Genomic DNA, 72,089 nt, shown 5'->3' on the forward strand with positions numbered 1-72,089 from the left:
TTCTCTGTGATGTCATTCCAACGGAATCCAGAAAGAACAAAACCCTGTCTCTTTCTCTGTGATGTCATTCCAACGGAATCCAGAAAGAACAAAACCCTGTCTCTTTCTCTGTGATGTCATTCCAACGGAATCCAGAAAGAACAAAACCCTGTCTCTTTCTCTGTGATGTCATTCCAACGGAATCCAGAAAGAACAAAACCCTGTCTCTTTCTCTGTGATGTCATTCCAACGGAATCCAGAAAGAACAAAACCCTGTCTCTTTCTCTGTGATGTCATTCCAACGGAATCCAGAAAGAACAAAACCCTGTCTCTTTCTCTGTGATGTCATTCCAACGGAATCCAGAAAGAACAAAACCCTGTCTCTTTCTCTGTGATGTCATTCCAACGGAATCCAGAAAGAACAAAACCCTGTCTCTTTCTCTGTGATGTCATTCCAACGGAATCCAGAAAGAACAAAACCCTGTCTCTTTCTCTGTGATGTCATTCCAACGGAATCCAGAAAGAACAAAACCCTGTCTCTTTCTCTGTGATGTCATTCTAACGGAATCCAGAAAGAACAAAACCCTGTCCTCAAACATTTACATCAAAAGGTGCAAAGTTATGGGCAAAGACACAAAACATCCATATCAAATTAAATATTTTTCTTGATCAAATAACATGGTGGAAAGAAACACTTTTTGTGCAGTATTAATTTAACATCCTTAAAAACCACTTAATGTGAATGTACTTTACTATATTGTACATAGGCTGGTCATCTAGGTTCGTACCTGTAGACTTTCTATCACCATGACAATAAACAATGCACAATACAGTAATTGAGTACATTGACACATCAAGTGGTTTGTGATGATGTGGCTCAGTTGGTAGATCATGGTGTTTGCAATGATAGGGTTGTGGGTTTGATTCCCATAGGGGACCAGTATGATTTGCTCTGGATAAAAACTCAACTAAAATGGAAAAGGAATGAATAGACTATTTCAGTTTTCAAATAGAAATAAATTGCATTTGCCAAGTATTTCAAGAAACTGGAAAACATATATCAAGCAAGTATTTTTATTTTCCACAAGTATTATCAGATTAACTGTTTTGTACAGATAATTATCAAACTCAAGTTACAAATGCTGGTAAACACTCAAATACATGTATATAATTTTTTTCAGAAAAGTAGTGCACAGGGCCTTTACTATTCATGTATTTGTACTTGCGCATTAAAGCGTTTCCACCGGCATTTTTCGCCTAATTAATTTTACCGACACAAGATGCCACGTTGTCTAGTGTATTTTGTTTTGTCGACATTTGGAAAGTTTACCGACAAAATGTGCTGTTTCCATCAGGCCTGTCATGACATGTTTTATCCAACATGTACTTTACTTGCATACAAGTTTGGATGGAAACCTGGTTAGAGACTCACTTTTCAGTTTTCACAATTTTAATCTAACTAAAACGAATCTAACTAAAAGTAATCAAAAGTAAAATTAGATTGGTACAGACAGTACAGTAATATCAAATGGGAAATGGATGGTAGAACGTGTTCCCTTGTCTTTCACAAACGATTCCTAACCTAATACAGTATCTATTCCAAAATATAACGACAGGTTTCCCAGACACAGATTAAACGTCCTATACTAAAAGCATGCTCAATGAGCATAACATTTTTATTTAGTCCACGACTAGGCTAAATCTGTGTCCGGGAAACTGTCCCTAAATGGTTGTGTTTAAAAAGATGTTGATATTGGACTTGTCTACGTGAACTAAATTATTCAACGGAGCTACGCTGTATTCCTGACTCCATCCAATTGCGCAAAAAACGTAATTCATTCTCCCCTATCATATTGTGCTGTCTTGTTTCGTCAGTGATGCATAGTGATCTTGCCTTTTTTCCCTACAAGGCATGTTTTCACTATATCCCTCGTATCTGGCACAGGGATTAATTTCATAGCCCAAATTTATCACTTCGCATTTCATTAAGCCTACTTAATTTTACTGATATCCTAAACGGATGGATGTCCATTTCCACCGCCTACTTGCGTTTATTTTAGCGAATTGGATCGCCACCGCAATCTGAGTTGTGCCCTCTGCTCAAGGCAATTCCCGTCATGACCTGTCTATTCTTTCAAATTCGCTAAATGGCATTTTCCTTCGGTACTAGTGTTCTCGAAGAAGTTAGACATCATTCGTTTTCGAATCCTTTTCATCAAATGAAGACTACTGTGGGGATTTGATTTGGTTCTTCACGCACTCTTCTGTGCCTTGCGTAAACCTCAAGACGCTTGCTTCAAAGGTAAGTGTTGATTAGCCTACAATATTTAGCTTTCACCCGGTGAAGGAATGTCAACACATTTTAGTAGAATACATTTTCTTGACGTTACACAAAGGATTCTTAATTCGACAGCGTTTCTATTGCTGGTTTCACATTGTTCCCACCCCACAATGTTTTATGTTGACAGTAGAATGTTAGTCTATTTCATAAAATGTGTACCCTTCCATTTATAGTGACTGTCGTTGACAGATTTAATCTCCCGCACAGCCTACATGGGCTACTATAGTATCATGTATGTCCGACACCTCGATTGAAATGAAGGTACAGTATAACAATAATCAATAAACACACACAGGCCATCGAAATTCAAAATGGAGTTATAACAGCACCTGATTTGATTCATACAGTCCTATTATAGCCTACAAAGCACGTATTCATAGTAGTATGCATAAGCATGACCTGAACTAAAATACACCCTAGCCAATATCCATTTACAGTCACGAAATTATGTTGGTTTTTCCTATCAAAGGCGTGACCCATCTTTCACCAATGGTGTTACAATACTGCATAGGACAACGTGCGTAAATAGTGACCGTCTGTGAGGAACATAATTTCTTTCGGGCTTTTTGGTTATACTATTGTTATTATGATTTAGATAGAGACAACCCATACAATGTTTGCCCCCCCCCCCCCCCCCCCCCCCAACCTCTTATTTTAGCTACAGCCTATATTTACTGGTTTGAATGAAACAGGTGTGCATCCCTGGGAATTTTGGTGTGGACTGTTGCCAAGTGTCAGCATATCTGAATGGAGCCTATTGTTCCAGTCTGGCTGAACCACACCATTGCATTATAATAGAATAACACAGCCTCAAATATATTGATACGCTCCCATACACTGATTCATAACACCCTTACCAACATAAGAATAACATTTGCAAGTTGGCATATTTCTAATGTCAGAGATGCAGCCAGTACTGCATGGCAATCTATTAATGTGCTGTTGAGTCTTTCTTTGTCGATCGGCTCTTGTTGATGTGCGTTCCCTAAGGATTTATCCAAGGACTGAGATGGTTTCAATATAACCTATAGAATGTGTCTATTAAAAGGGAACAGAAGCCCAGTTCCTATTTCAGTCAGTTTTTATGGCTCATTGTCTGTCAATGGTTGATACTGTGTATCTACTTCCTGTTCTTACTGTGCGGAACATGGCTTGTTCAGGGACAGTACCGTACTAAGTGATGGACAGAGGAGGAAGTGGATCCAGCGCTGAGTTTATCACCTGGGTTTTCCCCTGGCTGCACTCCTCCTGTACCCCGCTCCCCCTCTCCCTCCATTGTCTTTGCACAGCAATGGAGGAGGGAAGATTAGATGGGATAGGCCGATAAAACCTTGTTTTCTGGAGAGCCGAGGACTCTGGGACTGCGGAGACAGACACTACCATCTCCTGTGGAGCTTTTTTATCATCCTTTAACGGGGACCACGAGACAACATCAAGGTGATGCATCTTAAATGGCATTCTATTCCCTGTATAGTGCACTACCTTTGACCAGAGTCCTGTGCCTTAGACTATACGGAATACAGTACCATTTGAGAGAAACCCTGGCACATGCAAGCATTATTGCAATTGTATATCACTGCCATATTACTGCAATTTTCTATGAACTAAGCCTCAATTTGGTGGCCAGGCTATATTTAGCAGAATTGCGGATTGTTCTGAGGATTGTGGATCTATTCGCAGTAGAGTTGTTGGGGGGGGGGGGGGGTCTAAATTTAGTGTTTGTTTTCGCTCCAAGGAACCGGGTAGACCTATGTCAGAATGAGGTGCACACACTCCTTTCTTTGTTTCAGATGAGTCTTTTGATTTTACCATCAGTCTCAAGTGAAAGTCCCAACTAATTTCCTCAATGGAGCAGCAGGACATGTAGAAACCAAAGTAACCATAATTCCACTTTTGTTTTTTACAGAATGTGCCTGGGCGTGTGCAGCACATACAATGCCTAGTGAAAGTCTACACACCCCTTACACTGTCAGATTTCGCTGCCTTCCATGCAGTCTAAAAAGGGATTCATTTAGATATTTTTTCCCTACAGATCTACACATTTTCAAAGTGAAAGAAAATGATTGAAAAATTTCTAAATTAATAGAAGTGAATACTTGGTGGAGGCATCTGAAAACCCTGGGCTATTCTACAGTGGGACAGTTACACATTTTGAAGGCAAAAGACATACCAGAATACCAGACCTTTTTAAAAGACATTTGAAAATCAGAGACAAGGTTTGAATATTGCTGTCTATCAATGATTCCCAACCAAATTTACTGAGCTCGATTCCACGGTAAAAAAAATGATGTTGAGTCTCAGATTTTTCACTTTAAAATGTATGTCAGGCAAAAACTATTGATTGCAAAGTTAAACAGACCATACAACTCTATGCACAAAGAATATAACACATTTCCACTGACATTTTTACAAAAACAGAATGATGACACAAACAGGGGTTAAAATGTCTTCACCCTCAGGTGCCTGTTGGAGGATTCTGCTTTTCCCACATTCTTACAGTCTTATGGTGAATAGCAAAGTTCTGATACTCACAGGATTACAATCCCCCCTCCTTTCTCACCCCTCTTTCCCCCTGTTTCTCTCTTCTTTCTTTCTCCTTCCTCTCCCCCTCTCCCGTCTCTCCTACCCCCTTCCCGCCCTCTCAATCTCTCTGAATGTGGGAACTAGGAACAAATCACACAGTCACAGATCCTGATGTTCAAGCACTCTGGCTCCATATTAGGGGAAGGCGCTACTAGTTGCATTAGTTCCGTTGTTTACGCACTGTGACAGGCTGCTAAGGGTGTGCTGTTCACAGTTTCCTCCTGGCAAAGAGCAGTCTTAGTCCCTTAAGAGGTTTCAACAGTCTCTCAGTACTGCTAAATGGCTTCCATCCCTCTTCTCCTCAAAACCCTCATTGCTAATGATTGGTGCCATCAGAGCACAATATTGTAGAACTTTCAGATATAAATATGTTTTATTTTATTTAACCTTTATTTAACTAGGCAAGTCAGTTTAGAACGAATTCTTATTTATAATGACGGCCTAACCCGAACGACGCTGGGCCAATTGTGTGGCGCCCTATGGGACTCCCAATGACGGCCAGTTGTGATACAGCCTCAAATCGAACCAGGGTCTGTAGTGACGGCTCTAGCACTGAGATGCAGTGTCTTAGACCGCTGTGCCACTCGAGAGCCCAAATACATTATGAAGAACAAACACGCTTCCCTTACATGTAAACAAAGGAATCACGTACGCTCTGTTTGCGACTTTTCTACTTGCATATGCCTACGTGGCCCAGGTGATGGCACTGAACAGGAGCATGGTTTTGTCCTGCTTCTCTACCCAATGCCCTTGCACAATCCCTCTCATTAATCTAAAGGGAATGTACTGGTGTAGGAACAATGGTGGGAACCCTCCAACTAATTCTTGCACCAACCCAAAGTTTTCAAATCCATGACAAAGGAGTGTGCAAGTACACACCCAGGGAGAAGGGTAGAGAATCGCAACACAACCCCAATGGGGTCATGGAAGAGGTTGTTTGAGGCTGAGAGTACATTCTGTACCGCAGACTGCTCCAGCACTTCAGGTTGAAGTCGAAAGGGAAGAAACTCCATCTTGATCCTTCACCGTGGTCTCTCGTCTTCTAGTTACTTTTCAATCGATTTGTATGATACTGTGCTTGTCTTTTGTCACAGGTCACTGAGCAATAATGCACTCAGGCTAAATTGTTTGAAGGCAAGTTTAGGGGCAAGAAAAATGTCCAGGAGTTATCCATAGAGAGAAACCTTTTGAGGGACCAAACTTGTAACCATGGAAACCCATCCGTTTCTGATCAGTAGCATAGGCCAAAGGTTCATTGGAGTGTTCTTTGAATTAGGGTTGTAGGGTTTTCTATTATACAGTAAGTTGCATGCTGTGCTAATGTAGAAACCACGCTGGTATTCTGTACCACCCTCCCACCAGCACTCTGCTCTCCAAAGTAAATGTCAGCAGTAGGTCTACTGCAGAGGAGGCTGGCGGGAGTGGCTATAGGAGGACGGGCTCATTGGAATGGCTGGAATGGCATCAATGGAACGGTATCAAACACAACAAACATATGGAAACCACATGTTGGACTTCCATTTATTACATTCCAGCCATTACAATGAGCCCATGCTCCTGTAGATCCTCCCACCAGCCTCCACTGGCCCACTGGTATACTTCTAAAACATCAGGACAGAAGCTTTATGAAACACAAAAAAAACTGAAATTGAGCATTCCCCAGTTTCAAAACGGTTTCTCCCATTTTGTTCTGAACGTAATGAGCCAGGTCAGGGAAGGTGATGTCACTGCTTGAGCTAGCTAAATTTCCACCGTTCTAGGACATTGGTACAGGTTTTGGCCCTGAATGTTTTGTCCAAATCCAGACCTGTACACGAGCTAGCTAAGCTAGTTTACACCAATTAATGCTAGGCCATTGGTACAGGCTTTTGGACTGGATGCTGTTTGGTCCAGGGCCCGGCCAATGCGCCGAGCTATCTTAACTAGTTAGCTACCACTATGCTAAGCTAATACATTGGTACAGACTTTTGACCCCAGCTGATGGTATTTTGTCCAGGGCCAGGCATGTGTACAGTATTTGTCCTTTTAGTCCCTCTGGTCCCATAATAACAGTGACTTACAGTAGCAAGACCAGCCAGTACTAATATAATATAGCCCAGGCTCTGGCCAGCCTCATCGAACGCCCACTAACATTGAGCAGTCATCTACCCCCCCAGGTCTCTCTCTGTGTGACTAAGCAGCATGAAACTGAGGAAGACGTTAACCCCTTCACTAGGCTGGCTTTCATTCTGGCTCCAGATGAATCAAAGACACTCACGTCCACACTCACTCACACACATACAGTAGGCACGCACGCTAGGGCCGGGACGATACCAGTATCTCCATACGCGTTAGTATTTTTATTTCTTTAACCTTTATTTAACTAGGCAAGTCAGAACAAATTCTTATTTACAGTGACGGCCTACCAGAAGGCAAAAGGCCTCCTGCGGGGACGGGAGCTGGGATTAAAAATAAAAAATAGGACAAAAACACACATCACGACAAGAGAGACAACACACCACTACATAGAGACCTAAGATGACAACATAGCATGGCAGCAACACATGACAACACAGCATGGTAGCAACACAACATGAGAACAACATGGTAGCAACACAACATGGTAGCAACACAACATGGCAGCAGCACAACATGGTAGCAGCAAAAAACATGGTACAAACATGATTGGGCACAGACAACAGCACAAAGGGCAAGAAGGTAGAGCCAACAATACATCACGCGAAGACGCCACAACTGTCAGTAAGAGTGTCCATGATTGAGTCTTTGAATGAAGAGATTGAGATTAAACTGTCCAGTTTGAGTGTTTGTTGCAGCTTGTTCCAGTCGCCACCTGCTGCAAACTGAAAAGACGAGCGACCCAGGGATGTGTGTGCTTTGAGGACCTTTAACAGAATGTGACTGTCAGAACAGGTGTTGTATGTGGAGGATGAGGGCTGCAGTAGATATCTCAGATAGGGGGGAGTGAGGCCTAAGATGGTTTTATAAATAAGCATCAACCAGTGGGTCTTGCGAGGGTTATATAGAGATGACCAGTTTACAGAGGAGTATAGAGTGCAGTGATGTGTCCTATAAGGAGCATTGGTGGCAAATCTGATGGCCGAATGGTAAAGAACATCTAGCCGCTCGAGAGCACCCTTACCTACTGATCTATAAATTACGTCTGCGTAATCTAGAATGGGTAGGATGATCATCTGAATCAGGGTTAGTTTGGCAGCTGGGGTGAAAGAGGAGCGATTACAATAGAGGAAACCAAGTCTAGATTCAACCTTAGCCTGCATCTTTGATATGTGCTGAGAGAAGGACAGTGTACCGTCTAGCCATACTCCCAAGTACTTGTATGAGGTGACTACCCCAAGCTCTAAACCCTCAGAGGTAGTAATCACACCTGTGGGTAGAGGGGCATTCTTCTTACCAAACCACATGACCTTTGTTTTGGAGATGTTCAGAAGAAGGTAAAGGGCAGAGAAAGCTTTGTTCTAGAGCGTTTAACACAAAATCCGCGGAGGGGCCAGCTGAGTTTAAGACAGAATCATGGCAAGGAAACAAAATACAAAGCGGATTTAACTTCTTTAAGAAATCAGCTCTAATGTTGAAAACAAGCATCATTATGTTGTCATCCGGAGTTACATGTATTTATTTTCCAAGCTATAGCACCCAATATTTACATACAGCAGGTTTTTAAAGGACCATAGAGTTTTGCTTGCTTCGTGGTTTCATTTTTGCCATAGAAAAAATATTGCGATACTGGTATTGTCCCGGTCCTAATGTGCACGCGTACACACACACACACACACACACACACACACACACACACACACACACACACACACACACACACACACACACACACACACACATTCCCTTCCCTATATACAGATGCACACAGCAGATTTACATACACACAAACTGTGTACATTGAGTGTACAAAACATTAGGAACACCTTCCTAATACTGAGTTGCACCCCCTTTTGCCCTCAGAACAGCCTCCATTCGTCGGGGAATGGACTCTACAAGGTGTTGAAAGCGTTCCACAGGGATGCTGGCCCATGTTGACTCCAATGTTTCCCACAGTTGTGTCAAGTTGGCTGGATGTCCTTTGGGTGGTGGACCATTCTTGATACACAAGGGAAACTGTTGAGCATGAAAAACCCAGCAGTGTTGCAGTTCTTGACACACTCAAACCGGTGTACCTGGCACCTACTACCAATACCCCATTCAAAAGCACTTAAATCTTTTGTCTTACCCATTCACCCTAAGAATGGCACATAAACACAATCCATGTCTCAAGGCTTAAAAATCCTTCTTTAACCTGTCTCCTCCCCTTCATCTACACTGATTGAAGTGGATTTAACAGATGACATCAATAAGGGATCATAGCTTTCACCTGGATTGACCTGGTCAGTTTATGTCCTAATGTTTTGAACACTCAGTGGTGTATTAAAAACCCCAAAGCACAACACCTGACTGTGTCGAGGTCTTTTCACACTCATGGACAATGCAGCAACTCTCCCACATACTGTACACACCAGACACAACCTCACCCCCAGAAGCTGCAGCAACTCTCCCACATACTGTACACACCAGACACAACCTCACCCCAGATGCTGCAGCAACTCTCCCACATACTGTACACACCAGACTCAACCTCACCCCCAGATGCTGCAGCAACTCTCCCACATACTGTACACACCAGACTCAACCTCACCCCCAGAAGCTGCAGCAACTCTCCCACATACTGTACACACCAGACTCAACCTCACCCCCAGAAGCTGCAGCAACTCTCCCACATACTGTACACACCAGACACAACCTCACCCCCAGATGCTGCAGCAACTCTCCCACATACTGTACACACCAGACACAACCTCACCCCCAGATGCTGTAGCAACACTCCCACATACTGTACACACCAGACACAACCTCACCCCCAGAAGCTGCAGCAACTCTCCCACATACTGTACACACCAGACACAACCTCACCCCCAGATGCTGCAGCAACTCTCCCACATACTGTACACACCAGACACAACCTCACCCCCAGATGCTGCAGCAACACTCCCACATACTGTACACACCAGACACAACCTCACCCCCAGAAGCTGCAGCAACTCTCCCACATACTGTACACACCAGACACAACCTCACCCCCAGATGCTGCAGCAACTCTCCCACATACTGTACACACCAGACACAACCTCACCCCCAGATGCTGCAGCAACACTCCCACATACTGTACACACCAGACACAACCTCACCCCCAGAAGCTGCAGCAACTCTCCCACATACTGTACACACCAGACACAACCTCACCCCCAGAAGCTGCAGCAACTCTCCCACATACTGTACACACCAGACACAACCTCACCCCCAGAAGCTGCAGCAACTCTCCCACATACTGTACACACCAGACACAACCTCACCCCCAGAAGCTGCAGCAACTCTCCCACATACTGTACACACCAGACACAACCTCACCCCCAGAAGCTGCAGCAACTCTCCCACATACTGTACACACCAGACACAACCTCACCCCCAGAAGCTGCAGCAACACTCCCACATACTGTACACACCAGACACAACCTCACCCCCAGAAGCTGCAGCAACACTCCCACATACTGTACACACCAGACTCAACCTCACACCCAGAAGCTGCAGCAACTCTCCCACATACTGTACACACCAGACTCAACCCTAGATGCTGCAGCACCTCCTACCTTCTCTAGTCCTTTTTCAGCTATTCCTAGTTCCCTGCTCCTTCCCCACCCACTGTTAGTCACACTCAGCCCTGTCTGTCTGTCTGTCAACACACACACACGTTATGTTCTTCTATCCTCGTGGGGACCTGCAATGTATTTCCATTCAAAATTACCCAAACGCTAACTCCTAATCCTAACCCCCTAACCCTAATTATAAAACTGACCCTAATTATAACCCTTAAACCTAACCCCTAAGCTTAAAATAGCCTTTGTCCTCATGGATAATTTTTCTTGTTTTACTACCCTTGTGAGGTAATTTGGGGATTTTAGGTCCCCGCAAGGATAGAAGAAGCAAACCCCCCCCCCCCCCCCCCCTCACACACACACAGTCACTGTGAGTGTGTTGGAAACGAGACGTGAGAGACACGGGGTGTGTGTGTGTCAGAGCTTCTGTTCTCAGGGACAGAAGAACAGCTGCTCACACACACACACACTAACTGCCGCACACAACGGAACTAGCCGTGTGTGTGTGTGTGCGCGCGTGTATCATCTAGCCTGTAATAGGTTTCCATTGTGACTCATTCTGTTGTACAGAGGGAAGAATTTAACTGGTGTTTGTGTCCATGATTGTAACAGAGTCTGTAAGAATAGGATTCAATTTGAAATGCAGGGGTGATAAACCAAATACTGTAGAATTACCGACGATGATAAAATTCTTGTTGTCAATGTCGGCCAGGGCCTAAGTTTCCGCTCAGAGCTGTCATACACTTTGTCTTATATTGTGTACATTGTAGATCTGTATTTATTTAATACCAGGTTGAATCAACATATTATATGACCTTGAATCTACAAACACCCGTCGCTGTCTGTTGACTTTTTCAAGGTGTATTTGCCTTGTAAGCGGCTCCAGCAACTGAAACTGGAAGATCTCTAAGGAAACTCAATGAATGGACCCTGAATGGAGACTCAATAGCAGGGTCGTGTTCATAAGGTCACGTTTTCAAAATGTTTTGCAATGGAAAATGTGTGTGCCATATTGGACCAGGTAGTCCCTTTCAGCCAGTTTTCTTCCATTTGGTTCCTAATGAACACCACCCTGCTGAATGATTCTACTGTTGCAGGGAAAGGGATAATATAGAACCAGACCTGGGTTCAAATACTATTTCAAATATCAATTACTTTTACATTATTTATTTTTTTGAAAAGACAAGTAGTTTAATATTTTAATGTATTTGGAAATACACTTGGAAAGTATTTTAAAATCCACTGACCCAAATACACGCCCATGCATTTAACCCATGTATTTCAAAATAGTATTTTAAATACAATTTGGTAGACTATTTGTTTTTTTACAAATAACCATTTAAATACTAAAATAAAAGTACTTATTTAAATACCAGATACTCAAATACACATCAGGAAGAGATGGTTCTCTCCATCCAATCACCAGCTTGAGCTTGAGTGAATTCAATTCAGAGTTTGTATTGAATTGAGTGATTGCATTGAATCAAACAGGACTGAACTGCATTGAGCCAGATTGAAATGAATCCATTTGAGATTTTAATCATTGGTTCTTTTTCTCAGGCCTGCTGATGGGGGCGGGCAAGAGCAAGCCCAAGGAGCCAGGTCAGCGCTCACTGAGTCTCGATGGCACCATTGGCACGGGCTCGGACAGTGGGCACCACCACCACCTCAACTCGACCCAGCAGACCCAGACCCCCAACAGGAGTCCCGCCGTAGGGGGCGCCAGGCATGGCCACCACCCCGGGCATGCTCCCACCAACACCCCCGAGCTGGCGCTGTTCGGTGGAGTAGACCACACGAGCAGTATCACCTCCCCTCACAGAGGACCACTGGCAGGTAGGTGGAGCAGGGAGTTCTTAGGCTGCATTCAGCAACGTTGTGGAACGTTTAGATGGGCTGCTTTCAGCAGGGGGAAATGTTTTGGAACGTTCAGCTGGGCTGCGATTAGCATGGCAAAGCATTGTGGAATGTTCAGATGGAAATATGTTATGTAAAACAAACATGTTAATGTTCCACATTTCTTTGAAATACTTCTCAATAAAAATTTTGGATACATATTTCAAGTGTATGCCAAAAATACATCCCCCAAAGTACAGTACCTTTCTATTGATTTTGTTTGAGGAAGATCCAAAATGTCATTATTCATTCTGGCTAAGGGCTTATGCACGACGTAACGCGGAGTGCCTGGATGCATTCCAGGTGACTACCACATGGAGCTGGTTGAGAGAATGCCAAGAGTGTGCAAAGCTGTCATTAAGGCAAAGGGTGGCTACTTTGAAGAATCTCAAAAATAAAATATATTTTGATTTGTTTAACACTTTTTTTGGTTACATGATTCCATGCAGTGGCAAAAAAAGTATGTGAACCCTTTGGAAATACCTGGATTTCTGCATAAATTGGTCATAAAATTTGATCTGATCTTCATCTAGGTCACAGACAAGGTCTGCTTAAACTAATAACACACAAACAATTATACGTTTGTCTTTATTGAACACACCGTGTAAACATTCACACTCGGGATGCAAAAAGTATGTGAACCCTTGGATTTATTAACTGGTTGACCATCCTTTGGCAGCAATAATCTCAACCAAATGTTTTCTGTAGTTGCGTATCAGACCTGCACAACGGTCAGGCGGAATTTGACCATTCCTCTTTACAAAACTGTTTTAGTTCAGCAATATTCTTGGGATGTCTGGTGTGAACTGCTCTCTTGAGGTCATGCCACAGCATCTCAAATCGGGTTGAGGTCAGGACTCTGACTGGGCCACTCCAGAAATTGTATTTTGTTCTGTTGAAGCCATTCTGTTGTTGATTAACTTCTGTGTTTTGGGTCGTTGTCCTGTTGCATCACCCAACTTCTGTTTAGCTTCAATTGGTGGACAGATAGCCTTACATTCTCCTGCAAAATGTCTTGATAAACTTGGGAATTAATTGTTCCGTCGATGATAGCAAGCTGTCCAGGCCCCGAAGCAGCCCCAGGAAAAGCAGCCCCAAACCATGATGCTCCCTCCACCATACTTTACAGTTGGGATGAGGTTTTGATCTTGGTGTGCTGTGCCTTTTTTTCCTCCACACATAGTGTGGTGTGTTCCTTCCAAACAACTCAACTGTAGTTTCATCTGTCCACAGAATATTTTGCCAGTAGCACTGTGGAACATAAAGGTGCACTTTTGCAAACTTCAGACGTGCAGCAATGTTTTGTTTGGACAGAAGTGGCTTCTTCCATGGTGTCCTCCCATGAACACCATTCTTGTTTAGTGTTTTACGTATCGTAGACTCGTCAGAGATGTTAGCATGTTCCAGAGATTTCTTTTAAGTCTTTAGCTGACACTCTAGGATTCTTCTTAACCTCCATTGACCATTGAGCACTCCTAGGGAGAGTAGCAACAGTGCTGAACTTTCTCCATTTATAGACAATTTTTCTTACCGTGGACTGATGAACATCAAGGCTTTTAGAGATACTTTTGTAACCCTTCACAGCTTTATGCAAGTCAACAATTCTTAATCTTAGGTCTTCTGAGATCTCTTTTGTTCGAGGGATGGTTCACATCAGACAATGCTCCTTGTGAATAACATACTCAAATTTTGTGAGTTTTTTTTTAAAGGGCAAGGCAGCTCTAACCAACATCCCCAATCTCGTCTCATTGATTTGACTCCAGGTTAGCTGACTCCTGACTCCAATTAGCTTTTGGAGAAGTCATTAGCCTCGGGGTTCACATACTTTTCCCAACCTACACTGTGAATGTTTAAATGATGTATTCAATATAGACAAGAAAAATACAATAATTTTTGTGTTATTAGTTTAAGCATAGTATGTTTGTCTATTGTTGTGACTTAGATGAAGATCAAATTTGATGACCAATTTATGCAGAAATCCAGGTAATTCCAAAGGGTTCACATACTTTTTCTTGCCACTGTATGTTGTGAGGAGAACACACTGGAGTCATTTAGCCTTTGGTTGGAGTGGGCAATGTATACTGTAGGTGGAGCAAAACACCAGTCTCAACGTCAACAGTGAAGAGGCGACTCCGGGATGCTGGCCTTCTAGGCAGAGTTGCAAAGAAAAAGCCATATCTCAGCCTGGCCAATAAAAAGAAAAGATTAAGATGGGCAAAAGAACACAGACACTGGACAGAGGAACTCTGCCTAGAAGGCCAGCATCCCAGAATCGCCTCGTCACCGTTGACGTTGAGACTGGTGTTTTGCGGGTACTATTTAATGAAGCTGCCAGCTGAGGACTTGTGAGGCGTCTGTTTCTCAAACTAGACACTCTAATGTACTTGTCCTCTTGCTCAGTTGTGCACCGGGGCCTCCCACTCCTCTTTCTATTCTGTTTAGAGCCAGTTTGCGCTGTTCTGTGAAGGGAGTAGTACACAGCGTTGTACGAGATCTTCTGTTTCTTGGCAATTTCTCGCATGGAATAGCCTTCATTTCTCAGAACAAGAATAGACTGATGTGTTTCAGGAGAAAGGTCTTTGTTTCTGGCCATTTTGAGCCTGTAATCGAACCCACAAATGCTGATGCTCCAGATACTCAACTAGTCTCAAGAAGGCCAGTTTTATTGCTTCTTTAATCAGAACAACAGTTTTCAGCTGTGCTAACATAATTGCAAAAGGGTTTTCTAATGATCAATTAACCTTTTAAATTTATAAACTTGGATTAGCTAACACAACGTGCCATTGGAACACAGGAGTTATGGTTGCTGATAATGTGCCTTTGTACGCCTATGTAGATATTCCCTCCAAAAATCTGCTGTTTCCAGCTACAATAGTCATTAACAATGTCTACACTGTATTTCTGATCAATTTGATATTATTTTAATGGACAAAAAATGTGCTTTTCTTTCAAAAACAAGGACATTTCGAAGTGACCCCAAACTTTTGAATGGTAGTGTGTGTGTGTGTGTGTGTGTGTGTGTGTGTGTGTGTGTGTGTGTGTGTGTGTGTGTGTGTGTGTGTGTGTGTGTGTGTGTGTGTGTGTGTGTGTGTGTATATATATATATATAACAAAAATATACAATAATATATATAACAAAAATATATGTAAAGTGTTGGTCCCATGTTTCATGAGCTGAAATGAAAGATCCCAGAACTTTTCCATATGCACAAAAAGCTTATTTCTCTCAAATGTTGGGCACAAATTTGTTTACATCCCTGTTAGTGAGCAAAGATAATCTGACAGGTGTGGCATATCAAGAAGCTGATTAAACAGCATGATCAGTACACAGGTGCACCTTGTGCTGGGGACAATAAAAGGCCCATTTAAAATGTGCAGTTTTGTCACACAACACAATGCCACAGATGTCTGAAGTTTTGAGGAAGCTTGCAATTGGCATGCTGTTTGCAGGAATGTCCACCAGAGCTGTTACCAGATAGTTTAATGTTTATTTCTCTACCATAAGCCTCCTCTAAAGTCATTTTAGAGAATTTAGCAGTACGTCCAACCGGCTTCGCAACCGCAGACCACGTGTAACCACGTCAGCCCAGGTTCTCCACATCTGGCTTCTTCACCTACGGGATCACCTGAGACCAGCTACCCGGACAGCTGATAAACTGTGGGTTCGCACAATCGAAGAATTTCCCTGAGACGGTCAGAAACCCGTCTGTTTGCTGATAACAACGTTTTGAACAGAGTGCCCCATGGCGGGGTTATGGTATGGGCAGGCGTAAACTACGGACAATGAACACAATTGCATTTTATCGATGGCAATTTGAATGCACAGAAATACCGTGACGAGATTTTAAGGCCCATTGTCATGACATTCATCCGCCGCCATCCCCTCATGTTTCAGCATGATAATACACAGCCCCATGTGGCAAGGATCTGTACACAATTCCTGGAAGCTGAAAGGGCCTGCAGGACCAGACATGTCACCCATTGAGTCTGTTTGGGATGCTCTGGATTGACGTATCCGACAGCGTGTTCCAGTTCCCGGCAATATCCAGCAACCTTACACTTCCATTGAAGAGGAGTGGGACAACATTCCACAGGCCACAATCAACAGCCTGATCAACTCTCTGCGATGGAGATGTCGCACTGCATGAGGCAAAAGGTGGTCACACCAGATACTGACTGGTTTTCTGAAGGTGGTCACACTAGATACTGACTGGTTTTCTGATCCACGCCTAAACTTAAAGGTTATCTGTGACCAACAGATGCATATCTGTATGCCCAGTCATGTGAAATCCATAGATTAGGGCCTAATGAATTTATTTCAATTGACTGATTTCCTTATGCACTGTAACTCAGTAAAATCTTTGAAATTGTTTCATGTTGCGTTTATATTTTTGTTCAGTGTAAATCACACAGCTGACCAAATTACGTAGTATTTTAGTTCTGGGTTAACCAAGACTAAAAATAGCCAGGTTGTTCAGCTATATATGTACAAGCCACAGGAGGTTGGTGGCACCTTAATTGGGGAGAACGGGCTCGTTGTAATGACTGGAGCGGAATAGGTGGAACGGTATCAAATAAATGGTTTCCATGTGTTTGATGCCCTTCCATATTCCCCGTTTCAGCCATTTATTATGAGCCGTCCTCCCCTCAGCAGCCCCCACTGGTACAAGCCGAGGAGGAGAATCCCAGGACCTCAACAAGGTCACGATAGGACACATACAGCCACAACACAGTGGTCTTACTGACGATTGGTATGTAGTTAGCTAGCCAGGCAGGTAACGGCAGTGCCCAACCACCTGAATATCAGCTATGATGCACAATATGTGAATGTTTGTTTGTTTTAGGTACTATCACACTGGTGATTGCCTATGATGGTAAAGCTTTCCATTTGGCTATTTCCGTTAAGTGTATATCGTCTGTCTTGCTTAAAATTTAAGTAATTGACTCAAACAGCCATGTGATCACATTTCAAACATGTTCTCATGTGCCAACTGCATTCTGATGGCGACAGAGCGAGGAAGCAAGTGCTGCAAAAGTTCTGCAGTCTGCAACAAGTACAAGGAGGGGATTCAGGGGTTTATCACCGAGCACCTGGGATTTGTGGCCAACTGCCTGATTCGCTATGTCTAGTCCTCTGTAGCTAAGTTGGTAGAGCATGGCTCTAGCAACGCCTGGATTGTGGCTTTAACTCCCAGGGCCACCTATACAATAACAAATGTATGAACACATGACTTTAGGTTGCTTTGGATAAAAAGTCTCTGCCAAATTACAGTAATATTATTGTAATACCAGTTTTTATGAGTTGGTACACTATGACGAGAAGGTGAAGTAACTATTAAACGATTATGCTGTCAGCAATCAGTGAACACATTTTATTTCCCCTAGCTTTATGCTATAGTTGCAATATAATGTGCTTTCTGGGACCGACGTGTGTTTTATTCTCTTTCAGCACCTTCTAGTGTACTGGCGGTTTGTGTAGACTACTTCCTTTGGCGCAGGTTAGGAAGAGGAAACGGGATTACCTTTCCCTCAAACCATTCCATTTATTCCATTCCAATGAGCCCGTCCTCCTATAGCTCATCCCACCAGCCTCCACTAGTGTATTTGCAACATCTGTTGACAGCGAATATTGAATTACAATAAATATAATGTACTAAGTTTGCTTTTTGTGAAGACTGAAAAACATACTGGTATTGTTGAGATGGGAATGGTATGATCATGGAAAAACCTTCTTTAAGGCTACATCTGCTTGGAGTGCCAAGCCCGTCTCCAGGAGTGCCAAGCCCGTCTCCAGGAGTGCCAAGCCCGTCTCCAGGAGTGCCAAGCCCGTCTCCAGGAGTGCCAAGCCCGTCTCCAGGAGTGCCAAGCCCGTCTCCAGGAGTGCCAAGCCCGTCTCCAGTTTGACTTCGAAGACTCTCACAGACCTGACATGACACTATAGTGTGTCTAGACCATATGGTCAATCATTATTTTGCGTCTCCTGTAAAGTGATTGGTTGCACTTTAATTTCTGGGATTTTCTGCTGGCTAGAGCCCCCCCCGGCATCTAATTAACTAATCAAAGATTCCCCGGTTGAAACCAGGTGCTCGTTATAAAGGGATAGCTGAGAAACTATAGATGTTGTGACCATCAAGGACTATTAGGCAGCCCTAATGTAAATGCCGGTATCTCTTTGCAGGAAATGTACATTGGATTAGACAGCCCAACGTTTCCCGTAGTTGTTTTTATTTTGGCAGGGTGCAAAAAACAATGTAATATTCTAAGATGTGAATGCAAAAACATTAAATTGAAATGAATTCAGACAAATTTTTAAGCGTTGGCAACAGAGCTGATTATCCTACTGCCTAAGACCCTTGACTTTTTCCACATTTTGTTATGTTACAGCCTGATTTTAAAATGTATTAAATAGTTTTTTTCCCCTCACCAATCTACACACAATACCCCATAATGACAAAGCAAAAACATGTTTTTAGAATTTATTACAATTGTATTAAAAAATTTAAACTGAAATGACATTTTATGTAAGTATTCAAACCCTTTACTCAGTACTTTGTTGAAGCACCTTTGGCAGCGATTACAACCTGGACTAACCTGTATCCTGCACATTTACTCGGTACCGGTGCCCCCTGTAAATAGCCTCGTTATTGTTATGTAATTCTACTGTTACTTTTTATTTAGTAAATATTTTCTTAACTCTATTTCTTGAACTGCACTGTTGGTATTAAGGGCTTGTAAGTAAGCATTTCATGGTAAGGTCTACACCTGTTGTGTTCGGCGCTTGTGACAAATAACATTTGACTTGATTGGAGTCTTCTTGGGTATGACGCTACAAGCTTGGCACACATGTATTTCAGTAGTTTCTCCCATTCTTCTCTGCAGATCCTTTCAAGCTCTGTCAGGTTGGATGGGGAGTGTCGCTGCACAGCTATTTTCAGGTCTCTCCAGAGATGCACGATCAGATTCAAGTCCGGGCTCTGGCTGGGCCACTCAAGGACTTTCAGAGACTTCTCTCGAAGCCACTCCTGCGTTGTCTTGGCTGTGTGCTTAGCCTCGTTGTCCTATTGGAAGGTGAACCTTCGTCCCAGTCTGAGGTCCTGAGCGCTCTGGAGCAGGTTTTCATCAAGGATCTCTCTGTACTTTGCTCAGTTCATCTTTCCCTCGATCCTGACTAGTCTCCCAGTCCGTGCCGCTGAAAAACATCCCCACAGCATGTTGCTGCCACCGCCATGCTTCATTGTAGGGATGGTGCCAGGTTTCCTCCAGACGTAACGCTTGGCATTCAGGCCAAAGAGTTCAATCTTGGTTTCATCAGAACAGAGCATCTTGTTTCTGAGGGTCCTTTAGGTGCCTTTTTGGCAAACTCCAAGTGGGCTGTCATGTGCCTTTTTACTGAGGAGTGGCTTCCGCCTTGACCACTCTACCATAAAGGCCTGATTGGTGGAGTGGTACAGAGATGGTTGCCCTTCTGGAAGGTTCTCCCATCTCCACAGAGGAATTCTGGAGCTCTGTCAGAGTGACCATCGGGTTCTTTGTCACCTCCCTGACCAAGGCCCTTCTCCCCCGATGGCTCAATTTGGCCGGGCGGCCAGCTCTAGGAAGAGCTCTAGGAAGGTCTTGGTTCCAAACTTCTTCCATTTTTAAGAATGATGTAGGCCACTGTGTTCTTGGGGACCTTCAATGTTGCAGAAATGTTTTGGTACCCTTCCCCAGATCTGTGCCTCGGCACAATCCTGTCTCTGAGCTCTACGGACAATTCCTGTCAACTGTGGGACCTTTATATAGACGTGTGTGTCTGTGTGTGTTCCTTTCCAAATCATGTCCAATCAATTTAATTTATCACTGGTAGACTCCAGTCAAGTTGTAGAAACATCTCAAGGATGATCAGTGGAAACAGGATGCACCTGAGCTCAATTTCGAGTCTCATAGTAAAAGGTCTGAATACTTATGTAAATAAAGTATTTCTGTTTTTCACTTTGTCAGTATGGGGTATTGTGTGTAGATTGAGGAAAAAATATAATTTAATCAATTTTAGAATAAGCCTGTAACGTAACAAAGTGTGGAAAATATCAAGGGTCTGAATACATTCTGAAGGCACTAGTAGTTCTATATGAATATAGTGTATTACAAAAAAAGGATACTGTACTTTGCCTTGAGAGATGCCAATCCTCAGCTGCTTGTGTGTTAGCCCAAAACTCTCCCATCTCTAACATTTTGTGTGTGTCCGTCCTGTAGGAGGTGTCACTACATTTGTGGCACTCTATGACTATGAATCACGGACTGCCTCGGACCTGACCTTCAAGAAAGGCGAGCGGCTGCAGATCATCAACAACACGTAAGGAGATGCCCACTCCATCGTCTTCCTGTTGAGATACTACATGTCCACCATGTACTCTCACCTAGACACACACACTCATCCAGACGTAGACAAACCCAAACACACACCGTGTGGACACACAAGCATGCACACTGTACACACACACAGTCCCAGTGAGTGCTGACTTATTCATAATTCCTCGTTAGCCAGACAACACTGTCTGTCCCCTTTCTGTCGCCCCATCTGCTGTGTACAACATTACTACTAATGTTTTCAGATCTTACAAGGGCAACCTTGTCAGGTCATGTTCATTAGGCACCAAACCAAAGAAAACAAACTGAAACAACGAGGCACTACTGCTGTAAAATGTTTTCTGTTGTGTGCCCTAATGATCGCAATCCTGATTCTAGACCTTCTACTGTTGATTGGGTCTAATAGTTCAAGTTTGTCTTTTCCAAATGCATCACTCTGACAGACACAAGCCAGTTTGTTTCCAAAATATCTTTGTTCCATCACTGGGTATTTTGGTTGCAGCAGGAGAGAATACGTCATACCCAGATACAACAGAGTTGGATTACAGGAAGACAGTTCATAGCTCACTATAGGAAGACATTTTAAAATGCACTGTTTCAAAACATCAATTTCAGGTCAGGCCATGTGGGAGTTGGGTACAGGATGGTCTCTACCTGTTTTACACACACACACACACACACACACGTACACACACACACACACACACACACACACACGTACACACACACACACACACACACACACACACACACAGTTGAAGTCGGAAGTTTACATACACTTAGGTTGGAGTCATTAAAACTAGTTTTTCAACCACTCCATAAATGTCTTGTTAACAAACTATAGTTTTGGCAAGTCGGGTTAGGAAGTAATTTTTCCAACAATTGTTTACAGACAGATTATTTCACTTCTAATTCACTGTAACACAATTCCAGTGGGTCAGAAGTTTACATACACTAAGTTGACTGGGCCTTTAAACCGCTTGGAAAATTCCAGATAATGATGTCATGGCTTTAGAAGCTTCTAATAGACTAATTGACATAATTTGAGTCAATTGGAGGTGTACCTGTGGATGTATTTCAAGGCCTACCTTCAAGCTCAGTGCTTCTTTGCTTGACATCATGGGAAAATCAAAAGAAATCAGCCAATACCTCAGAAAAAATTGTAGACCTCCACAAGTCTGGTTCATCCTTGGGAGCAATTTCCAAACTCCTGAAGGTACCACGTTCATCTGTACAAACAATAGTATGCTAGTATAAACACCATGGGACCACGCAGCCGTCATACCGCTCAGGAAGGAGACATGTTCTGTCTCCTAGAGATGAAAGTACTTTGGTGTGAAAAGTGCCAATCAATCCCAGGACAACAGCAAAGGACCTTATGAAGATCCTGGAGGAAACGGGTACAAAAGTATCTATATTCACAGTAAAACAAGACCTATTTCGACATAACCTGAAAGGCCGCTCAGCAAGGAAGAAGCCACTGCTCCAAAACCGCCATAAAAAAGCCAGACTACGGTTTGCAACTGCACATGGGGAGAAAGATCGTACTTTTTGGAGAAATGTCCTCTGGTCTGATGAAACAAAAATAGAACTGTTTGGCCATAATGACCATCGTTATGTTTGGAGGAAAAAGGGGGAGGCTTGCAACCCGAAGAACACCATCCCAACAGTGAAGCACGGGGGTAGCAGCATCATGTTGTAGGGGTGCTTTGCTGCAGGAGGGACTGGTGCACTTCACAAAGTAGATTGCATCATGAGGGAGGAAAAGTATGTGGATATATTGAAGCAGCATCTCAAGACATCAGTCAGGAAGTTAAAGCTTGGTCGCAAATGGGTCTTCCAAATGGACAATGACCCCAAGCATACTTCCAAAGTTGTTGCAAAATGGCTTAAGGACAACAAGGTCAAGGTATTGGAATGGCCATCACAAAGCCCTGTGGGCAGAACTGAAAAAGAGTGTGCGAGCAAGGAGGCCTACAAACCTGACTCGGTTACACCAGCTCTGTCCGGAGGAATGGGCCAAAATTCACCCAACTTATTGTGGGAAGCGTGTGGAAGGATACTCAAAACGTTTGACCCAAGTTAAACAATTTAAAGGCAAATACTGATTGAGTGTTTGTAAACTTCTGACCCACTGGAAATGTGATGAAAGAAATAAAAGCTGAAATAAATAATTCTCTCTACTATTATTCTTACATTTCACATTCATAAAATTAAGTGGTGATCCTAACTGAACTAAGAGGGAATTTTTACTAGGATTAAATGTCAGGAATTGTGAAACAGTTTAAATGTATTTGGCTCAGGTGTATGTTAACTTCTTACTTCAACTGTGAGTGTGTGTGTGTGTGTGTGTGTGTATATATATACATACACACACACTCACAGTGTACCCACCGTTAGTTGCTGCTACTGTTCAATGGTCTGGTCTTGTGTGCTCTGCTGTTTGCTGCATTTCTTTCTGTGTGTTTTTGATGTTCTCTGCTGTCTGTTATTTCCCTCTCTCACGCTTCATGGTTTCTCTTAGGAGAAAGTACAGCTTCAGGTCAGTGAACTAATCCTTTCTGATCCCCCTGTCTTAACTTCTCGTCACCTTTCCTCTTTCCGATCAACCCCGTTATTCTTCAGTGTGCGCTGAGGTGATGTTTGTCAGCTCAACCTACAACAAACCAAACCATTTGTGCTTATGAACACAAAGGCAAAATGACAGTGTGTGAAATACGTTTTGTCATTGTTTTCACTTGGTTTCCCTGTTTTTTAAAATTTTATTATTATTTAGTCAAGAGAGGTTAAGATCTTTTTTGATCCTATGAATGTCATGGTGTGAGCACACAGTGTCCTCCACTGGTTTACTCCCAGGGCTGTTTTTAGGCTTCAACCACCGCCAAATGTGTCTATCTGATGTGAGTGACCAGTTAGTACTCTGAATGAACCCAGGGAGGGCTTCTGGTTGTCCAAGTCAATAACCCTGTCATCACCTCCTTCTCTCCTCTGTCTCGCTGCAGGGAAGGGGACTGGTGGCTGGCTCGGTCTCTGACTACCGGAGAAAGCGGTTACATCCCCAGCAACTATGTGGCCCCCTCTGACTCCATTCAAGCAGAAGAGTACATCAACTTTTCTTTTTTTTATCTCGATTTTTCCTGTTTTTGTTGGGTTATAAAATGTAGACTTTTTTTATTTTATTTTTTAAACAGCCGTGGGTTTAGAATGCTGTGATGGAGCTAGGGTTGCAAAATGCTGTTAACTTTCCCAATATTCCCAGTTTTTCCAGAAATTTTGGTTGGCAGATTCCTGTAATCATCAGGCAATGTGGACAAACCTGGGAATTTTGTTACTGGAATGTTGCAACCCTAGAAGAAGCAGCATGGCGTCCAGCTTTAATAACATTGGCCAAACTCTCTCTAAGATGTATGATTATGGAGAAACCCATCTGGATAGTAAAATACCCTGGTCTCAGATGTACTTCAGTGGTCCTCCATAAGGATATTAAAGGGACAGTTTCCCTCCAAAATCACAGTTTGTTAGGCATTTTCATTTCTCAAAAGTGGCCTTCTGATGGCATAACTCCATGTCCCAGGCCATCTGTTTTGTAGATTCACCTATATGCCACAATCAAAAATATGTTGGAAAAGATAAGCACTGTATAATTTCACCCCAAAAATGATGTGCTTATAAAGCTGGATCGACACAATACCACTGGAACGTGGACTCGTTGACGTTACGCTTTTTTTGAGGTCTGAATACGTGACCCAACTATGCTTTTGGAGTGCAATTTCACTTTGCTCAGTGGCAGGTTCTCACTGTTCTTTCTCACTCACTCTGGCCCACTTTCACAGGTGGTATTTTGGGAAAATAACTCGGCGCGACTCAGAGAGGCTCCTTTTGAGTTTACAGAACCGACGAGGCACCTTCCTGGTCCGAGAGAGCGAGACCACCAAGGGTGAGAAGAACCTCTCAGAGAGCGACAGACATTTTAGACGTGGAGTAGAAGCACTGTTAGGTTATTGTCAAATTCCTTGTTGAAGTTTCCTCTTTCTATTGTGAAGTAGTAAATTTGAACACGGAATGAACCCACCAAATGGTTGAAGAGGCACTTTGTCCCTCTCCCCCGAACAATGACAAAAATACAGTGAAACTGGCTTGTAGGTCCAGAGTTGAGTTTGAGGGTTCTGGGGTAATGAGGTCATGTGGTGTAGTTTATGCTGTGAACATGCAGTTTGCTGGTGTGTGTAGTGTGGAACACGAGATGCGTAACTGACTTGATTGGAGTATGACTAGTACAGATGTCCAGGTGATCCATTCAAACTTGAAGTTAACTGGTTTTGACCCACACATTACTCCTTCCACACACACAGAAGCATAGAGATGATGCAGACAATGTATCAAATTATTTTGTAATTCTATTTTTCTGCACAGGAGCCTACTGCCTGTCCGTGTTGGACTACGACAACACCAAAGGTCTCAACGTCAAACACTACAAGATACGCAAGCTAGACAGCGGTGGTTTCTACATCACCTCACGCACCCAGTTCAGCAGTCTGCAGCAGCTGGTCTACCACTATCATAGTGAGTAACCCTCTAGTCTATTACTGTCGCGGTGAGGAACCCGCTGGTCTATTACTATCATAGTGAGTAACCCACTGGTCTATTACTATCATAGTGAGTAACCCGCTGGTCTATTACTGTCATTGTGAGTAACCCGCTGGTCTATTACTATCATAGTGAGTAACCCGCTGGTCTATTACTATCATTGTGAGTAACCCGCTGGTCTATTACTATCATAGTGAGTAACCCGCTGGTCTATTACTATCATAGTGAGTAACCCGCTGGTCTATTACTATCATAGTGAGTAACCCGCTGGTCTATTACTATCATAGTGAGTAACCCGCTGGTCTATTACTATCATAGTGAGTAACCCGCTGGTCTATTACTATCATAGTGAGTAACCCGCTGGTCTATTACTGTCGCGGTGAGTAACCCGTTGGTCTATTACTATCATGGTGAGTAACCCGTTGGTCTATTACTATCATAGTGAGTAACCCGCTGGTCTATTACTATCATAGTGAGTAACCCGGTGGTCTATTACTATCATAGTGAGTAACCCGCTGGTCTATTACTATCATGGTGAGTAACCCGCTGGTCTATTACTATCATAGTGAGTAACCCGCTGGTCTATTACTATCATAGTGAGTAACCCGCTGGTCTATTACTATCATAGTGAGTAACCCGTTGGTCTATTACTATCATAGTGAGTAACCCGCTGGTCTATTACTGTCGCGGTGAGTAACCCGTTGGTCTATTACTATCATGGTGAGTAACCCGTTGGTCTATTACTATCATAGTGAGTAACCCGCTGGTCTATTACTATCATAGTGAGTAACCCGGTGGTCTATTACTATCATAGTGAGTAACCCGCTGGTCTATTACTATCATGGTGAGTAACCCGCTGGTCTATTACTATCATAGTGAGTAACCCGCTGGTCTATTACTATCATAGTGAGTAACCCGCTGGTCTATTACTATCATAGTGAGTAACCCGCTGGTCTATTACTATCATAGTATAGTGAGTAACCCGCTGGTCTATTACTATCATAGTGAGTAACCCGCTGGTCTATTACTATCATAGTGAGTAACCCGCTGGTCTATTACTATCATAGTGAGTAACCCGCTGGTCTATTACTATCATAGTGAGTAACCCGCTGGTCTATTACTGTCGCTGTGAGTAACCCGCTGGTCTATTACTATCATGGTGAGTAACCCGCTGGTCTATTACTGTCGCGGTGAGTAACCCGCTGGTCTATTACTGTCGCTGTGAGTAACCCGCTGGTCTATTACTGTCGCTGTGAGTAACCCGCTGGTCTATTACTATCATAGTGAGTAACCCGCTGGTCTATTACTATCATAGTGAGTAACCCGCTGGTCTATTACTATCATAGTGAGTAACCCGCTGGTCTATTACTATCATAGTGAGTAACCCGCTGGTCTATTACTATCATGGTGAGTAACCCGCTGGTCTATTACTGTCGCTGTGAGTAACCCGCTGGTCTATTACTATCATGGTGAGTAACCCGCTGGTCTATTACTATCATGGTGAGTAACCCGCTGGTCTATTACTATCATAGTGAGTAACCCGCTGGTCTATTACTATCATAGTGAGTAACCCGCTGGTCTATTACTATCATAGTGAGTAACCCGCTGGTCTATTACTATCATAGTGAGTAACCCGCTGGTCTATTACTATCATAGTGAGTAACCCGCTGGTCTATTACTATCATGGTGAGTAACCCGCTGGTCTATTACTATCATGGTGAGTAACCCGCTGGTCTATTACTATCATAGTGAGTAACCCGCTGGTCTATTACTATCATAGTGAGTAACCCGCTGGTCTATTACTATCATAGTGAGTAACCCGCTGGTCTATTACTATCATAGTGAGTAACCCGTTGGTCTATTACTATCATAGTGAGTAACCCGTTGGTCTATTACTATCATAGTGAGTAACCCGCTGGTCTATTACTGTCGCTGTGAGTAACCCGCTGGTCTATTACTATCATGGTGAGTAACCCGCTGGTCTATTACTATCATAGTGAGTAACCCGCTGGTCTATTACTATCATAGTGAGTAACCCGCTGGTCTATTACTATCATAGTGAGTAACCCGCTGGTCTATTACTATCATAGTGAGTAACCCGCTGGTCTATTACTGTCGCTGTGAGTAACCCGCCGGTCTATTACTATCATGGTGAGTGACCCGCCGGTCCGTTAGTGTCGCGCTGAGTGACCCGCCGGTCCGTTAGTGTCGCGCTGAGTGACCCGCCGGTCCGTTAGTGTCGCGCTGAGTGACCCGCCGGTCCGTGAGTGTCGCGCTGAGTGACCCGCCGGTCCGTGAGTGTCGCGCTGAGTGACCCGCCGGTCCGTGAGTGTCGCGCTGAGTGACCCGCCGGTCCGTGAGTGTCGCGCTGAGTGACCCGCCGGTCCGTGAGTGTCGCGCTGAGTGACCCGCCGGTCCGTGAGTGTCGCGCTGAGTGACCCGCCGGTCCGTGAGTGTCGCGCTGAGTGACCCGCCGGTCCGTGAGTGTCGCGCTGAGTGACCCGCCGGTCCGTGAGTGTCGCGCTGAGTGACCCGCCGGTCCGTGAGTGTCGCGCTGAGTGACCCGCCGGTCCGTGAGTGTCGCGCTGAGTGACCCGCCGGTCCGTGAGTGTCGCGCTGAGTGACCCGCCGGTCCGTGAGTGTCGCGCTGAGTGACCCGCCGGTCCGTGAGTGTCGCGCTGAGTGACCCGCCGGTCCGTGAGTGTCGCGCTGAGTGACCCGCCGGTCCGTGAGTGTCGCGCTGAGTGACCCGCCGGTCCGTGAGTGTCGCGCTGAGTGACCCGCCGGTCCGTGAGTGTCGCGCCGAGTGACCCGCCGGTCCGTGAGTGTCGCGCCGAGTGACCCGCCGGTCCGTGAGTGTCGCGCCGAGTGACCCGCCGGTCCGTGAGTGTCGCGCCGAGTGACCCGCCGGTCCGTGAGTGTCGCGCCGAGTGACCCGCCGGTCCGTGAGTGTCGCGCCGAGTGACCCGCCGGTCCGTGAGTGTCGCGCCGAGTGACCCGCCGGTCCGTGAGTGTCGCGCCGAGTGACCCGCCGGTCCGTGAGTGTCGCGCCGAGTGACCCGCCGGTCCGTGAGTGTCGCGCCGAGTGACCCGCCGGTCCGTGAGTGTCGCGCCGAGTGACCCGCCGGTCCGTGAGTGTCGCGCCGAGTGACCCGCCGGTCCGTGAGTGTCGCGCCGAGTGACCCGCCGGTCCGTGAGTGTCGCGCCGAGTGACCCGCCGGTCCGTGAGTGTCGCGCCGAGTGACCCGCCGGTCCGTGAGTGTCGCGCCGAGTGACCCGCCGGTCCGTGAGTGTCGCGCCGAGTGACCCGCCGGTCCGTGAGTGTCGCGCCGAGTGACCCGCCGGTCCGTGAGTGTCGCGCCGAGTGACCCGCCGGTCCGTGAGTGTCGCGCCGAGTGACCCGCCGGTCCGTGAGTGTCGCGCCGAGTGACCCGCCGGTCCGTGAGTGTCGCGCCGAGTGACCCGCCGGTCCGTGAGTGTCGCGCCGAGTGACCCGCCGGTCCGTGAGTGTCGCGCCGAGTGACCCGCCGGTCCGTGAGTGTCGCGCCGAGTGACCCGCCGGTCCGTGAGTGTCGCGCCGAGTGACCCGCCGGTCCGTGAGTGTCGCGCCGAGTGACCCGCCGGTCCGTGAGTGTCGCGCCGAGTGACCCGCCGGTCCGTGAGTGTCGCGCCGAGTGACCCGCCGGTCCGTGAGTGTCGCGCCGAGTGACCCGCCGGTCCGTGAGTGTCGCGCCGAGTGACCCGCCGGTCCGTGAGTGTCGCGCCGAGTGACCCGCCGGTCCGTGAGTGTCGCGCCGAGTGACCCGCCGGTCCGTGAGTGTCGCGCCGAGTGACCCGCCGGTCCGTGAGTGTCGCGCCGAGTGACCCGCCGGTCCGTGAGTGTCGCGCCGAGTGACCCGCCGGTCCGTGAGTGTCGCGCCGAGTGACCCGCCGGTCCGTGAGTGTCGCGCCGAGTGACCCGCCGGTCCGTGAGTGTCGCGCCGAGTGACCCGCCGGTCCGTGAGTGTCGCGCCGAGTGACCCGCCGGTCCGTGAGTGTCGCGCCGAGTGACCCGCCGGTCCGTGAGTGTCGCGCCGAGTGACCCGCCGGTCCGTGAGTGTCGCGCCGAGTGACCCGCCGGTCCGTGAGTGTCGCGCCGAGTGACCCGCCGGTCCGTGAGTGTCGCGCCGAGTGACCCGCCGGTCCGTGAGTGTCGCGCCGAGTGACCCGCCGGTCCGTGAGTGTCGCGCCGAGTGACCCGCCGGTCCGTGAGTGTCGCGCCGAGTGACCCGCCGGTCCGTGAGTGTCGCGCCGAGTGACCCGCCGGTCCGTGAGTGTCGCGCCGAGTGACCCGCCGGTCCGTGAGTGTCGCGCCGAGTGACCCGCCGGTCCGTGAGTGTCGCGCCGAGTGACCCGCCGGTCCGTGAGTGTCGCGCCGAGTGACCCGCCGGTCCGTGAGTGTCGCGCCGAGTGACCCGCCGGTCCGTGAGTGTCGCGCCGAGTGACCCGCCGGTCCGTGAGTGTCGCGCCGAGTGACCCGCCGGTCCGTGAGTGTCGCGCCGAGTGACCCGCCGGTCCGTGAGTGTCGCGCCGAGTGACCCGCCGGTCCGTGAGTGTCGCGCCGAGTGACCCGCCGGTCCGTGAGTGTCGCGCCGAGTGACCCGCCGGTCCGTGAGTGTCGCGCCGAGTGACCCGCCGGTCCGTGAGTGTCGCGCCGAGTGACCCGCCGGTCCGTGAGTGTCGCGCCGAGTGACCCGCCGGTCCGTGAGTGTCGCGCCGAGTGACCCGCCGGTCCGTGAGTGTCGCGCCGAGTGACCCGCCGGTCCGTGAGTGTCGCGCCGAGTGACCCGCCGGTCCGTGAGTGTCGCGCCGAGTGACCCGCCGGTCCGTGAGTGTCGCGCCGAGTGACCCGCCGGTCCGTGAGTGTCGCGCCGAGTGACCCGCCGGTCCGTGAGTGTCGCGCCGAGTGACCCGCCGGTCCGTGAGGGTCGCGCCGAGTGACCCGCCGGTCCGTGAGGGTCGCGCCGAGTGACCCGCCGGTCCGTGAGGGTCGCGCCGAGTGACCCGCCGGTCCGTGAGGGTCGCGCCGAGTGACCCGCCGGTCCGTGAGGGTCGCGCCGAGTGACCCGCCGGTCCGTGAGGGTCGCGCCGAGTGACCCGCCGGTCCGTGAGGGTCGCGCCGAGTGACCCGCCGGTCCGTGAGGGTCGCGCCGAGTGACCCGCCGGTCCGTGAGGGTCGCGCCGAGTGACCCGCCGGTCCGTGAGGGTCGCGCCGAGTGACCCGCCGGTCCGTGAGGGTCGCGCCGAGTGACCCGCCGGTCCGTGAGGGTCGCGCCGAGTGACCCGCCGGTCCGTGAGGGTCGCGCCGAGTGACCCGCCGGTCCGTGAGGGTCGCGCCGAGTGACCCGCCGGTCCGTGAGGGTCGCGCCGAGTGACCCGCCGGTCCGTGAGGGTCGCGCCGAGTGACCCGCCGGTCCGTGAGGGTCGCGCCGAGTGACCCGCCGGTCCGTGAGTGTCGCGCCGAGTGACCCGCCGGTCCGTGAGGGTCGCGCCGAGTGACCCGCCGGTCCGTGAGGGTCGCGCCGAGTGACCCGCCGGACCGTGAGGGTCGCGCTGAGTGACGCATTATAAGCCCATTATTAGCACCATATATGTTAATAGATGCTTACAAGCATGATTATTATACAGCAAGTAACACCAAACTTGAAGTGAATGTTTTGGTGTTTATTTGTTCATGTACTGTAATATGGTATAAAGTCAAGGGCCTGGTTTGGGCAATTCAGTCGTTCTGTTTCACATCCGTTTCCAACTAGTGTAAAGTGCAATGGCTATCTGTCTCCGGACTTGAAACCCATTGAAAACCTGTGGTTTGAATTGAAGGGGGCAGTCCATAAGTACAGACTAAGGATATCAAGGTTCTGGAAAGATTCTGTATGGAGGAATGGTCCAAGATCCCTCCGAATGTGTTCTCCAACCTCATAAAACGTTTTAGAAAAAGGCTCAGTTTTGTAATCCTTGCAAGGTGAGGTATTGTTTACTTGTTAAACAAAATATTTTTCTATGATCAATTGTATTAAAACATATAATTCCCAAGATTTTTTGCAAACAATATAGCTCAGTATTTGAATGATTTATTTTGTATTGTGATTTTTGCTCATTTTTATCAAGGCTGTCAATAATTTCCGATCCAACTGTATATATTAAATATATAATTTTTGTTACATGGTATGCAGTGTCTTTGTCAATAATACATCAAAGTGAAACCGAATACAGGCTACACAGACAGAATAACTCAATAAGAATATTGAACACACGTCTTTATTTTCAACTTTTTACCCGTTTTTCTCCCCAATTTCATGGTATTTAATTAGTAGTTAGTCTTGCCCATCGCTGCAACTCCTATACGGACTCGGGAGAGGCAAAGATCAAGAGTCATGCGTGCGCCAAAACACGAACCTGACAAGCTGCACTGCTTCTTGACACACTGCTCGCTTAACCCGGAAGCCAGCAGCACCAATGTGTCGGAGGAAACACCGTACACCTGGTAACCGATGTCAGCGTGCATGCGCTCGGCCCGCCACAAGGAGTTGCTAGAGCACGATGGGACAAGGACATCCCGGCCGGCCAAGCCCTCCCCTAACCCGGATGACGCTGGGCCAATTGTGCACCGCCTCATGGGTCTAACGATCGCGGCCGGCTGCGACACAGCCTGGGATCGAACCTGGTTCTGTAGTGACGCATCTAGCACTGCGATGCAGTGCCTTAGACGGCTGCGCCACTCGGGAGGCCAAACACATTTCTGACACTTGTCAGATGTGCCAATCTCTCAAAAAAACCAAAACAACTGTCTAGGTGGATAGTGTTAACAAGGGTGGACAGTTCCAGTTGTCTAGGCGGTGACCGTATGCCTCGCTCTGTCTTCCCGTACCGAACCACAGAGCATGCAGATGGACTGTGCCACTGTCTGACAGAGGTGTGTCCGGTGCTGAAGCCTCAGACCCAGGGCCTGGCCCGCGACGCCTGGGAGATATCCCGGGAGTCCCTCCACCTCGACCTCAAACTGGGCCAGGGCTGCTTCGGAGAGGTCTGGATGGGTAAGACACACACACACAGTTCTTTGAAGTATAGATGAATAATAAATAGTCTTTTAACAGACACTTTTATTCCAACTTCATGTATTTCAACTATAACTTCATATAAGGACTGTGTAGTTGGTTGTGGCAGAAACGTGGGTCTGTTCCATGGGCTGTCCTGTGTACTCCTTTAGCTTCGTTGGCTAGGTACTCTGGGTACTCTGACCCATGGCTACTGTGTTTCTACAGGGACATGGAATGGTACAACGCGGGTGGCCATCAAGACCCTGAAGACAGGTACCATGTCCCCAGAGGCCTTCCTCCAGGAAGCCCAGGTCATGAAGAAGCTGAGACACGAGAAACTGGTGCAGCTCTACGCCGTGGTGTCTGAGGAACCCATCTACATTGTCACCGAGTACATGAGCCAAGGTAACAGTAGAGCAAACATCATCATCATCATCATCATCATCGCTGACTACATGGCTGTGGTACAGCCTGGTCTTCATGTGTGTATACACACACACACACACACACACACACACACACACACACACACACACACACACACACACACACACACACACACACACACACACACACACACACGTTGTTCTTGTGTTCCCTTTCTCCTGCCTTCTCTCTCTCTCTCTCAGTATTCTGATAACACTGTCGCTCCCACAGGTAGCCTGTTGGACTTCCTGAAAGGTGACACGGGCAAGCTGCTACGTCTTCCCCAGTTAGTGGATATGGCATCTCAGGTGGGACAAACGCTACAATGTTCAATACCTTTTGGCATAATGGTCTTATTTCAGTTGATTCTAAGTTTTTCTCCTCTTTTGTTCATTTTTACTCAGAATTTTCTCTCTCTCTCCGTGTCTCTCTCTCTCTCCGTGTCTCTGTGTGTGTATAGATTGCAGCAGGGATGGCATATGTAGAGAGAATGAACTACGTCCACAGAGACCTCAGGGCTGCCAACATCCTGGTCGGGGACAACCTGGCATGTAAAGTGGCCGACTTCGGCTTGGCCCGCCTCATAGAGGACAACGAGTACACTGCTAGACAGGGTAAGGCTACAGTACCCTGCAAGACAGGGTAAGGCTTCAGTCAACGAGTACACTGACAGACATGGTAAGGCTTCAGTCAGGCTACAGTACCCTGCCAGACAGGGTAAGGCCTCAGTCAACGAGTACACTGACAGACAGGATAAGGCTTCAGTCAGGCTACAGTACGCTGCCAGACAGGGCAAGGCTTCAGTACGCTGCCAGACAGGGCAAGGCTTCAGTACGCTGCCAGACAGGGCAAGGCTTCAGTACGCTGCCAGACAGGGCAAGGCTTCAGTACGCTGCCAGACAGGGCAAGGCTTCAGTACGCTGCCAGACAGGGCAAGGCTTCAGTACGCTGCCAGACAGGGCAAGGCTTCAGTACGCTGCCAGACAGGGCAAGGCTTCAGTACGCTGCCAGACAGGGCTAGGCTTTAATACACTGGCAGACAGGGCAAGGCTTCAGTCAAGGCCAAATCTGTAGTTGTGTGTCCTAAACTTGGTCTTGGAGGACCCCTGTTTATCCTGGTCTTGGAGGACCCCTGTTTATCCTGGTCTTGGAGGACCTTTGTTTATCCTGGTCTTGGAGGACCCCTGTTTATCCTGGTCTTGGAGGACCCCTGTTTATCCTGGTCTTGGAGGACCCCTGTTTATCCTGGTCTTGGAGGACCCCTGTTTATCCTGGTCTTGGAGGACCTCTGTTTATCTTGGTCTTGGAGGACCCCTGTTTGTCCTGGTCTTGGAGGACCCCTGTTTGTCCTGGTCTTGGAGGACCCCTGTTTGTCCTGGTCTTGGAGGACCCCTGTTTGTCCTGGTCTTGGAGGACCCCTGTTTATCCTGGTCTTGGAGGACCTCTGTTTATCCTGGTCTTGGAAGACCTCTGTTTATTCTGGTTTTCTTTCCAACTGGTCTCGGTGTGTAAAGTGGACAACTTTAGCCTGCCGCCCCCTCCTCATAGAAGATGAGGCTTCTGCTTAACCTGGTCTCTTGATTACTTGTGTTTATTGTTTTTAAAGTTGTTAAATGCAGACTTTGTGACTTCAGTGATTGTAATAAAGGGGCTAAATAACTTCAGGAAAATGTACTAATTCTGACTCTGTGAAAGGACCAATGTATATCACAACCAGGCCCACTGGAGACCAGCAAAATTAGAACAGCGAAAGTAACCGTCAAGTTTTCCATTTGTAGAGAGGCTCAACTCTAGCCTTGTTTTAGGAAAATAGTCTTGTATTGATGTATTCTAGTTAAAACAGTGACATTTTGGCTACCATGGTCTTTTATCAGAGTGTGTCATCAATCAGGTTTTTGTTTCCCCAGGTGCCAAGTTCCCCATTAAGTGGACGGCACCAGAGGCTGCACTCTACGGACGCTTCACCATCAAGTCAGATGTCTGGTCATTCGGGGTCCTGCTCACTGAACTGGCCACTAAAGGCAGAGTCCCATATCCAGGTACCAGTGATTTTTAGTAGTACACGCTCTGCTCACAATAGGTATAAAACACCAACGTGTTGACACACAATGCTTCTGCAGGTTTACATATACGGTATACTTTGATTACATATACGGTATACTTTGATTACATATACGGTATACTTTGATTACATATACGGTATACTTTGATTACATATACGGTATACTTTGATTACATATACGGTATACTTTGATTACATATACGGTATACTTTGACTAAACAGTCTTCCAAGATGAGGAGTTGTATACAATTGCACTTAGAAGGAAGTGAAGGGTTGGTCTTTTTTCTGTGTGTTTATTTCTAATATATATTAGAGGGGTGTTGGATTGAATGCTATGTTATTTTCAGCTATTATTTGATTTCCTAGTGGAATCATGTGCTATACAAAAGTTTAACAGGTTTTATAGAAAAACACTGTCGAATGTGTTTCTCTCTCTTTTATTTATTTATCTATCCCCTCCATACACTGTCTTCAGGCATGGTGAACCGGGAAGTGTTGGATCAGGTGGAGCGTGGCTACCGGATGCCCTGCCCTGCTGAGTGCCCAGCCTCCATGCACGAGCTCATGCTCACCTGCTGGAGGAAGGACGCAGAGGAGCGCCCCACCTTCGAGTACCTCCAGGGCTTCCTGGAAGACTACTTCACCTCCACCGAGCCCCAGTACCAGCCTGGGGAGAACCTATAAGGCTCAGGGACATCAACCACCCCCCCCCCCCCCCCCCCCCCCCCCCCCCCCGGGCCTCATGGATGGACTTGCCCACCCCCCTGCCCAATGCCCACCCCTGCCCAATGCCCACCCATGTCACTGCCCACCCCTCACTGCACGCTGATCATGGGTCAGGTTAGTGTTATTTCCCCACTGTAATGGACTATGGTTAAGGATGGTTTAGGAGTGGGAAGAAAAGGGGAGCTGATCCTAGACCTGTTGTTATGAGTGACTTCTAACCTGAAGCTACAGAGACCGGTTTTGTGGGGACTGTCATAGTGGTTGAGGGTTGGACTGATGCGAAAGGTGCTGATCCTAGATCTGTGGAGGAAAGATGGTAAGTGTCCTAAGGTGGAGTAGGGTGCAGTTGCCCCTGGATGCTGATCTTGGGTCAATTTAGCATTTTCTCCACTAATGGTTAAGATCAGGGGAGGGGAAGCTGATCCTAAATCTGTAGCTAGGAAAAACTTCAACCCGAAGTGTCCTAAGGAAGGACGGAGGATAGTGAGACGGAACATGGCCACTGTTTTGACCCTCCCTCTCTGTCCTCGTCCCCTTCTCATCAAAGGCTTTGCCCGGAATCCGTTCAAACTTTTCCCAAAGTGTGCACTTGTGCACTACCTGTCAAGCATTGGATTAGTGTAAGCATTGGCTAAACTAGAGGAAGTCTCCCTCATTGTTGAAATCCGCCCTCATTGTTGAAATCCACAAGGGGGAGTATGCAAGTGCACACTTGCAAGTTTGGAGAAATTAGAAGCAGCTATAGCATCTGACCTCTCCACCTCCTCTCCTCTTGCAGAGCGCTGCCAACGTGGCACCGGTGCCGAGGGAACGTCCATCTGTTTTCCCTCCACCTCCTCTCCTCTTGCAGAGCGCTGCCAACGTGGCACCGGTGCCGAAGGAACGTCCATCTGTTTTCCCTCCACCTCCTCTCCTCTTGCAGAGCACTGCCAACGTGGCACCGGTGCCGAAGGAACGTCCGTCTGTTTTCCCTCCACCTCCTCTCCTCTTGCAGAGCGCTGCCAACGTGGCACCGGTGCCGAAGGAACGTCCGTCTGTTTTCCCTCCACCTCCTCTCCTCTTGCAGAGCGCTGCCAACGTGGCACCGGTGCCGAAGGAACGTCCATCTGTTTTCCCTCCACCTCCTCTCCTCTTGCAGAGCGCTGCCAACGTGGCACCGGTGCCGAAGGAACGTCCGTCTGTTTTCCCTCCACCTCCTCTCCTCTTGCAGAGCGCTGCCAACGTGGCACTGGTGCCGAAGGAACGTCCGTCTGTTTTCCCTCCACCTCCTCTCCTCTTGCAGAGCGCTGCCAACGTGGCACCGGTGCCGAAGGAACGTCCGTCTGTTTTCCCTCTCTCTTGTGCATACCAAATGGCTCCCTATTCCCTACATACATGTAGTGCACTACTTTTGACCAGAGCCCTATGGGAATAGGGTCAAAAATAGGACACTAGGGCTCAGGTCAAAAGTTGTGCACTATGTAGGGAATAGGGAGCCATTAGTGATGTAACTTCTGTGTGTCTGTCTCCCTTTCTTTGTCTATTTCCTCCTCTCTCCAGTATTCTCAAGTGCTGCTTCCTCCAGGTCTCCAACTCTCACATTGAATTTTTTGAAAGTTTTTATTTGTTTTGTTGTCTAAAGATGCTGCTTCTTTCTTTCTTCGTCTGTCAATAAAACTGAAACGTTGTAAAGCTCCCAGACAGTTTCACATGAAATGTATCGGATGACAGCATTGTATACTCATAGAAGTGATGTCAAGCATACTGGGTGCTAATAGACTCCCTGTTAGTACAATTGCACCTGGGTCATGTTCACGACTTTAAAAACATTTTGCAACAGAAAATGAAAATGTAGGGTTTGTTATTAGATAAGCCCACTTTGTCCATGCCTTTTTCCGTCCGTCCGTCCGCCCTGTTATTTTGTTGTTGTGTGCAATCACCCTGAGATTATTGTGACTCAGTTGTACAATCATTAGAAAGGCTTATTGAGGACCCCAAAACTTTCATTCTTAAATGCATTCCTTTTAATGTGGTTTGTGAAATAAGCAGGGTACTGAGAGCCAGTCAAATATGAAGGATTGCAAACGTGCACAATGAGTTAAATGCTGTGTGAATTCCTGTGTGTGGGTCAATTCAATCCCTAAATCTTTGCTAATCAAATCTGGCACTAGAAGCTATGCATCTTTAAATAATAACCCCGTTCATCCCTTATTGGGATTTAGGTGGCTTTTTTATCCCCCAATGTTCAGTAATTATGTAATGAACCACGACTAAATATTTTTTGGTAATTAAGTAATATGTTTAATGATTAGAAAGCCCCTTGGACTTGTGAAATCCCTTATAAATCGTAACATTGCCACAATCCTTCACAGGCAGATAGACGGGTGGGGAAATATACACCATTTTTACACTATTGTGCTCACCCAAACTGTACTGTCCCGAACCATACCATTATGGTGGATGTGAAACCAGGCCAGTACAGTGCGGCTAAGCTCAGTAGTGTGAAAAGGGTTTGAGTGATTTGGTGTTCTGAACTGACAATGAGAGGGACCTGCAGGGGGCGGTGCTGTCATTTTTGGTTCTAGTGCAAATATCACTGATCTAACACGGTAAGATTAGTGAAAGCAATGGAGTGGAAACCATGTCTTCACCAATCCACTCACTTACAGATCAGTGATTACCTCAAGTAAGGGAGGAAGGTAGGAAGGATGCATTTTATGGACTATTTCAATGGATCTGGAGGACATTAGGTGTATGTATGTATGATGTATATACAGTCAATGCTGCCATCTAACCTCAGCCAGTAGAATGCATGTATTAGTGATATATTGTAACTAATACATCTCCCAGCAACACAACATTAAGGGCTAGTTTCCCAGACCTAGATTAAAGCTGGAATCCAGTTGAAACTGCCTCGGCCGTTTGTGATATTACAACAAAGAAGTTACTGCAAACAACGAACTCATTCCCCCCCCCCCCCCCCCCTTGGACATCATTGCACATGTGATAGAACAGCACCATATGCACGTTTTGTATGTTTTTTTTCACCACAGCCACTGTTATTGGTTTTGTTTTGTTGACGAAGCGGAGCGATGCTCCTCAGCTCTGCATCGTCAACAAAACAAAAACCAGAACAACGGCTGGGGGGGCAGGCAGATGGCGCTGTTTCCCCTACAGCAAATTCCACCTTTAAGCCTAGTCCTGGACGAAAGGGCATGCTTAAAAAAAAAAGTGTTTCTTAGTGAGAAACTAGGCTTAATCTGAGGGCTGGTTTCCCCAGACAAAGTGAGTTGGATATCAGATCAATCCTGTCTCCGAATTTTCTTCTGCTCCCTCTTGAAACTGTAGTACCAGTTAATTTCTTCCTTGCGATGCCTTGTGTTTTCACAAGGTGAAACATCTGGGCTGCAGAGAGTAGCTTTATGTGTTTTTGCTTGAATCCCTTACCTTGGGTTTTCACGAGGTGAAACGCATATGGGTTGCAGAGAGTAGCTTTATGTGTTTTTGCTTGAATCCCTTACCTTGGGTTTTCACGAGGTGAAACGCATATGGGTTGCAGAGAGTAGCTTTATGTGTTTTTGCTTGAATCCCTTACCTTGGGTTTTCACGAGGTGAAACGCATATGGGCTGCAGAGAGTAGCTTTATGTGTTTTTGCTTGAATCCCTTACCTTGGGTTTTCACGAGGTGAAACGCATCTGGGCTGCAGAGAGTAGCTTTATGTGTTTTTGCTTGAATCCCTTACCTTGGGTTTTCACGAGGTGAAACGCATATGGGTTGCAGAGAGTAGCTTTATGTGTTTTTGCTTGAATCCCTTACCTTGGGTTTTCACGAGGGGAAACGCATATGGGCTGCAGAGAGTAGCTTTATGTGTTTTTGCTTGAATCCCTTACCTTGGGTTTTCACGAGGTGAAACGCATCTGGGCTGCAGAGAGTAGCTTTATGTGTTTTTGCTTGAATCCCTTACCTTGGGTTTTCACGAGGTGAAACGCATATGGGTTGCAGAGAGTAGCTTTATGTGTTTTTGCTTGAATCCCTTACCTTGGGTTTTCACGAGGTGAAACGCATATGGGTTGCAGAGAGTAGCTTTATGTGTTTTTGCTTGAATCCCTTACCTTGGGTTTTCACGAGGTGAAACGCATATGGGTTGCAGAGAGTAGCTTTATGTGTTTTTGCTTGAATCCCTTACCTTGGGTTTTCACGAGGTGAAACGCATCTGGGCTGCAGAGAGTAGCTTTATGTGTTTTTGCTTGAATCCCTTACCTTGGGTTTTCACGAGGTGAAACGCATCTGGGCTGCAGAGAGTAGCTTTATGTGTTTTTGCTTGAATCCCTTACCTTGGGTTTTCACGAGGTGAAACGCATATGGGTTGCAGAGAGTAGCTTTATGTGTTTTTGCTTGAATCCCTTACCTTGGGTTTTCACGAGGTGAAACGCATATGGGTTGCAGAGAGTAGCTTTATGTGTTTTTGCTTGAATCCCTTACCTTGGGTTTTCACGAGGTGAAACGCATATGGGTTGCAGAGAGTAGCTTTATGTGTTTTTGCTTGAATCCCTTACCTTGGGTTTTCACGAGGTGAAACGCATATGGGTTGCAGAGAGTAGCTTTATGTGTTTTTGCTTGAATCCCTTACCTTGGGTTTTCACGAGGTGAAACGCATCTGGGTTGCAGAGAGTAGCTTTCGGTGGTTTCCAACGTGTACATTTTGATCAACCTTGATTTAACTGGAATGTAGCGTGATCTGAGAGTGACACATGACAAATACATTTCCTGGGAGATGCTACAGAGTGTTACGTAGGCAGCTCAAAGGAGAAAGACTCCTTTCTCAAATGAGAAAGACATGGGAACTTAAAACTAGGTTTGTACAATTCCAGTAACTTTCCCTAAATTCCCAGTTTTTCCAGAAATCCTAGTCGGAGGATTACGGATTTTCTGCTTACTCCCTCTGAATTTTGGGAATATATCCGGAGTTTTGCAATCCTAAACCTCTTCTGCTAAAGATAACCAAAAGACCTCGAAAGAAGAAACCGAATTGGTCCACACTTGGTCTTATGTGAAATGGCTACTGATTGCATTGTTCAGTTCAGCTGATTGCACTGGCCCTGAAAGCCTACTGCATTTTGTGCCAATGAAAGCCATATATATATATTTGTACTGCTGTCCATGTACATAGTGTACTTTTGTTACGCCTGAACTCACTGTAGTTCAATGGGCAACCAATCAGCCTGATGTACTAGTCTATAACTACCAGTGGTACAGACTATGTTAACGGCATTAACGGTTCGGCCTACGATTTTTCAACTGACTATCTTCCATCCCGACACAGTATGCTACCAAGTCGACGAAACCTGTATAGCGAGGATTTTAATCATTTGAACTCTAGCTAATTCTAGAGCTATTTAGCATGCTGTTGTATTTAGTCAAATAAGGATGCTCTTGATCATTGGCTAGTCTGTATTTGTACTGTACCTTGAGACTGCGTGTTTACTTTTGGATTAGGGACGGGGAGGTGACTCTGGGGGAGAATAATCTTCAAAATGTTTGTGCCATCAACTGATACTGTTCTTTTGAATTGATTCGACAATGTCAGATGGTCTTTTTCAATCGCAGTTGTCACATACTGTATATATAACCCCCAGTAGGATGCATTTTGTATCGTCCCTTTTTCAAGAAGCCAATCTGCATAGTGCATTCATTGCTGTTTTGTTTGTGTAGGAGTAGTTTGGTCCCCGGGTAGAAGCAGTAGGACCATTTTGAAGCTATGATGAGCTGCCTACTTGATCATGCATTAGATTTCTCTGGTCTAGATGGGTCATATGAGTGCACTGAGGTAAGAACATGGCCCTGGTTTAAATACTTCAGAAATTAATATCTCCTTCTTACCTCCTTTTGAAGTAATCACAGATCAGAATTGGTGGGATTGTTGAAATCTTGCTTACACCTATCCAGTCTGACCTATGCTTAACTGGAGGAAACAAGGAAGGATGCATTTCTACAGAATTTGAACAGGACCCTAGCCCCTACTCCATAGCAGTGGTGGAAAAAGTACCCAAAAGTAAAGAGTATAAGTAAATATACCTTAATGGAAAATGGCTCAAGTGAAAGTCTAAAAGTATTTGGTTTTAAATATACCTAAGTATCAAAAGTAAATGTAATTGCTCAAATATACTTAAGTATCAAAAGTAAAAGTACAAATGATTCCAAATTCCTTATAGTAAGCAAACCAGACGGCACAACATTTTTTATTTATTTACAGATAGCCAGGGGCACACTCCAACACTCAGACATCATTTACAAACAAAGCATTTGTTTAGTGATTCTACCAGATCAGAGGCAGTAGAGATGACCAGGGATGGTCTCTTGATAAGTGTGTGAATTGGACCATTTTCCTGTCCTGCTAAGCATTCAAAATCTAACGAGTACTTTTGGGTGTCAAGGAAAATGTATGGAGTAAAGAGTACATTATTTTCTTTAGGAATGTTGGGAAGTAAAAGTCAGTTATCAAATATAAACTAGTATAGTACAGATACCCCCCCCACACCACTCTTCCACCACTCTTCCATAGGTACTCCTGTAGATCTAAAAGAATCGGATAAGTTTTACAATATGGCAATTGCTTCACGATGTGGTCGGAATTTTCGCCATATTGTTTATAGTTATACGGATCTTATCATTTCAGATCTGCATAAAGCGTAATTCAGTGTAAAGACACAGAGACGTGACAGTCCGGCGTCCATTGCTTTGTGGCTCTGAGACCAGCTTTGTGGCTCTGAGACCAGCGTCAGCGGGGGACGCACTGCCCGGACCACCCCAAGTCCTCTATTCATTTGAATGTGTTGACAGTTGGAGAAATAGCTTGAGCCGCGCTGAGAATTTGAAGAAGTATGAAAGCCAACGGTCCAATATTCTAGAACACTGCTGTGTGTACAAGCACACGTTTTGGACTCTGAAAGGCGCTTAAGTGCCTAGGGGTTGTGAAGGGCATCACTGGTATGTTGATGCCCTTCACCCACCAGGAATAAGAGTACAGAAGAGTTAATTGAGTATTCAGGCGAACTGCTGTAGACTTTAGATTACAGTAAAAGTTATTGAAGACCTTACACAAACAAGATGACTTGTGACATAGCAATAAGAAAGCAGTGCTGTCCATGGTTTGCTTTGAAATCAAGAACTTCCTCAATGAGAAAGTGTTCAACAATCTTGATCAATATGATGATGACATGTATGCTGAAAAATGGGTCCCAGTATCTAATAATAGAAGTACGAAATGTGTGGTAGTGATGTAGGTGTAAATATTTCAAAAATTAATGACTGACGATCCTGTTATTTGATTGTTTATTTTCCCTAAATCTGCCATTTTCTTTCACTCACCATGATGCAATGACACAGACGAACTGGCCATCTAACATTTTGGGGCAAATGCCAGATGGGCCAGTCAATTTGTTGGCCCAGTGGGCCTATCTAACTTTGGTTTATTGCGCAAAATGATCATCTGGCCAATAATGGGGGCCTCGAGGAACAAAATGGGCCAGTATGGGGGCCTCAATGGAAAAAAAAAATAATAAAAAATGTAGAAATGCCTGGGCTGATTTGTGGCCCCTTGATACTGTAAATGGGGTACATGACTTATTTTGGGGGGTTGAATAATCTCTGTAGCTTTTTGTACTTTGAATGAGGGGTAGATAAACATTAAAACATGGCAAAATTCTGCAGAGGCTTCTTTGTACTTTCAATTGAATATTTGAACCTGTCGGTACATTGACAACTTGAGGCCATTGTACTGCAGGTAAAGCATTGAAATGTATTCTAATATATATTGAAATATGGACCACAACGCTTCTTTCAAATCTGTTGGATGAAATAGAGGACACATTTTTCAAATAATTTCAAGCCAAGGACTAGATTCTTGATTCCCTGTCCAACATGTTTTATTAACCTATGCAGTTTCTGGTTTACCATTCCTAAAACTTTATTCATTTTAAATGGACAATATCAGAAGATTGAGGATTTTGTAAACAATTTTGTGCGTATCAGGATTGGATTGAAATGGGTATTGTGCCACTTTATGTTATCTTTAAATGTGCAATAAATTATATTTCAAGAGCGTTTTCTTACAATGTTTTCATATCTCAGTGTCTGTGTCCTTTTAATGGACTTTATTGCATTTCTGTGAAAGTGCCAGTTTTAGCCAGCTGGCTAAGTCTTGGTATTTACATTTACATTTAAGTCATTTAGCAGACGCTCTTATCCAGAGCGACTTACAAGTACATACATTCATACTTTTTTTGTACTGGCCCCCCGTGGGAAACGAACCCACAACCCTGGCGTTGCATGCGCCATGCTCTACCAACTGAGCTACACGGGACCGTAGTATGGTATGTGGTATGGTATGTGTATGTTGAATGCACTGACTAAGTTGCTCTGGATAAATGATAATTTATTATAATTTAAAATTTAAGTTATTCTGATTGTTGTATTATCCTATGAGAGTGATATCATGGGATTTATCCTATATTGTTGACACTTTAAATTTCCCCTCCATGCATATCGCCTGTTTTGATAATGAGTCCAGTGAGAAGTTTGTTCTCCAGATCTCAATTTGTCTTTCTGCGAGTCCTTGCATCCTATCTCCTCCTCAACCATGTTGGAAGACAAGGTCCAGGGTCCCTCCTCTCTGACCTTATTCTCCTACAGATTTGGAGGAGGTGGCGAAGGAGAGAGGATGTGAGGGATCAAGGAAAGAGGAATTCAGAAAAAGCCCTGGAGGGAATTTCAAAAGTATTTTGATTCAAGCGAGGAGGGTATTGGATGAGAAGATATGAGTAGAATATTTTCTCCAATGCCCTTCTTGCATCCCTCTGCTGTTATGAGGAGGAGGAGGAGGAGGAGGAGGAGACTAATCAGATGCAACGCGTACAGGAAGTTACTGACGCAGCAGTTACACAGAGTGGGGATGTCCCAAATGCACTCTATTCCCTATAATTGGTGCACAATATAGGGAATAGGGTGCATTATTTTTAACTAGAGCCCTATGGGTCCTGGTAAAAGTAGCGCACTATATAGGGAATAGGGTGCCATTTGAGACGCCCCACAGTACTCTCAAGATGTTCTTTTTAGTCAACCACAAGGAGGCAGCATTTGACTGTAGCATGGCCACTAACTGTTGTAGCATGGCCACTAGCTGTGAAGCGACACCCTCATTAGCCTGCATAAATTATCCTAATCAAACAAGATTACAGTCCAGTAAAGATAGATCTAATCTACTTTCCTTATGTTTCTTTGATATATTTACTTATTTACAAACAAGAATGCAAAACTCAAAGGCATGGATGTATGACATGTTGTAGGCTTATTAATAAAACATTGATCACTGGTAGTTTTGAAATAAATGAAATAATCTTTCATCTAACCTTTTATCGAACCTATCCATGAACGCTAACATTTCATTAGTAGATTATAGATACTGGCTGTGTCTTTCACTGCAAGGTTCATACCCTAACAAACATGTATTTATTGAACTGTTAATTGACAACAGATGGGCTCTCTCCGCAAGAATCGGTCCATATTGAATCAATCTAGTGCAGAAACTACACGACTAACGAGTGTCTAAGTTGTTCTGCGGTCTACTGTTGTACTGTAATTAGGAAGGAAAAATATATCCGAGGTGATGTAGGCAACAAGTTTTTTATTTCATGCCATCCGTTGCAGAATACTAGTGTCTCTCTCTGATTATTTTGGTGTGAGTTATGAGTGCACCTGAACTGTGACCTTTTGTTTATTGGAGTTTTCCAATGTGTGTGTGTGTGTGTGTGTGTGTGTGTGTGTGTGTGTGTGTGTGTGCACATGTTTAAGCATGCATGTTTGTGGCACATAGGTACTCATGCTGAGTGTGTGTGTGTGCACGTGTTTAAGCATGCATGTGTGTGGCACGTAGGTACTCATGCTGAGTGTGTGTGTGTGTGTGCACGTGTTTAAGCATGCATGTTTGTGGCACATAGGTACTCATGCTGAGTGTGTGTGTGTGGTGTGTGTGTGTGCGCAGCTGTTGTTTCCCCCCCATCTGCTGTTCTCGGGTGCTAGTCATTTATCTCAGTTACCCTGACAGTGTCAGAACTCCATCTGTGAAAACAGTAAACACACTGACTCACTCCTGCCCCACTCTTAGTAACTGCTATCGATACCAGGCATGGGAGCTTAGTGCAAGACCTGGACCCCAGCAGCACACACACACTGAAGGCACATCCATGCTCCAGAGAATCTTAGCTTTTAGGAATGGGGTCATAATAGCAAAACGGTTCAAATGCTAGAGTCAAATTCATAGGAAGAAAATAAATTCAACATTGGCTTCAGAAACCACCAGCAGCTTCTGTTTACCACAAAGAGCATTTGATTCTATCTGTTCTCCTCTACCTTTCCTGGCTTGCAAAGTACCAGGATGTTGTTTTTGGTTTTGAATCTGAATTTAGAGAACTGAATCTGAATTCATCTGAGTAGTTGAATATATGAAACTTTAATAAACTAGAAATTATAGTTTGTAAACTCGATACAGACAATGAATGCAATATCTACTTTATTGAAACTGAATATATAAATATTCAATTGGAATATTCAATTAAATTAATGTAAAACTGAATGTAATATTCATTAAATTCAGTTTGAAATCATGAGATACAAGTTCAATGTATTAATTCAATGATTCTATTTGTGCATTACAAATAAAAAAATATTAAATTCAATATCCAAATACAATTTCTGTTAGCACTGAAAACGCTCCATACATGCAGTCTGGTCTCAATTGTGATTTATGGCTAGTAAATGGTGGCGAGGGGAAGGATAAGAATGAGGGGAGAGGGAGAGGGATGCCAGAGCCACAACGAATGACTGGATGACTGGGAATCAAGGAGGAAGAAGAAAGATGGAGGGTGGGGGCAGAAAAGTACAGAGGGAAGCAGGCACTCGTTCCCATCTGGACTGTAACAGTGGAGAGCGGATACCAAGAGTAACTAGCAGGGTATGTTTTTATGAGTCTGTAACCCTACCCTTTCTCTTCACCCAAAACCTACCTCTTCCTCCCTCCACCGTCTCCCCCTACCTCACCCTGGGGTTGCGACATCATAAGATGTCCAAAATGATGCTATGTAAAAAGTTAGCCGAGTGCCCATTGTGATTGAGAGTATTATGGACAAAAATATCTGTTTTGTTAAGCTTGTTTTTACCAGGCTCGTAGTACCTATTGCAGTCACATCGTAAGTTGGAAGTCCATTAAGGATATGTAAATCAGCGTCTCTGTCTTTCTCGAAACATCAACCACAGTTTCCAATGCCTGTTCATCATCATGCCCACTGAGTAAAATAAATCCAATTTATTTCAAATCAAATGTTAATTTACCTTGAAAAGCTCTGACGAAGGCCGTGAGGCCGATACGTAAACTTATTGAAGATCAGTGATACTATCAAGAGCAGTGTGCGGTTTCTTTTTTCCCTCGCATGCTTACTTACAAAGTAAATCCAATTTATTTCAAATCAAATGTTCTTTTACCTTGAAATGCTTAATTACAAGCCCTTAACCAACAATGCAGTTCAAGAAATAGAATTAAGAAAATATTTACTAAATAAACTAAAGTAAAAAAATTAAATAAAAGTAACAACAATGAGGCTATATACACGGAGAGGGTACAGGTTAGTCGAGGTAATTTGTACATGTAGGTAGGGTGTAAAGTGACCATGCATAGATAATAAACAGCGAGTAACAGCAGTGTAAAAACAGGGGGGGGGGGGTGTCAATGTAAATAGCCCGGATGGCCATTTGATGAATTATTCAGCAGTCTTATGGCTTGGGGGTAGATGCTATTAAGGAGCCTTTTGGACCTAGACTTAGGCGCTTCAGTACAGCTTGCCCTGTGGTAGCAGAGAGAACAGTCTATGACTTGGGTGACTGGAGTCTTTGACAATTTTTGGGCCTTCCGCTGATAGCGCCTAGTATATAGGTCCTGGATGACAGGAAGCTTGGCCCCAGTGATGTACTGGGCCGTACGCACTACCCTCTGTAGCGCATTACGGTCGGATGCCAAGCAGTTGCTATATCAGACGGTGATGCAACCGGTCAGGATGCTCTCGATGGTGCAGCTGCAGAACTTTTTGAGGTTCTGGGGAGCCATGCCAAATCTTTTCAGTCTCCTGAGAGGGAAAAGGCGTTGTTGTGCCCTCTTAACGACTGTCTTGGTGTGTTTGGACCATATGATAGTTTGTCGTGATGTGGACACCAAGGAACTTAACTCTACGACCCGCTCCACTACAGCCCCGTCGATGTGAATGGGGGCGTGTTTGGCACTCCTTTTCCTGTAGTCCACGATCAGCTTATTTGTCTTGCTCACATTGAGGGAGAGGTTGTTGTCCTGGCCAACCTTAATGATGGTGTTGGAGTCGTGCCACACAGTTGTGGGTGAACAAGGAGTACAGGAGGGGACTGTGTTGAGGATCAGCGTGGCAGATGTGTTGTTGCCTACCCTTACTACCTGGGGGCGGCTCATCAGGAAGTCCAGGGAGGTGTTTAGTCCCAGGGTCCTTAGCTTTGTGGGCACTATGGTGTTGAATGCTGAGCTGTAGTCAATGAACAGCATTCTCACATAGGTGTTCCTTTTGTCCAGGTGGGAAAGGGCAGTGTGGAGTGTGATTGAGATTGCGTCATCTGTGGATCTGTTGGGGTGGTATGTGAATTGGAGTGGGTCTAGGGTTTCCGGGATGATGGTGTTGATGAAAGCCATGACCCGCCTTTCACTTATGCAGGTTACATTTGCTTTCTTGGGTACTGGGACTATGGTGGTCTGTTGAAATATGTAGGTATTCCAGACTTGGTCAGGGAGAGGTTGAAAATGTCAGTGAAGACACTTGCCAGTTGGTCCGCGCATGCTCCGAGTACACGTCCTGGTAATTCGTCTGGCCCTGCAGGCCTTGTGAATGTTGACCTATTTAAAGGTCTTGCTCATATCGGCTGCGGGAAGCGTGATCACACAGTCATCCGGAATAACTGGTGCTCGTATGCATGCTTCAGTGTTGCTTGCCTCAAAGCGAGCATAAAAGGCATTTAGCCCGTCTGGTAGGCTCGCGGCACCGGGCAGCTCACGGCTGGTGTGGTTCCTAAGAGTTTGCAAGCCCTGCCACATCCGACGAGGGTCAGAGCCGGTGTAGTAGGATTCAATCTTAGTCCTGTATTTATTGACGCTTTGCCTGTTTGATGGTTTGTCTGAGGGCATAGCGTCCAGATTAGTGTCCCGCTCCTTGAAAGCGGCAGCTCTAGCCTTTAGCTCGTTGCGGATGTTCCCTGTAATCCATGGCTTCTGGTTGGTTTATGTACGTATGGTCACTGTGGGGATGATGTCGTCGATGCACTAATTGATGAAGCCGGTGACTGAGGTGGTATACTCCTCAATGCCATTGGATGAATCCCGGAACATATTCCAGGCTGTGCTAGCAAAACAGTCCTGTACCGTAGCATCCGCGTCATCTGACCACTTCCGTATTGAGTGAGTCACTGGTACTTCCTGCTTTAATTTGTGCTTGTAAGCAGGAATCAGGAGGATAGAATTATGGTCAGATTTGCTAAATGGAGGGCGAGGGAGAGCTGTATGCGTCTCTGTGTGTGGAGTAAAGGTGGTCTAAAGTTTTTTTCCTCTGGTTGCACATGTGACATGCTGGTAGAAATTAGGTAAAACGGATTTAAGTTTGCCTGCATTAAATTCCCCGGCCACTAGCAGCGGCGCTTCTGGATGTGCATTTTCTTGTTTGCTTATGGCCTTAAACAGCTCGTTGAGTGCGGCCTTAGTGCCATCATTGGTTTGTGGTGGTAAATAGACGACTACGAAAAATATAGATAAAAACTCTCTTGGTAGATAGTGTGGTCTACAACTTATCATGAGGTACTCTACCTCAGGTGAGCAATACCTCGAGACTTCCTTAATATTAGACATTGCACACCAGCTGTTATTGACAAATAGACACACACCACCACCCCTCGTCTTACAGGACATAGCTGTTCTATCCAGCCGATGCACGGAAAACCCAGCCAACTGTATATTATCTGTGTCATCGTTCAGCCACAACATGGTGAAACATAAGATATTACAGTTTTTAATATCCCGTTCGTGGGATAGTCTCGAACGGAGCTCATCCAGTTTATTCTCCAGTGATTGCATGTTGGCCAATAGAACAGATTGTAGAGGCGGGTTACCCACAATCTCCGCCCCCTGTACCTCTGTCTTTTCTTCATGCAAATGATGGGGATTTGGGCCTGGTCTCGGAGAAACAGTATATCCTTCCAATCGGACCTAATGGCCTGAAAAAGCTGTGTTAATCAATCACTCTATAAAACATTTACCCTACAGTTTCAAAGACAAAAAAAAGAAGAATAAAAATGTTCAACTTCTATATAAATTACTATTCACCATTCAATCTTAAAGGGATAGTTCACTAAAATTACATTGGTTTCCTTACTCTGTAAGCAGTCTATAGACAAGGTAAGACGGCAATCATGCTGTGATTTTCTTTACCTTGCTGTCTTACTATGTCCATAGACTTAGTAAGACTATGTCCATAGACTTAGTAAGACTATGTCCATAGACATTTGTCAACTGTCCCTTTAACCCATTTCAGTTTATTTGGTTGAATTGAATTTAAATCTGGCATTTTTAAATATTCCCCGTATATACTATGCTTACTTTCTTACTTTACTGTACATTTCATATTTCATATTTTTCTAGTAATAGATTGTTAGTGATTGTTGCATTGTTGGTTTTTGCAGAAAGGCATTTCACTGTACTGTTTGCAAGAAAGGCATTTCACTGTACTGCATGTGACATTAAAACTCAACTTCAAAGTCATCATGAGAAGATAGGAGAATTTCCACCCTTTATCTTTTGATTGAGCAGGTGTGTTACAAACTAAAACTGTAATCATATGCTCATTGTAGAGAGGCACGCACTGTGATTGTTGACAGATGGGTTTGGATTCCGTCGTTATTTTTACCTGCATGTCTCAAAGGTTTCCTGCTTGGCTTGTGGCGTGTGAGCTCATTGTGACATTGCTCTGCTCTGTGCCCGCTGGCTATTGTGTATATCAAAGCGCACTGGCAAGAGTATTAAACCAGAAGAAGTCGTGACTTGTCAGCGTGCATGTCTCAAGATTATTATGATACACATGAAAAAGCGTGCAAGAGACCTGGAAATATGTACCATGTTCTCAGCCCAACTTTGATGTTGTTCCTGCATGGAGACGGTGTTTCACCTTTTGTCTAGGTCAGGTTTTCAAGGAACATTGTGAAATGATCTCTCTCACTTTAGCAGGCCATTTTGCTTGGTTTTGAATAATACAACAATCATATGCCTATTCATCAGTGGAGGCTGCTGAGGGGAGGACGGCTCATAATAATGGCTGGAATGGAGTGAATGGAATGGTACCAAACAAGTGGTTTCCATGTGGTTGATCCCATTCCATTAGCTCCATTCCATACATTATTGTGAGCTGTCCTCCCCTCAGCAGCCTCCACTGCTATTCATATATTGTCTCTGGTCTTCTTCTTCATCTACAAATACGATATGTCACAGTTTTACATTTTATTCAATAAACTGTGTTCGAATGCAATGCATTGTGAATAGGCCTACCATAGAGATCCTATTAAATTAGTATTCTAATTCCTAATTCTATGGAGCCTACTGAAACTTTCTCAGTGCTTATACGTCTAATTGTGTCTATTGTATTTAAATGCAGTTTATTCAGTGTGGGCGGAACTCTGACTTGAGATTCACACACAACTCTCCCATTGACCCCAATGAACAATTTGCGTTCGGGCTCTGCCACAGCATTTAGTCATATTAACAACATTACGCTTTTATCATAAACATCACAATTATCCATTCCACAAGCTAGAACTAGCAAATGTTCATTTCACTGGTAGAAATCATGAAGTTTGGACTCCCTATGTATATGTCTGCTCATAGTGAACCACAAAGTCTGGCATTCATAACGAATGCAAAAACAACAAAAAAAACATTTGTTTATCACTGTTTGTTATCATACCGTGTGGTGTTCTGTGCCTGGCTGTGCTAATTACAAACAAGCGCAAAAATGTGTTATCTTTCACCGTTCTACCTACTAGAGATTCACCCCGATTCTGCCAGTGGCTTGCGGCTATCAAGAATGATGCGGTGACCAAAGATTATCAGAGGGATTTTCAGGCTGAACTGATGGGGAATCCATTTCAAGGACAGCTGAGAAGTGATGCGATACCATTAACTTTTTTCCTTCACAAGAAAACTGAAGAGTCTCAATTAGAGGTAACAATGTTAGCTATCTTGCTTGCCTAAGTGGGTAAGTTACGTTACAATCCTTTATTGAACTCTGAAAGCCGTCAGCTAAATCATATCTTTTGTTATACACACGGTCAATCGCCTATGCCATGGTACTCAATGCTAGACTTCAACAGAGTAAACATGTTTGTTTGTTCTTTCTATCTTTGACTGGCGTTGTCTAACGTAAGCTAGCTAATGTTACCAAATAAGAGTATCTCAATTTGCTAGCCATCTATTCCATCCTTGTCTGGAAAACACTCTGTTACTAAAAATATAATTGTCGATATAACTACCTGAATCTCTGTTTGTGTGTTGGTAGCAATGATGAATGTGTATAAATTATCTATGGTTGTTTCTCAGGCAGTCTCAGCTGGTTAGCAATCTTGCTGCTAATTTAGTGACGCTAGTTAGCTAACAGCATGCTGACAATATTAAAATGTCCATGTTAGCTATGCTTAGTTAGCCAGTCTAATAGAGATCAATACAGTTAGTGTGGTGGTTAAATTGTGTAATTGTTGTGTATTTTGTTGTAGGTGGTACAGAATCTGATTCCACCATCATGCGTTTCCAACCCCTAGCTCTGCACAAGGTGAAGGTAAGTTGGCCAAAATCTGATGGCTAAGATGGCTCAATTTACAGTAAGCATGGTATAAACATGAATTGGGTAGTGTTGGTATGGTTTGGTGTTATGGGGTTACAGGTGGTTAGAGGTAGCCTGAGGACCACAGAGTACCTTCCAGACCATGTCATCAATTTAGTCTACCCCACTTCTCTTTTTGTCTTTTGTTTTTGTAAAACTCTGGTTATCTGGAGTCATTCCATAGCGCCCTGCTGAAAAATACCCCAAAGCGGGGCATTCTGGGTACACAAGCATGAGGGAGCGGCCACACCTTGCGGTTATCGAGCACAACCATATTGTGGGATAGAAACCGGCAAGGGACTCTGAAAGGTATAAATCAAGACTACAACGGTAATGACACAACCACCTCATTCTTCTCTCTGCAGATTCTCAAAACACAATACAAAGACACCTCTACAAAATTCCCCTGCAAAGGGCTACTATTGACAAGAATGATATGTCAAAGTCAATGGGGTGGGGGAGGTTTACATACCGTACTTTGAGATGAGGAAGGTGTTTTTGGTTGTGCATGGTTGTGCTTAAACAGTAAATGTATTGTTGTGTATGAGAGCGATTGAGGTGCCATTTGTCTTCAATCTCCCACACACAACAGTTCATACTGTGCAAGAACTGCCATTTTAAGACTTTTCACACCTTCTTTGGCCCCCCGGCCCATTTCCTTTGTTGACTGATCATTCCTCTCAAAAGCAGCTCCCAATGTCCCCTCATTGTCCCTAAACAATACGCTAGCCGGTCCAGTTCTGTTGAAACTTTTATCAACAAAGGCGCGTTGCGGTACAACCCTTCCACAAAAAGTGTTAAATGCTAACATTATAACCATGTCTTTCCAAGAGACGTGCAGTACCAGCAAATCTTTTGCAAGAGGACCAAACAGCTGATGGTTAAGAAGCCCTACACCACTTTCGGCAGAGTCTTATCCAGCTGGCCGTTCACTGCAGACAGGACAAGACCATTCGCTATAAGCACACACCATTGCCATTGTACCGTTCCCGGATAAAGGACTATGGCTGCATTTACACAGGCAGCCCAATTCTAATATATTTTTTTGACCAATCAGATCAGTTCTGAAAAAGATATGATGTGATTAAGACCAATTAGTAGAAAAAATATCAGAATTGGGCCACCTGTGCAAACACAGACACTGTGGCTCAGCATAAGACCATGTAGAACAGGGGTCTCCTACCCTGTTCCTGGAGAGCTACCCTTCTGTACACTGAAAAACGGGACAAGGTGGACTGTCAGATTTACGAAAACATATTATGTGTGATTTACTCAAACATGTTTTGTTTCTCAATGTGATTTCACTGCTTGCAATCAATGCAACACGAAGCAAAATCAGATCTACTAGTTTGAAGCATGTAGGGGGAGTGTGAACCAATGAAGTTAATTCATGACGAGTAATCAGGAACAATTCAAGCCGCGCGAGAGAAGAATCTTCCAGAAAGAACGCTGGCACGTTAGCAGAGAAGACAGTAGCTAGAATCTTGGTCAAGGTAAGCATGATGATTGGTTCTGTTCAACGTTTGTCTGTGTGGTTATAGTCAGGATTGGTCATAGTCAAGGTTATAGTCAGGATTTGTCATAGTCAAGGTTATAGGATTGTAAGTAGTAATGTCATTAGTGATTGCTCCATATCCTCATTTTGTGCTCTTGAGTCTGAAACATATTGGCATGGCAGCTAATGGTAAAAGACGATGTTGCTAACTAGCTTCTGTGAACAGTAAAACAGGACTAGGTCAAGATTAACATTTTGCAAGAAGGTAAAGTTAGTTGGCAAAACACCATGATAGTTACCTATTTTTCAAGAACTTTGAATTTACCAAGCCAAGAACTAAGGTTTTCTTAGTTGCACACCGCTTGAGCTAACTAACATGCTAGCTAACTTGCTCGCTAACTAATGCTTGTGCACGACATCATCTGCAATCACTTTGCAGCAGCATTTAGTGCAGCAATATTTTTTTTCTTGTGAGGTAACAGTTAAAAATGATAAAAGTTAATGTATTTACTTTTTTTTTTTTAAGTAAATTGTTTTTCTTTACATATGTAAGATCTAATGATTATACACCTACTCATATGAGATTGGTGCTTTAATGCAATTTAACAGTTTGCCCATGGCTACCTTCATGTTGTAAAACTGGCTGCTTCCATGGTGCAAAGGTGACATACAGACTTATTGAAATGGGATGTGGAGTTCATTTTTGCAGTTGAACAGTATTACTTTATATTATGGGTGTCCGTTTATCAATACGTTTAAAATTATTTGACAAAAATACTAATAATTCAACGTATGTGCATATGAGTGGATGCATGCATAAATCAATAGATAATTGAATCTAACATTTCATAATTAAAAATATATATATTTACAGGTCCATGAAATTTGCCTCAGAGGTTGTTTTAATAAATATTGCTCCAAATGTCAGTCTTTAGGTCTTATGGTATTTCTGTTCTCTCTTTTTCACTGTTGTGGAAATGTAAGGGGTGTTCAGAATTGGTCAAGTAGGTCCAAACTTTTGCATCATTACAAGTTAAAGCACCCACATTACGGCCATACTGTCCGTTACCCATGTACATACATTGACTGTCCATGCGCATTTAAGACCTGGAATGCCTTAATTGTGCACCAAAGTAATGTCCACTCAACAGAGGTTAGTAAAAATCTGACTGAGAAGTGTTCCTTCACTGTATGTGGAGGATGGAAAACCAGTTTGAAATACAAACTGGCAAACTACCGCACTCGCCTGAGAAGACTGGGATCTCCAGAGGTGCCTCCTTGAGGCACAAACCTGCAGGGAAATCAAGTGCAGCCTATGGTGTTAAAAAGTCAAAGAAACCAGAAGTGAACTTTTGTCCCACATATCCCTCAGGAGAAACCGAAGAGAGCCTCGAGGACACGCGGTAAGCTACACTGATGTAAAGAAAAGGAACAACAGAGAGACAGTGAAGTTGTTTGCATACAGGAGACATGAAGTTGTCCGTGACACACCCGTTGTAGAGGACTTCATGGCAACATGGCCTGTGCTTTTTGAAGTCATTGAGGTAAAGTTAGCCATGCTTGTCTTATTGTTGATCTATTGGGTATGTTTTCTGGGATTTGTTTGCTTAAGATAGAATATTATTTTCCCTCAGCTTGCCACATAAGTGAGTCTTATTCAGAGTTCTCACCATTTGTGGTGACTGCCTAGTTATTTCTCTCCCTGTAGAGAACCCTCTAGTTTGCTGCTTGTGTGATCATCTCCAGTCTATTTTCCTTTGTACAGTTTGAGCAACAGTTGAACTGTGCCAGCATAACATCAACTTTAGGGTAGACTAGATGAAGAAGCATACATGTGGACAGGCACAGAGATTAGATTTACAACAATATCTAGCCTAATAAAGAAATATGTCATAACCCTCAACCTTTTCAGTGACCAGACCATACAAATGAGCCCACGTACAGTTGAAGTCGGAAGTTTACATACATTTAGGTTGGAGTCAGTAAAAGTTTTTAAAAAAGTGTTCAACCACTCCACAAATGTCTTGTTAACAAACTGTAGTTTTGGCAAGTCGGTTAGGACATCTACTTTGTGCATGACACAACATTTTTCCCAAAATTGTTTACAGACAGATTACTTCCCTTATAATTCACTGTATCACAATTCCAGTGGGTCAGAAGTTTACATACACTAAGTTGACTGTGCCTTTAAACAACTTTGGAAAATTCCAGAAAATGATGTCATGGCTTTCGAAGCTTCTGATAGGCTAATTGACATCATTTGAGTCAATTGGAGGTGTACCTGTGGATGTATTTCAAGGCCTACCTTCAAACTCAGTGCCTCTTTGCTTGACATCATGGGAAAATCAAAAGAAATCAGCCAAGACCTCAGAAAAAAAAACTGTAGACCTCCACAAGTCTGGTTCATCCTTGGGAGCAATTTCCAAATGCCTGAAGGTACCACGTTCATCTGTACAAACAATAGTACGCAAGTATAACCACTATGGGATCACGCAGCCATCACACTACTCAGGAAGGAGACGTGTTCTGTCTCCTAGAGATGAACATACTTTGGTGCGAAAAGTGCAAATCAATCCTAGAACAACAGCAAAGAACCTTGTGAAGATGCTGGAGGAAACCGGTACAAAAGTATCTATATCCACAGTAAAACGAGTCCTATTTCAACATAACCTGAAAGGCCGATCAGCGAGGAAGGAGCAACTGCTCCAAAACCGCCATGAAAAAGCCAGACTACTGGTCACAACTGCACATGGGGACAAAAATCGTACTTTTTGGAAAAATGTCCTCTGGTCTGATGAAACAAAAATAGAACTGTTTGGCCATAATGACCATCATTATGTTTGGAGGAAAAAGGGGGAAGCTTGCAAGCTGAAGAACACCATCCCAACCGTGAAGCACAGGGGTGGCAGCATCATGTTGTGGGGGTGCTTTGTTGCAGGAGGGGCTGGTGCACTTCACAAAGTAGATGGCATCATGAGGAAGGAAAATTATGTGGATATATTGAAGCAGCATCTCAAGACATCAGTCAGGAAGTTAAAATTGGTCGCAAATGGGTCTTCCAAATGGACAATGACCCCAAGCATACTTCCAATGTGTGCGAGCAAGGAGGCCTACACACCTGACTCAGTTACAACAGCTCTGTCAGGAGGAATGGGCCAAAATTCACCAAACTTATTGTGGGAAGCTTGTGGAAGGACACTCGAAATGTTTGACCCAAGTTAAACAATTTAAAGGCAATGCTACCAAATACTAATTGAGTGTATGTAAACTTCTGACCCACTGGGAATGTGATGAAAGAAATAAAAGATGAAATAAATCATTCTCTCTACTATTATTCTGACATTTCACATTCATAAAATAAAGTGGTGATCCTAACTGAACTAAGACAGGGAATTTTTACTTGGATTAAATGTCAGGAATTGTGAAAAACTGAGTTTAAATGTATTTGGCTATGGTGTATATAAACTTCCGAATTCAACTGTAGGTAGGCAGACAGTATCTGCCTACAGCCATGTCTATCAAGCATACTTAGGCAAATATTTTTTTATAGTCAAACCAGCTTCAGTTTTAGAGAATTACACTGTTAAATTGTTGTATTATTTTTTCTCCTCACTGGATATGCAATACGTAGGATTCCAAACAGATGTAAATTACATCTTGCATCATGCCTATAATTCTGTGAGATGTTAATGCATCCACGGTCATTATGTTACATAGCTAGCTAGTAAAATTTACAGTTGCTGATGTTACACATGTTTGCTAACAAGTTACAAACGTGAGGTGTGGTGCTTAACAAGTAAGCAGGCACCAGGCTAACTAGCTAGCCAACTCCAGTCATGTGTTAACATTTGCTGGTAAACCTAGCTTTTAGGTGGCTGGTTGTAACATTGTATCTTGCTGTTTATTAGCTAGCCATATCTACGACTAAAAAGAGAAGAGGTTTTACAATCGAGATACAATAGATCTCCAATTGTAAAACCTATTTTATTTTTAGATATAAATATGGCTACCAGTAGTTGTTTAGCTAGCTAACTTAGCTAGCTAGGTATCTAACTCACTAAGTTAGCAAACAGAAAAAATATTTGATTTCCTCCCACTGTAGCACAGTAGTATGTTAGCCGGCAATACACAATATGGGTTTCAGTAGATAAACTAAAGTTAGCTAGCTAGGTGGCTCACAGGAAACATAATTTACTTAGCTAGGCACCATATTTGTCATCTGCCCTCTTGGTCCTGGCGTCAGCTGTAGCTTAGTTTCTAACGTTAGCTAAATCCAACTCGTTTTTGAATCTTCACTTTATTCCAGTTGAAACATTTATGGTTGAATGTCAACACGTAGCTAATGGATACTCCATCGTCAAATTGATGTTGATGAGAGGAATCATTTTAAGCCATTGCATCTGGTCAATTCATTCAGTTTTGCCCAAAGGACTGTTGTTAGTGTCCGCCTCTTTTTCAAAAAAGCCCGCCTTGGGGGAGGGACAGGGGCCAGAGCACGAAGCATCGCCCAACACAAGTTGTAGTCTTTCAGAGATTGGAAAAAATGTGTCTGCTTGTATATTTAGCAATGAATCCGTCGATAGGAACATCGCTGAAAGACGTCCATATCTACACCCACAAAAACGTTTTGTGTGATCAGTTTAACATAGATTCTTCGCAAAATGCCATAGCAGGACTACATTTATTTTTAGTTGCCTTTCTCCTGGGCAATTATGTGTGAAACACATCTCACTGTCATAGAAATGCCTCAGACATGATGAAAACAAGCCCGGATTCCCCCAGAGTGAAATTCCCCTTTTAAGGGGAAAGTAATCAGATTACATTACTGAGTTTGGGTCATTTTGGACAGGTAACTAGTAACAGTAACGGATTACATACAACTGAGAACCACTGATTGACTTCCTATTGGCTGTCTGACCACCTAGGACAAGAGCACAATAAAGTCTGTGATTGGCTAACAAAGTTTAGATCGGTATACATCGAGGTAAGATGTAATACCATTCCATGATGTCTCGAGGGTAATTCAGATGAACTGTACATTTGCAGTCGCCTTACTATACGTAGGCTGTGATACCTGGAACTCGACCAGCCGTATAACCATTCTATTCAGCCGATTCTCCGTATTCAGTGGGAAAGACATGTACATTTCTAGCATTTACAGTTCCGAATTTATTCATATGAATATAAACATTTTACATCACACACATGCATGCATGCACACAACACACCCACACAGATTCTAAAGTGTCCCTCTCTCCACACCCTACTGTGATTACAACCCTGTTCAACCCCATCCTCCTCTATGGTCTTTGTCCTCTCTCCTCCCTGCTCTTTGTCCTCTCTCCTCCCTTCACTTGCTCTCTCTCTCAACACACCATCTCCCTCTCTCTCACGCTCTTCACAACTTTGCGCTACATTCACTTTTCGGGCCTCACCTTGACCTCCACTTCCACAAATCCCACCCGTGGCATTCTATTGGCCCATTAATCATGGAGCAAGAAAGGGCTCTGTAGACAGGGCTACAGGGGCTAGCAAACATCCCCAGGAATTTAGTGTTGGAGTCAGATTCCTAATGCTTTGCAGCAGTGTACAGTACGTTTCTAAGGGGGAAGAAGACGCCCCGAAGTATGATGGAGCACAATGTGATGAAAACCTGATAGTTCTTCCACTGAGAGGGAGTCATTTACAAAATGGCCACCTCATGTTCAACAGAAATGCAAGCAATGGAAGTTTCAGTTGATTTTGATTGGGTTTCAATGATGCTGACCAGCTTCAGGCATTTTGATATCCTACCATGTTGAAACAATCTATTTTGATATCCTACCATGTTGTTACGATTCTATTGTGGAGGAAGAAGGGATATTTTGTTTGCACAGAAAAATGTATTTAATTTGGGGTCAACAAGAGGTTGAGTTTTAAAATAACTGTCCACTGACATCGTAGGCGGAGAAAAGGAGAACCCGGTCTTGGACTTAGGAGCCGACTGACTATGACAGATACTGCAGACAAAAGATAAATGATAACAGACACACACCCCAAATATTTGCTAGTGGTTAATGATTACAAACATACACACTGGGTGATTGTATGATATAAACGATTAGTCAGAACTTGTTCTGCATGCTAGTAGTTAGTGAATACCAATCTCCTCTCACACAGCCTAATAGTTGTGTCTCGAGAGAAAATAAAGCTGGACTTGAGCAGTAGCGCCTACAGTGCAGAGGTGAAAGCCTGACAGACTGTACAACAAAAGTCCAGTTCTACATCTATGTATGTACAGTGGCCATCAAACCTGGTCCCGGAGAGTTACAGGGTGGTTACCATCAAACCTGGTCCTGGAGAGTTTCAGGGTGTGACCATCAAACCTGGTCCTGGAGAGTTACAGGGTGGTTACCATCAAACCTGGTCCTGGAGAGTTACAGGGTGGTGACCATCAAACCTGCTCCCGGAGAGTTACAGGGTGGTGACCATCAAACCTGCTCCCGGAGAGTTACAGGGTGGTGACCATCAAACCTGATCCTGGAGAGTTACAGGGTGTGATCATCAATCCTGCTCCCGGAGAGTTACAGGGTGTGACCATCAAACCTGGTCCTGGAGAGTTACAGGGTGTGACTATCAAACCTGGTCCTGGAGAGTTACAGGGTTGTGACCATAAAACCTGTTCCTGGAGAGTTACAGGGTGGTGACCATCAAACCTGGTCCTGGAGAGTTACAGGGTGGTGACCATCAAATCTGGTCCCGGAGATTTACAGGGTGGTAACCATCAAACCTGGTCCTGGAGAGTTACAGGGTGGTGACCATCAAACCTGGTCCTGGGGAGTTACAGGGTGGTGACCATCAAACCTGGTCCTGGAGAGTTACAGGGTGTGACCATCAAACCTGGTCCTGGAGAGTTACAGGGTGGTGACCATCAAACTTGGTCCAGGAGAGTTACAGGGTGGTGACCATCAAACCTGGTCCTGGAGAGTTACAGGGTGTGGTCATTCTCCCTGGTCCTGGAGAGTTACAGGGTGGTGACCATCAAACCTGGTCCTGGAGAGTTACAGGGTGTGGTCATTCTCCCTGGTCCTGGAGAGTTACAGGGTGTGGTCATTCTCCCTGGTACTGGAGAGTTACAGGGTGTGGTCATTCTCCCTGGTCCTGGAGAGTTACAGGGTGTGGTCATTCTCCCTGGTCCTGGAGAGTTACAGGGTGTGGTCATTCTCCCTGGTCCTGGAGAGTTACAGGGTGTGGTCATTCTAACTAGGCCTTACCATCCCATGTTAGTGGGCATGATTGAAATCCAAAAACAGACCTGAATTATCCAAGGATCTACTGTAGGAACGTAGCAGCTTAAATAAATCTCTTAAATCTCCGTTTTGGAAGATAATGACTTGACAAATTATACCATATACACTTTATAGTAAAAAATGTTTACGCTAGAATCATTACTTCTGTTCCTACCTATTGTTATTATTGGTATGAAGTATGACCAGATACACGGACTACGTTGAATCTCATGTTGTAATATAAAATAATAATAAATAATATATTAAATGGTTAATTTCTACGAACTGCTCCTGGTTAAAGGTAATTATCTTTTTGTAGAAAGTGCCTACATTGTTACGTGTATTATCTAATTGGAAAGGAATTAATGCATTCATGGAGTTTCTTTTCTAAAATAATTTTACAAATGCTTACTGGTGCTAACCTGTGTTTGTGCTGTATGTGGTATTTTGAGCTCTTTTCAAGGGAAGTGTTCCAATTTCTTATAGGATCCATGTGAAGATCAAAAAGTGCTACCCAAGGGAAGTGGGGGCACCATTGGAGGTAATTTAGTTTATTTTGAATAGCCTTCCGCTTGGGCTTGTTAATGTCTTAAAGTACAATATGAACAAAACAATATATAAAGACTGTTGAAAAAAAACACGGCCAACGGAACAAATAAAAGTACAATTGAAGCTGCATGCAGTGTTGCCGGGGTTCAGGTATTGTTATTCATTGTTGGTAAATGTTGAATTGAGTTGAGCAGTTGTTATAAGATGGCAAAAGTGTTCGTATTACCTGAAGAGGTGCGTTCGGAGTATTGATAGCGTTTCACAGTGAAACATTTCACATACATAAATGCACATAGTCAAGCATAAATACACAATTATTTGACAGTATTCCAATCTTGTTTAGGATTATTTGGTTGAAATATGGCACAAGTCCGTTTGCATCAGTTTCTCTGAGGGACTTTTATTTTGAAGGTAATCCGTGAAATCAACTATTGTGGCTACCTTTACATAGGTCAGTTCTTAGTATTACAACATGCTGACAGCAGTCTCTTTTAACCCACTGTAAATGTTATGCTTCATCTGAACCTTTGTGAAACTGTACACTCGTTTCTAAACCTAACTTTAATTCGATTAGTGCCTTATGGCTAGATGAAGTTTAGTGGTCTGTGGCAAATACACTTAAAAACAGACTAGGCCTAAGCAACGTGAAGTAACATTACGCAGCTAACGTTACTACACATGTCTAAGCGTAGCTAGCTAGAGGCCTAAGCATCGTGAAGTAACATTACGCAGCTAACGTTATTACACATGTCTAAGCGTAGCTAGCTAGCCAGCTAAGATTAAGTTAGCTAGCTACCACCTAACCAATTGAGCTCAACTTGTGGCACTGTCAAAGTCTCAAACACTAGGCGCAAACAAATAACTTAGATAAAACCACTTGCAAAAACGCCAAACAATTTAGCTAACTTGTTGTAGACTCAGTGATGTGACGTTGGTGCAGTATGTAAACTGCCAAATGGGTCAATTTCCGCAACTCACAGTTTAAAGCAGGCCTGGACAACTCCAGTTCTCGGGGGCCTGATTAGTGTCACAGTTTTTCCCCAGCCCCAGCTAATACACCTGACTCCAACAATCAGCTAATCATGATCTTCAGTTAAAAATGCAATTAGTTTAAATCAGGTGTGTTTGCTAGGGATGGGGGAAAAGTGTGACACCAATCAGGCCCCCGAGGACTGGAGTTGCCCAGGCCTGGTTTAGAAGGATCAGGCTCAACTTCTCCACTGTAGTGGTCCTGTATCTATCACATTGTAACTGTGTGAAGGGGCTTGTGCACATGTGCAGATACTGTGTGTGACTGTGTGAGCGCTAAGTCTTATCGCAATATCTGTTGTGCTGCTCGTGCAACGTCACATCACTGAGTATAGTTGTACAACACCCTTACTTAGCTAGCTATACTGAACAAAAATATAACCTGAACATGTAAAATGTTGGTTTCATGATTGTGATTGTGTGGTGAAGCTGTTGGTACATTGTTGGTTCCATAGCACCACCATCATGACAAATTGCACCCATTCCCGTAGGATGAAATACTTTCTAATGTATACCCTGTTTGCCAAATCCAACAGATCATACAAAATGCCTGTTTTGGACATTTTCCAAAGATTTAAATTACTTTAAAAGTATTTTTCTCCAGAATCGCTGGACTGATCAACACTCCATTTGGTATATAGCATCTATCCGCAGTTGTCTTTAAACACAGGAATTTACAAGACTCTATCTCAAACATGGCCGCTACAAGCCAATGAGCTTGGGTGAAATGCTTTTCCTGTAAATAACACCACCATGTACCGAACTAAATCATACTTTACAACTTAGCTAGACTTTTATCCCTGAGCATGTGCATCAACTTTCATCAATCTGAGTCAAACAGATCAAGAGAAAAACATCTGCCTGTTATAGCGCCACCATGTGGTCAATCTAAATTTGCTTAGATATTTTGAGTCTTGACCATGTTTGGAAAACAATATCAAGATCCTTGTCTGATTTGTAGGCATTTGTGTGAGGCCACACCCACATGAATGTTCATTGGTCAATAGCTGCTAATATGAAAGTAAATATAGGACTAGAGAAAGGCTTGACAGTTTGGAGATTTAACAATTCACTTCTACATAACAATGAATCTAAGAGTAGAATCAGGGCAACACTGAAACAATATCTGCAAATAAATGATGATGGAGAGGTCTCCCCCATAATGGTATGGGAATGGGACAAAGCAGTGTTTTGAGGAGAGATAATATCATACGTTTCTTTTTTTTGTTAAAGAGAAAGCAACATTTGATCTTCAAAATACCTTGAACAGGTTACAAAGTCAAAATAAAAACCAATATTAAACAAAAGAAAAAAAATAACTCGGAAAATATAGAAAAGCGTTGATATTTACCAAACAGCAATATTACAATAGTGGGCCAAAGGCCCAGAAATTACTTGCATTTAGACTGAGAAAACAACGCAAAAGTGAGTCAAGAACACTTTCGCAGTCAAAAAGCAAGCTGAGATCTACTGCTTATAATAAAAAATATATAAAAAATGTTTTAAATGTAACATTTACCTAATAAAAACAGTTATGTGGGAATGAGGTTTGTGCAGTAGGCCTAATACATTATCACAGCATAATGGCATTAGTGAGGTCGGGCACTCATGTTAGGCGATTAGGCCTGGCTCACAGTCAGCGTTCCGATTCATCCCAAAGGTGTTCGATGGGGTTGAGGTCAAGGCGCTGTGCAGGCCAGTCAAGTTCTTCCACACCAATATCAACAAACCATTTCTTTATGGACCTCGCTTTGTGCATGTGGGCATTGTCATGCTGAAACAGGAAAGAGCTTTCCCCAAACTGTTGCCACAAAGTTGGAAGCACAGAATCGTCTCGAATCATCATTGTATGCTGTATCGTTAACATTTCCCTTCACTGGAACTAAGAGGCCTAGCCAGAACCATGAAAAACAGCCCCAGACCATTATTCCTCCTCCACCAAACTTTACAGTTGGCACTACACATCCGGGCAGGTAGCGTTCTCCTGGCATCCCCCAAACCAAGATGCTGCCTTGGCATGAACAAATGGAGATCCTTAATAAACCCAAGCAAGAGTAGCTGCTGCCCTGGCAGGAACTAATGGGGATTGGCTGCTCTTTCCCGCTCGGTAAAGCCATACCTTTCGCCGCTCACTAGGGGCGCAGTCCAAGAGGATTGAGCATGTTTATCAAGAAAAGAACGCACTGCTGATATGTTTCAGACACATTACAAGGTATCCCAGTTACTGGGACACACTCTCCACCCCATCTGCAGCATGGTTGCACACTGAGGTGCGCATGACAGAGGCTGGGGTATTCCAGCCCCTAGAGCGCCCACTTCTCGAGTCTATCCAGACTGACACCCAGACTGTTAGTGACAACCCTGTGAGGGTTTTTGGAGACTCCATCCCCAAGTGGTGAAAATGCACCATTAGGGGTGGAAGCGTTAGCACACCCCTGGCAAGGGTGACACTTTTTCCTCCTCTATGCCTTATACTCTCCACTTTGGTAACCAAGGGAACAAGGCGTATCCCTCATCTTAGAGCCCCTCCATGACCAGGGAAGCTGGCAGCTATCGTTACACAGGAATCTTTTGACCCAAGCAAAAGAGGACATTTTGGGCCTGGCAGTGAGAGGATGGATCTGAATGTGACAGGCTTGCAACTCTAGGTCATTGAGTATCCAGAGTGCCAGAGCCCCTTCTACATGCACAGTGTACGGAAACAAGTGGTGTGTTTTTGAGAAATGGTGCGATCTAAGGCAGATCATTCCTTACCAATGCTTTGTATGTGAGGTTCTATGCTTTTTGTAGGACCTTCTTTGGACAGAGGGAAGGTTCTCCGCTGTAAAGGTCTATTTACTCACTATCTCGGCCTGTCATATAGGCCTCGACAATAACACGGTGGGAAAGCTCCTCTATTATGTCGCTTATGCCGATTCTCCAAGCCTTCAGCGCCATCTTGGGACCCGTCTACTGTTCACCCCGCTATCATCCAGGAGGCGAGGTCAGTACAGGTGTATCAAAGCTGGGACCGAGAGACTGAAAAATAGCTTCTATCTCAAGGCCATCAGACTGTTAAACAGCCATCACTAGCACATTAGAGGCTGCTGCCTATAGGCATAGACTAGAAATCACTGGCCACTTTAAGGAATGGAACACTAGTCACTTTAATGTTTACATATCTTGCGTTACTCATCTCATATGTATATACTATATTCTACACTATTCTACGGTATCTCAGTCACTTAATGTTTACATATCTGGCATTACTCATCTCATATGTATATACTGTTTTTTCTATACTATTCTACTGTATCTTAGCCCGTTCCGCTCTGACATCGCTCGTCAATATGTATATAGTCTTAATTCATTCCTACTTAGATTTGTGTGTATTGGGTATATGTTGTGTAATTTGTTAGATATTACTGCACTGTCTGAGCTAGAAACACAAGCATTTCGCTACACCCACAATAACATCTGCTAATCATGTGTCTGTGACCAATAAAATTTGATTTGATTTGTGCTTGAGGCTATTTCGCAGCAGCCTTTTTGAGCCGCTGGAAAGCGGGGAGATGAAATATCTCTCCTTTTAAAACCGCTTTACTGATTGTCCTTAGGAGTGAGCTGTAGGCACTATCAGTCCACCATTGGTGCCTGCTGTTTGCACCTTGCTTATGGTCTCTGATAATTATAATTGTCTCGCCGCCCTTCACTTCTACGGAAGAAGAGAGAGTCTCCAATGTTTACGTCCAGTATGCGCTTTGCGAATTTACTTGGATAGAACAAGAGTGTAAAGTAAGAATTACCTCTCTTAATATCTTGGCCCCTCTCTCGCAAACTGCTATCCCATTGGATAGTGGAGGCTACTCATATTGGTTTATAATAGCAAGGGTTTACAGCCCCCGGAGGGCCTGAGGGCTCGTTCCACTGTTTTAACACCAAAGGCATCTCTTTACAGGAGATTTGGGATATGGCATGTTGGGCCATTCCTCATACATTGATGAGGTGTTTACCGACTGGATATCACTTCACCTTCATTGGCACCTTCTGTCCTCAGTGTTGGAATCTCTGAAGGATGATACTGTTGGGACTACCCTGGCTTCAGAGAGCACGTCTGCGAGACAGGAGTTGACCATATTTTTATTTTTATTTCAACTTTATTTAACCGGGTAGGCCAGTTGAGAACAAGTTCTCATTTACAACTGTGACCTGGCCAAGATAATAGTATAGTGTATCGAAAACAAATATTTGAAAGAGAACTTAAGGTTCCTTTCGTAACCCCGGTTCTCTGATATGGCTGATATGTATCATTGCGTTTCCCTGCTCGCAAGGGTGCCAGGAAGAGAAGCACATAACCAGAACGTGTGCAAGTGGTGCATTATAAAGAAGAAGGGGCTCACCTCATTCGCCACTCAACCTGTCTGTCTCCGACAGATGTTGTGTGATTGGTTCTTCCTAGAAGTGATTCACCTGGAGCTAATCCCATAGTGATACATCTCACTCAGAGAACCGGCGTTACAAAAGTAACCTTAAGTTTCCATTGGACAAATTTGGGGAGGGATGCCAATCAGCATACAGAACACAAATATTTCCAATATACGATCGTCTAACTGTATAATTGTAATTTGGTCTAATAAGATGGCAATTTAGTACTCATGTTCTTGTGCAATTCTAGTCTCTTATTGACTGTTTAGCACAACAAAAGTACTTTAGCTCTCTAATGGATGTTCGTCTCTTGGTGACAACGCAAATATTTTTCACTTCTTCCTCCTCACATACGTACCTCCATTAGTAGGAGGTTTTGGTCTGATAGAAGTTGTCAAAGAGTGACAAAGTCTAACCAGTTCAGCAAGTTCAGTTACAGAAGAAGCTAAAGAGAAGCCATAAGATACCTGACATTTGATCACAGATTAAAAAACAAACATTAGATTGGGCTTTTCCAGGTCAGACACAATAATGACTATACAGTCAAGTATATACAGTAAATGGTATGTCAATACCGGACAGTTGCAGAATAACGAGCATCACTGTTCTCCTTCGATTGCTCAGATTGAGTGATTGGGATGGATTGTCCATTCCTATATGCCCAGCCATACATCACGCGACCACACTTCCACTGGTGGTACGAGGGGGGCAGAGTGGCACAGCTGAAAGGTGATGCCCATGCTAGTGAGGGGGTGCCAACCACCCGCAGTACCCCAACTGTTGCTTGCGGGGAGTGTGTGGGTGGGGGTGTATGTTGTGTGTGTGTGTGTGTGTAAGCATGTAACCCCTCAGACATGTGGTGCTCCCACATTCCTTCCACCCCACTCATAAATCACACAACCCCCCCATCGCAGTCCCACATTCCTTCCACCCCACTCATAAATCACACAACCCCCCCATCGCAGTCCCACATTCCTTCCACCCCACTCATAAATCACACAACCCCCCCATCGCAGTCCCACATTCCTTCCACCCCACTCATAAATCACACAACCCCCCCCATCGCAGTCCCACATTCCTTCCACCCCACTCATAAATCACACAACCCCCCCATCGCAGTCCCACATTCCTTCCACCCCACTCATAAATCACACAACCCCCCCCATCGCAGTCCCACATTCCTTCCACCCCACTCATAAATCCCACAACCCCCCCATCGCAGTCCCACATTCCTTCCACCCCACTCATAAATCACACAACCCCCCCCCATCGCAGTCCCACATTCCTTCCACCCCACTCATAAATCCCACAACCCCCCCATCGCAGTCCCACATTCCTTCCACTCATAAATCACACAACCCCCCCCATCGCAGTCCCATATTCCTTCCACCCCACTCATAAATCACACAACCCCCCCCATCGCAGTCCCACATTCCTTCCACCCCACTCATAAATCACACAACCCCCCCATCGCAGTCCCACATTCCTTCCACCCCACTCATAAATCACACAACCCCCCCCATCGCAGTCCCATATTCCTTCCACCCCACTCATAAATCACACAACCCCCCCCATCGCAGTCCCATATTCCTTCCACCCCACTCATAAATCACACAACCCCCCCCATCGCAGTCCCACATTCCTTCCACCCCACTCATAAATCACACAACCCCCCCATCGCAGTCCCATATTCCTTCCACCCCACTCATAAATCACACAACCCCCCCCATCGCAGTCCCATATTCCTTCCACCCCACTCATAAATCACACAACCCCCCCCATCGCAGTCCCACATTCCTTCCACCCCACTCATAAATCACACAACCCCCCCATCGCAGTCCCATATTCCTTCCACCCCACTCATAAATCACACAACCCCCCCCATCGCAGTCCCACATTCCTTCCACCCCACTCATAAATCACACAACCCCCCCATCGCAGTCCCATATTCCTTCCACCCCACTCATAAATCACACAACCCCCCCCATCGCAGTCCCATATTCCTTCCACCCCACTCATAAATCACACAACCCCCCCCATCGCAGTCCCACATTCCTTCCACCCCACTCATAAATCACACAACCCCCCCCATCGCAGTCCCACATTCCTTCCACCCCACTCATAAATCACACAACCCCCCCATCGCAGTCCCATATTCCTTCCACCCCACTCATAAATCACACAACCCCCCCCATCGCAGTCCCATATTCCTTCCACCCCACTCATAAATCACACAACCCCCCCCATCGCAGTCCCACATTCCTTCCACCCCACTCATAAATCACACAACCCCCCCATCGCAGTCCCACATTCCTTCCAGTCAGCTGGGGTCCTTAGAGGGGGACGGTGGACACACACACACACACACACAAACACACACACACACACACACAGATAGATAGATGGAGGGTTAGTCTGTCATTGCAGTATTCCCTTCATCTGTTTACTTGGGCATATGTTATCTGGTGGGATGTAAAGCATTCTTTTTGTGTGATTTAATTAGGAGATTTGCCATATCAGTAAGATTTCTGGTTTCCCACCTGTGTGGTACAGTGTGGTAATCGTACATACAGTAGTACGCCCTGTAGGGTTTTCATTACTATTACTATACATTATCCTCAATGGATTGCTCTAACAAAATGTTAGGTTTGCTCATTTGAAGTCATTGACAGACCCAACGTTGTGTCAAAAACCAAGGACATCTGTGAATATTGCATTATGGATACATGCCGTTTTTTGCTCCCCTCAGCCCTTGAGTAACCTTCCAAACAACCCATAAAGTTATCCACAGTGGTGCGATATTATCCTTTATAAAAACATATTCATGGCTGTGGAAAATCAATCCCACGGAGCGTTGTGGTCTGGGAAAGCCTGTCCGTGACACGCACCGTATACCCGTCTAGTGACACTTACCATAGAGGGGTTACATAACATGCCAGGGAAGCTATGTGAAATTCCACATCGCTCAGCTACCTGGCCTGGCCTCACATGCCACTGACAAAGAGCAAGCGAAGCCTGATTAGCAAGGTGCTAGAGACGGGCCGGAATCTCCACGGCTAATACACAGTGAAAGACACCACCACAGAGGACGAGTCAATGACAGTGTAAAGTGTAGTTTGTTCAACCTAGCTAGATAGTTGTTTGCAGTGTGTGTGCTGTGTGCATGCATGCCTGCGTCTGTCTGCCTTCCTGTCTGCCTGTCTGAGAGTATGTGTACAGTATGTGAGACACATACTGAGCAAGGGAAGGCAAGTGACCAATTTCCATAGCTAATTCCAAATGGCACCCTACTCCCTACATAGTGCACTCCTTTTGACCAGGGCCAAATGACACCCTTCTCCCTACATAGTGCAATCCTTTTGACCAGGGCCAAATGGCACCCTACTTTCTACATAGGGCTCTGGTCAAAGGTAAGGCACTATATAGAGAATAGGGTGCCATGTGGGACCCAGACAGAGACTGAGGATGAGGGTGATAAATAATGTACTCCCACCATCCATCCCTGCAGGAGAATTCATCATCCATCCCTGCAGCAGAACAAAAGGATTGAATACTGTGCAGGCAGACACACTGGACTTGGCCAGTACACAACACAAAAACGATTGAATCTGGCCCTGAACCTAGTCATGTATTTTAAATAAGAATCATGTTCAATGGAGATTCACCATTGAAAGTGGTTCTTAGTCCAAAAGACTAGATTTGACCTGTGTCTCGTACAGTTTAGGATTAAATGTTTTCTTTTTTTCAACAACATTGAAAACATTTCATTAAACATTAGTTGGACGTTAAAGCTCTATTATTAACATACATATGAGAGAATTTACATTGAGCCAGACAATCCTTTGCCAAAAAAACATGAAATCATCTCCCTAAGATTGTTTGTTGACCAGAGTCTTATCAGCTTTTCAACTCCGTGATCTTTCACAAAGCCTACTTCTATACTCCCCTCTCTTTGGCTAAGTCCCAACTGGCACCCTATTCCCTTTATTGTGCACTATTTTTTACCCTGGCCCATAGGGCTCTGGTCAAAAGTAGTGCACTACAGATAAAGGATCTTGAACACCCTGTTGCAGGAGAATGTTCCTACAATGCAGGAAATTAAAAACTCCCACAACCCCATTGCTCTTTAAATCGATGGTTATCTTACAATGCAGACAGTACAAGGGAATCTCATAGTACACACTCAGCTTGCACAACTGATGTACGTGCTTCTACACCTGCATTGCTTGCTGTTTGGGATTTTAGGCTGGGTTTCTGTACAGCCCTTTGTGACATCAGCTGATGTAAGAAGGGATTTATAAATACATTTGATTGATTGATGTACAACACATTTGACACAACTGTTTTGATACAACAGATAATTTGTATGCACTAAAATGTAAACAACAGTTGTCGAGACACCACAAGATGGTTGTGTAATCCTTTTTTTGTAGAAAAACTCTCCATTATATCACAAAATATCTGTTGTATAACAACTGTTGTGTCAAATGGGTTGTACATCAGTTGTACAAGCTGAGTGTGTACGGGGCCATAGGGTGGATACTTATTTTTTGGGAGGGATGTAGGGGAGAGTGGGGTAAGTTGTGCCAAATGGTTAGTCGAGCCACCCCCTGTTTCTAGGAAACCATATACAAAATGAATCA

General features: G+C 44.7%; 1 protein-coding gene across 1 annotated transcript; it reads left to right on the forward strand.

Moving 5' to 3' along the window:
• Positions 1 to 12,191: 12,191 nt before the first annotated feature.
• On the forward strand, positions 12,192 to 35,700 carry LOC120064659 (proto-oncogene tyrosine-protein kinase Src-like). The gene is made up of 11 exons (XM_039015283.1): positions 12,192 to 12,459; positions 20,752 to 20,851; positions 23,868 to 23,966; positions 24,699 to 24,802; positions 25,279 to 25,428; positions 32,370 to 32,525; positions 32,754 to 32,933; positions 33,186 to 33,262; positions 33,415 to 33,568; positions 34,862 to 34,993; positions 35,492 to 35,700. Exons 1-11 carry the CDS (start codon positions 12,192 to 12,194, stop codon positions 35,698 to 35,700), a joined length of 1,629 nt encoding a protein of 542 aa, XP_038871211.1.
• Positions 35,701 to 72,089: the final 36,389 nt, after the last annotated feature.

This window comes from Salvelinus namaycush, chromosome 20 (assembly GCF_016432855.1).
Source record: "Salvelinus namaycush isolate Seneca chromosome 20, SaNama_1.0, whole genome shotgun sequence".
Taxonomy (NCBI): Eukaryota; Metazoa; Chordata; class Actinopteri; order Salmoniformes; family Salmonidae; genus Salvelinus; species Salvelinus namaycush.

What these genes read in the sequence shown, in the direction of transcription:
- LOC120064659 (XM_039015283.1), top strand. Translation starts at nt 12,192, where the DNA reads ATGGGGGCGGGCAAGAGCAAGCCCAAGGAGCCAGGTCAGCGCTCACTG. An exon ending in AGAGAGCGAGACCACCAAGG is followed by an intron (nt 24,803 to 25,278) that starts GTGAGAAGAACC and finishes TTTTCTGCACAG; the next exon opens with GAGCCTACTGCCTGTCCGTG. An exon ending in CTTCGGAGAGGTCTGGATGG is followed by an intron (nt 32,526 to 32,753) that starts GTAAGACACACA and finishes GTGTTTCTACAG; the next exon opens with GGACATGGAATGGTACAACG.